Source organism: Aquarana catesbeiana, linkage group LG10 (genome assembly GCF_042186555.1).
Source record: "Aquarana catesbeiana isolate 2022-GZ linkage group LG10, ASM4218655v1, whole genome shotgun sequence".
In the NCBI taxonomy this organism is placed as follows: Eukaryota; Metazoa; Chordata; class Amphibia; order Anura; family Ranidae; genus Aquarana; species Aquarana catesbeiana.
This window is the reverse complement of record NC_133333.1, coordinates 13,273,523-13,345,157: the sequence shown is the minus strand read 5'-3', so window position 1 is coordinate 13,345,157 and position 71,635 is coordinate 13,273,523. Positions and strand designations below refer to the sequence as shown.

At 44.5% G+C, this 71,635-nt stretch overlaps 4 protein-coding genes and 1 long non-coding RNA gene across 6 annotated transcripts; 4 read left to right on the top strand and 1 right to left on the bottom strand.

Moving 5' to 3' along the window:
• Positions 1–303: 303 nt before the first annotated feature.
• LOC141110353 (chymotrypsin inhibitor-like) lies at positions 304–17,242 on the bottom strand. 2 transcript variants are annotated; one of them, XM_073601655.1, is made up of 5 exons: positions 17,199–17,242; positions 7,517–7,569; positions 4,842–4,868; positions 2,678–2,704; positions 304–596 (listed from the first exon to the last, which is right to left on the bottom strand). In XM_073601655.1, the coding sequence occupies exons 2-5, from the start codon at positions 7,551–7,553 to the stop codon at positions 418–420; spliced, it is 270 nt and encodes an 89-aa protein (XP_073457756.1). In that variant the 5' UTR covers positions 7,554–7,569; positions 17,199–17,242; the 3' UTR covers positions 304–417. The 2 variants fall into 2 exon arrangements, with proteins under 2 accessions (XP_073457756.1, XP_073457754.1); XM_073601653.1 differs by lacking the exon at positions 17,199–17,242 and adding an exon at positions 7,658–7,777.
• LOC141111484 (E3 ubiquitin-protein ligase TRIM39-like) lies at positions 14,978–16,399 on the top strand. The gene has a single exon (XM_073603774.1). It carries the CDS (start codon positions 14,978–14,980, stop codon positions 16,397–16,399), a length of 1,422 nt encoding a protein of 473 aa, XP_073459875.1.
• Positions 17,243–33,689: 16,447 nt separating the features above from the next.
• Positions 33,690–43,424, top strand: LOC141110352 (uncharacterized). Its single transcript, XR_012236279.1, has 4 exons — positions 33,690–33,780; positions 35,899–35,959; positions 38,000–38,032; positions 41,567–43,424. It is a non-coding gene; the product is annotated as an uncharacterized lncRNA (long non-coding RNA).
• Positions 39,225–41,551, top strand: LOC141110350 (uncharacterized). Its single transcript, XM_073601651.1, has 2 exons — positions 39,225–41,134; positions 41,171–41,551. Exon 1 carries the CDS (start codon positions 39,239–39,241, stop codon positions 40,562–40,564), a length of 1,326 nt encoding a protein of 441 aa, XP_073457752.1. The 5' UTR covers positions 39,225–39,238; the 3' UTR covers positions 40,565–41,134; positions 41,171–41,551.
• Positions 43,425–47,501: 4,077 nt separating the features above from the next.
• LOC141111483 (serine protease inhibitor swm-1-like) lies at positions 47,502–70,245 on the top strand. Its single transcript, XM_073603773.1, has 5 exons — positions 47,502–47,558; positions 50,568–50,651; positions 64,384–64,444; positions 67,436–67,468; positions 69,382–70,245. The coding sequence occupies exons 1-5, from the start codon at positions 47,502–47,504 to the stop codon at positions 69,756–69,758; spliced, it is 612 nt and encodes a 203-aa protein (XP_073459874.1). The 3' UTR covers positions 69,759–70,245.
• Positions 70,246–71,635: the final 1,390 nt, after the last annotated feature.

Below are 71,635 nucleotides of genomic sequence, written 5' to 3'. Positions count from 1 at the left end.
ACAGGACGCTGCCTGGGACAGCTTAGTAAAAAGAGTGACTATCCTGGCAAATCCGGGACAGTTGTAATGCAAGATTATTATGGCCACCCCTGATAATCAAGATTATCAGGGGTGCCCATGCATTAAGACAGCCTTGCCTGCAAGAAGGTCCCGGACTCCTATGGCCCACCATTTCTTGGAGTAAAGACAAAATTGTTCCCATTACACTTTTTTCCCATTTTTTTTTTTTTTTATATATAATATGTAGCTTTATTCCTGCAGAATTCTGACTTGTTACAATGTAGCCAATAAGGGCAAAGGAAATAATTGCAGAGAAAAATGTTTTATTTGTAACATTGTAATGCAGATCCATTCACACGTATTACTGCTGGGCATAATCTCTCCAACCCAGTCAAGAGGGAATGACATAGAAAAGATTTAGTCGCATTCTTCAGCCAGGACGCAGGTATTGGCGCTGTTACGCATGTATCCTTTCTTGCACATGCAGCCTATTTTGCACATAGCCATACAGGCTTTTGGAGGGTTAGACCGGTTGGCACATGTGACCGGGCATGGGGTGGCACATGTTGCATATTCCTCATTTTCATTACAGGAACCTGGAACACAAAGAGAAGAAGTCACAGACAGAGGGAAAAAAAAAAACCCTAAAGAGAGCCTGTCACCGACTGAAAAGTACAGAAATGTCAATTAATTTAAAGCGGGATTCCGTCCAAAAAAAAAAAATTTTAAAGTCAGCAGCTACTAACACTGTAGCTGCTGACTTTAAATAAGTAATTACCTGTCCTGGGTGCCCGCGATGTCGGCCGCCCAAAGCTGACCCGTCCCTCGGCTCTCGGGTCCCGGCACCGCCATCCTAGGTAAGGGAAACAGGCAGTGGAGCCTTGCGGCTTCACTGACAGTTTCCTACTGCGCACGCGCGAGCGGCGCGGCGCTCCGTTCTGTGGATGGCCCCGTGGTGTTCTGGGAAAACACACAGTTTCCAGAAGACAACGGGGCTGCTCACCGAGGATCAGGACACACCGCGGAATAGGAAGAGGCAGATTAGGAAGACTGCCTAGCAACAGGTAAGTAAGGTAAGTTTAAAAAAAAAAATTTTTTTCAAATGTTTTTTTTTAATTTTTTTTTAGGATTTTTGGTGATTTTTTTTTTTCAAGGTGGCCCTCCATTTTAAAGTCATACTTTCAGTGATTTTCCTTTCCATCATTTTTTTTTTCTCACTTACAATGTGCCCCTTAATGTCCTATCAACTTTGACCACTCCTGGAAGAGTCATTTCTATAGCACATTCCCCTCCCCCTCCTTGCACGTCATAGCTCTCTCCTCTTCTGGGAGTGTCTAATTACTGCCTGTGCTGACCCAGCTCCTTTGACCTTCCCCTTATTCCCCCACCATAACTTTTTATGTAGCTGGCAGGAGAGGAGCAAAGGAGAATACTGTCTGACCGCTCTGAGGCTGCTGACATCACATCCAAGATGGCGGGACCCAGCAGCAGTCTCATGACTTTAGATCTCTACATAGGGGAGGCTTGTACAGGTAAATAACATCCATCAAACATGTCAACCGCACATATCTTATGGGAAGATTTTTGTTGCGTCACAGCTGCTTCCCTTATTTCCAAAATGAATTTACAGAGATTTGTGAATGGAAGATTATGAGTCCGATCTACCATTGTGGCAGGGGGACTCACAGATATCAATGGAGCAGAAATGCGCACCGCACTCGTAGTCCATCGATTACTTCCTCCGGCTCCATAACTGAAGATCTGTACCTCTATATGAATCTGGAGGAATGGTCTGCAGGAACCTTTGTATTGCAACCAAGGCCGCTGATAAGGCAGTACAGCCAGCCCTCCTGTACTGGGCCCGGGACCCATCAGTTCAAAAGGGGGACTGGGCACTCGTCGATCAGAAGGGCCGGCTGTACTGCCTTATTGCCGATAGTTGTGGCTACCCCTGCCACCCTGCCAGCTTCTCCTACTTTTCTCCCTCTGGCTGTGCTGCAGGGGGATCGGTATCTGCATCCCCCCACGATCCTGCTATCTGGACCCTCCTTCCCTGCAGTGCCACTGGATTCCCTCCTATTCTCTCCTGCCGCCTGCTGCTGCGGGCACATGGGGGCGGGGGGGGGGATTGTTTTAGGATGGAGGGTGGGGGGAGGTAAATATACCCTATTTACTGGCCCCTTCCTTTCCTGAATGAGCATAATGAGTGATCAGTACCGATCGCTCCCGTGTCTATTCATCACCAAAGCATAGTAAAATAAAGAACAAGATTCCTCAGGTTTGAGACTTTAAATGGATGCAAGGCAATAATATTATAAAAGTACAAAATTTATTGGACAAACAATAAATAAATCAACAAATGTAATACAATATAAATATGAATGAATGCAGATAACTGATGATTAAAGAAAAATCTATATTAGGGAAGAAGACCAGCTTAAAAAGAAGTGGGAGCTCACAAAGAGATAGGACTATTTCTTTGAATCTTGTTCTTTATAATATGCCGGCATGGGACGCATAGGCAACCTAGTCGGCTAGATGAGGCAAAGCCCTACCATTACTTTGAAGCATAGTAAAATGTGCTTATTATGCTTCAGTTTGTGAATGAGCAGGGAGCCTCTGATTGGTTTGCCCATCTCTACAGCACGGCTCGAAACTCCGTTCTCAGTAATCTTACCGCTTTGTTGATTCGGGAAACTGGATGCTGTAAAACAGAAGGACAAACATCCTATTAACATACGCCATTGGTTAATGCGACCAGCAGTCCATGGTGTGCAAAGTGCAATAGCAATTCACTTGACTTTGAACTTGTAATGAATGAATTTGGATTGGACGGACGGTGTGGAGTTACTGCACAACTTTATTTATGAGCGGCATTTCTCATTGTTTAGTTTATTAATTAGCAATTGTTACAAATCTGTTCTGTGGGTGATTTTGGCGATTTGACCTTCACCTTGCTTGGAAGATGTGTGCAAAAAAAAAAGACGCCATTGTTCACCTGGATCTCTTATTTGCTCTTGTGAACTGGTGATAGGTGTTCTTCCAGCCTTAAAGGGGTTGTAAACCCTTCACCTTAATGTATTCTATGCATTAAGGTGAAAAACCTTTTTGTGCTGCATCACCCCCCCCCCCCCAGCCCTTTTTTCTTACCTGAGCCCGATCGTTCCAGTAACGGGGACGAGCCCAGCAGCTTCTGTCTTGGTTCCTCTCGGCTCCCGCTGCTGTCAATCAAATCCAGTGACACGGGAGCCGGGGGGCGGGGCCGAGTCCTACCGTCTGTGTCAATGGACGCAGCAGCAGGACTCGGGAGCGCACCTGCACAAGTGCCCCCCTATGGAAAGCGGCTCTCGAAAAGGGGAGGAGCCAGAAGCGCCATCGGGAGGGGGGGGGACTTCAGAAAACGAGGATTGGGGCTGCTCTGTGCAAAACCATTACACAGAGCAGGTGAGTGTAACATGTTTGTTATTTTTCGAGGAAAAAAAAAAACACGAGACTTTACAAGCACTTTAAGGGCTGTGCACACGATAAGAAAATCAAAAGTGACATTTTGTACGACAAGCGATCGGCCGATTATCTGATCGTTAGTAGAGTGTTTTTTTGGACAGCCGAAGCCGAATTTTCGGATGACAAAAACTGAAGGTGCAGGCTATAAAAAATTTTAACGTACGCGAACACAACGTCTGATTTTCATTTAACCACTTCCTGCTCAGCCATATGACGTCGGGAAAGTGGTTCTGTTATCCTGACCGGACGTCATATGACATGATCAGGATAACAAGCCGCCACCCAGGGGGGGCGCTGTTGTGGTGTGCAAGCCTGACACACCGCAACACCAATTTCGGTAAAGAGCCTCTGACGGAGACTCTTCTTTACCGCGTGATCAGCCGTGTCCTATCACAGCCGATCACGTGGTAAACAGGAAGAGCCGTGTATCGGCTTTTCCTCACTCGCGTCTGACAGATACGAGTAGAGGAGAGGCGATTGGCTGCTCTCCTAACAGGGCGGGGTCTGTGCTGATTGATTATGAGTGCAGCCCCCCCTGAGGATGCCCACCAGGGATGCCACCAGGGATGGCCACCACTGATGACCTCCAGGTATGCCACCCATGGCCACCAGGGATGCCAATGTGTGCCTACATATGATGCCAATGTGTGCCTACATTTGATGCCAATCAGTGCCCATCAGCAATACCTGCCGGTGCCTCCATAGCAGTGATGCCCATCAGTGCCACCTATCAGTGCCCACCTATCAGTGCCCATCAGTGCCCATCAGTGCCGCCTATTAGTGCCCATCAGTGCCACCCATAAGTACCCATCAATGTAGCCTTTCAGTGCCCATCTGTGCTGCCTATGAGTGCCCATCAGTGCCCATCAGTACACTGGTGGGGGGTGTGTGTTTATGCCACAAGACAATACAGTACATGTTTTGAGCCCTTGTGGCTGCAGGACAAGCAAGACCTCCTTAGCTGGACATGCATATAAAGTTTAATTAGAACAGAAATTGGTTTATATGGACAAAGAATTATAATAATCAGTAATACCTTCCTAAATAAAGGACTGAATACAATACTATGACGTATTTCATAACAAAATATGCGTATCAAAATGTATTATTTGTTTTGTTTTTATTTGATTTGTTAACCCTTGAAAAAAATAATAAAATTCATTTTGAAAAAAAAAAAAAAGAAAGAAAGAGAGAAAGAAAGAAAGAAAGAAAGAAAGAAAGAAAGAAAGAAAGAAAGAAAGAAAGAAAGAAAGAAAGAAAGAAAGAAAGAAAGAAAGAAAGAAAGAAAGAAAGAAAGAAAGAAAGGAAATAAAAAATAAACATTGTTGGAAACATACCTCTTCCAATGAATGATGCACAGACCACTATGGAAATATGTAAGATTAAAAAAAAAAAATTGGATGCAGGAAACCAAAACTACAATATGTAATACAAAATTATAAGAGCTCACATTAATTTGAAACGAAGCATGTACATTAGAAGGAGTTGCATTTTTTTATTAACAGTAAAGCTGGCTGACACTAATCCCCCCCCCCCGACATTTACCTCTTATTATAGACCAGAGAAATTTTTACACAATTTTAATTTTTTCTGATCGAATCGATCGGCAAAAAAAAAAGAGAAAGAAACTATAAGAAACTCACCTCTTCTCTACTTGGCTCAGATAGTAAAACAGAAATTTTGCTACTTTAGATAAATAAATATACATTTTATTCTATAATTTGTTCTATTTAAAGCGTTTGTTAACCGCAGATGTTCAAAAAAAAAACCTGCAGCAGCATAATGAGCTAGGGCTATGTGATTGGCTGGAGCCGTGATGACGTCACTCCCGCGCATGCGCAGCCCTCGGTTTCGGCACAAAGCTATGAAGTTTTGGCAAAGTATGCCGGACCGTCAGAGCGCATGCACCAGTGATGTCATTGGCTACATGCAAGGGGAATATCTCCTAAATGGTGTACGATTAGGAGACATTCACTTTATCTACAGGTAAGCCTTATTATAGTGGTACAAAGCTTGGCAAAAATTTGAATGAAATAAAGGTCTTTAAATTAAACACTAAAAAAAAAGAAAAAAATGGCAAACAAAACAAGTGGAAAAGGATTAAATATCAATGGTGCCAAAAATCCAAATAAACAAAAAATCATCAGAAAAATAATAGTAATAGGAATAAACTAAGGCTTATGAGGGTTCTTATGTTTAAATGTATATATCTTTATTTTTTATTTCTTTGTATTTTATTTATTTGTATTGCATTTATATTTATTTATTTGCATTATTTTATTTTGGTTACACGTGTTATTAGTTCCCTTTTAACCCTTTATTAATTTGCAGATTAAAGGTGGTTAAAGCGGAACTTCAGTAATTTTTTCCACTTTCCATCTATTAAATCTTCTGCCCTTGTTGTTTTAACTTTGGATAGTAAAACATTTTTCCTGACAGACTCCATGGCAGTCTACGTGTGGTTTAACCCCGCCTCCTCTCCAATGCTATAGGACCCCATTCCCATAAATTTGAGCCCCGTCACTTGCGGGGACTACGGGCCCTGCCATTGGAATCAATGGTCATCGTTGCTGAAGCGCCTGCAAAGCGCTTTGGCAGCGGCGCTTTGCGGGAGCTTTTAACCCTTTATTCAGCCGCTAGCAGGAGTCAAAAGTCCCATTAGCGGGTAAAAAGCGCCGCTATTACAGCGGCAAAACGCCACTAAAATAAGTGGCGCTTTACTGCAAATGCCCCTCGTGCCCCAGTGTGAAGGTAGCCTTAGTGAATGTAATGAATACGAATTTATCCGAAGTTACAAATTATCGCACATTGTAAATTCGTAAGTTCAAAAATGTATAATTTCGAATATTCGTGAATTTGAAAATTTGAAAATTCACACATTCATACAAAATTCTAAAGAACGAAAATCCGAAAATTTGAAATAATATTTAACTAATAATAACTATTAAATTATAGGTATTGGAATTTCCTTTCAAATTTGGCTGTTAGTGAACATAACGAATACAAAGTTATCCAAAGTTACAAATTATCCAAAATAACAAATGCCGCATCTAAATGAATGGAACGCAAGGAGTTAATAATAATAAATAACAATAATAATATTAATAATAAAAACCTTTTATTACTGTTATTTATTATTAATTCGCTTAGTTCCATCTTTTTAGATGCGGCATTCGTTATTTCAGATGATTTGTAACTTTGGATAAATCCGTATTCGTTACGTTCACTAACAGCCAAATTTGAAAGGAAATTCCAATACCTATAATTTAATAGTTAGTTATTATTAGTTAGATATTATTTCAAATTTGTGGATTTTCCCTCCTTCGAATTTTCAGATTTTCTATCTTATTTTCGGATTTTCGAATTTATGAATTTTCAAATTTACGAATATACGAAATTATAATTTTTTGAATTTACAAATTGATTGATGTGCGTACATAACGAATGACCCAAAAAGCAAAAAAAACAAAACAAATAAAAAACAAACAAATGAAACAAAAATGTATTATTAATTTGTTCCGTTCCATTTGTTTAGACATGGCATTCATTATTTCGGATGATTTGTAACTGGATAAATGCATATTTGTTACGTTCACTAACAGCCAAATTTGAAAGGAAATTCCAACACTTATAATTTAACAGTTAGTTACTATTAGTTAGATATTATTTCAAATTTTCGGATTTACGTTCTTTAAAATTTTCGGATTTTCTTTCTTATCTTCGGATTTTCAAATTTATGAATTTATGAATTTTCAAATTTACGAATATACGAAATTATAAAATTTTTAATTTACGAATTGACGTTGTGCGATCATAACGAATGACCCGAAAAACTAAAAAAAAACAAAACAAAAAAAACAAACAAATAAATAAAACAAAAACCAACAAATTTTTCGGCAGTGCACATGTGTACTTTAGACACACTTTAATATCAAAGGAAAGAAGTACTTGTTATTTTGTAATAATATTACATGCAATAATAATAATAATAATAATAATAAATAGTACTTACCGAACCCACACACCAGAAGAATTGCTCCGACCTTCATCTTCCTGTCCTCTAACCTTAATAAAAAAAAATTAAAAAATTCTAATCACCTTTCTATAAAAAGAGAATATAAATGAAGATGGGATGCAGAGGAGAGGAGCGTACCTTTCCCACGCTATGCTGTGTTTTGTATGTTTAGTTACACTCCATTCCTTTTATTGGTCTGCTTTATGTACATTGGAAGCTGGTCACTTATTTGTTTAATGTTCTCTGAGCTCAGCTGGATTACCGGAGGGGATAAAAAAAGTATCGAATGTACAATTGTGTGGTATGATTTGAAGAAAGTTTGATGCCAGTTAATTAATCTTATTATTTATTTTAATGCGAATGCGGGTATGTGTCAACATCCAAGACAAACATAACAAATATATTACATTAGAACATCAGATTTCCCATCGCTATCACTTTTAATGGCACCGCTGAGGACGGATTATGACATTTCCTATTCACGAGGGCAACCTTAAAGTGTATGTTGCCCTAAATATTCATTTCCTATATGTGTGTTCACACACATGTATTTTATGAATCATAGTCTGTCATTTTCGTGTACTTCTTTCATCTGATGTACCTGGTTGCTCCTACCAGTCACTTTTCTTTTTTTTTTTTAACCTCTTGCTTACCGGGCACTTAAACCCCCCTCCTGCCCAGACCAATTTTCAGCTTTCAGCACTGTCGCACTTTGAATGACAATCGCGCGGTCATGCTACACTGTACCCAAATGATATTTTTATAATTTTATTCACACAAATAGAGCTTCCTTTTGGTGGTATTTAATCACAGGTGGGTTTTTTTTTTTTTGCTAAGCAAACAAAAAAAGGTGGAAAATTTTGAAAAAAAAATCATGTTTCATAGTTTGTTAAAAAAAATTTTGCAAACAGGTAATTTTTCTCCTTCATTGATATGCGCTGATGAGGTGGCACTGCTGAGTACTGATAGACTGCACTGGTGGGCACTGATAGACTGCACTGGTGGGCACTGATAGACTGCACTGGTGGGCACTGATAGGCTGCACTGGTGGGCACTGATAGGCTGCGGGGGGGGGGGGGGGGGGCACCGATAGGCACAGATAAGGTGGTACTGATGGGGACAGATAAGGCGGTACTGTTGGGCACAGATAAGGTGGCATTGATGGCCACTGATAAGATGGCACTGATGGGCCCTGATGGGTGGCACTGATGGGCACTGAAGGGCACTGATAGGTGTTACTGATAGGTACCACTGATATATGGCACTGATGGGCACTGATAGGTGGCACTGATGGGCACTGGTAGGTGACACTGATGGGCAGCACTGTTGATGAGGCACTGATTGGTGACACTGATAGGTGGCACCAGGGGCGGACTGACCATTGAGCCACTTGGGCACTGCCCGAGGGCCCTGGGCCACTAGGGGGCCCCATCAGGGTTGCCAGTAAAACCAGGGACAGTATGTATAAATCTGTGTTTTTTTTACATCTGTCTGTGTATGCTGTGTGATTGTATACTGTGTGTGTATACTGTGTGGCCCCATAATCTCTGATTGCCTGGGGGCCCCATAATCTCCTATTGCCCGGGGGCCCCATGAGTTCTCAGTCCGCCCCTGGGTGGCACTGTGGGCACTGGTAGGCGGCACTGGCAGATGGCACAGGTGGGCACAGATGAGCTGGCGGCAGCTTTCCTTGATCGGGACCGATGTCTCTCTGAGAGCTGCCAGTGATCTGCCTTTTTTTTTTTCCCTCACGCTATCAGCGCGAGGAGAAAAAATAGCCGATTACCGGCTCTGTTTACATCACATGATCAGCTGTCATTGGCTGACAGCTGATCACGTGGTTAAGGGGTCGGGATCGATACGGCACTGCGTTACTTTAACTGACAATTGAGCGATTGTGCGTCGCTGTACCCAAATAAAATTGATGTCCTTTTTTTCCCCCCCACAAATAAAGTTTCTTTTGTGTATTATGCGTTTTTTATTTTTTGCCCTATAAACAAAAAAAGACTGACAATTTTGAAAAAAAAAATATAAAACAATATTTTTTTACTTTCTGCTGTAAAACATAACCAATCAAAAAATGTAAACAATCCAATTTCTTCATCAGTTTAAGCCAATATGTATTCTGCTACATATTTCTGGTAAAAAAAAAAAAAAAAATCCCAATAAGTGTATATTGATTGGTTTGCGCAAAAGGTAAATTGTCTTTAAACTATGGGATATATTTATGGACCTTTTATTGTTTTTACTAGTAATGGCAGGGATCAGCAATTTGTAGCTGGACTGCGACATTGCGGCGAACAAATCTGACACTAAGTGACACTTTTTTTGGAGCCAGTGACACCAATACAGTGATCAGTGCTAAAAAAATGCACTGTCACTGTATAAATAACACTGGCAGGAAAGGGGTTAACATCAGGGGCGATCAAAGGGTTAAGTGAGTTTCTAGGGAGTGTTTTCTTACTGTTGGGGGGGGGGGATGCTGTGACTGGAGGAAAACAGAGTTCCATGTTTCTTAGCAGAAACACAAGATCTCCATCTTCCTCTCGCACAGAACAGCAGTCTGCCTTGTTTATATAGGAAGATCACCGTTCTGCATCGCCTGTGAATGATCGGCGGCTCCCGGTGGCTGCTGGACCTGCTGATTGGCTCCCGCTGTGTCCAATCACATCGGGAGTGGGGGCCCCGGCGGAGCGCGAACGCTCCCCAGAGCCGGAAGAAAGAAATCACGTACAAGTACGTGATTTTGCGCTTAAGGGCCGTCCTGCTATGGTAGATGTACGTGGGGTGGACACAAAGCATAGTGGCTAGTGGATCTGAAGTCCAGTGAGAGAGACTGGGAGCTTGTTGAGTGAAGGCCCACAGTGAGTGAGTGTGGGGTAAAGAGGACTGTTCGTGTTGCAAATAGCGGAATACCATTACTGTTAGTAACAGCTACAAGATTGTTGCCATAGGAGACAGTGATCCTACCTCTACAGAAGTGGTGTCCAGCTGGAGGCCTTCACCTGTATAGCTGTCTACCTATAGAAGTCTCGGAGTCTGCTAATTATCTTTGCATCTACCCAAGGATGTCCTGGCCCTAACCCTCTCTCCCACAGTTCTGTTTAAGAGACAATAAATCTCTTTGCATTCAAGAAGTGTCTGGCGCCCATCAATCCACCTTGCATTACACCTACCATGCCTTGCAACCCACTATACACAGAAGGATGTCAGCTGTCCCTAACTCTGGAGGTCACCATTAGGCCTAAAGAGGCCCGGGACTTTGCTACACATATGTGGCGATTTCAACAGAACAGTGGATCCAACTCTAGATTCCTCAAACTCTGCCTGTAAACACTCCACTGCTCTCTCCTCCCTACTACACTCCGAAGATTTGTATGACCCTTGGAGGTGTCTCCATTATACAGGAAGGGTTTACACTACACTCTACTTGCACACCCAAAAGTCGTACTCTCAGATAGATCTGTTTTTGACTGACAAGTATCCCCTGCAATCAGTCCAGGAAACCAAAATCGGACTTATCATGTGGTCTGACCACACTCCGATCTCAATGAAATTGTATTCAGCTCCTCACGTTATAAAAGGCATGATCTGGAGATTTAATACCTCCCTTATCTCCTGCCCTCATTATCGGAAACAGATCGTACCCGAAATTGAGCATACGTCTTTCATGTGGACCCCTAACTCTATCCTCTCTTACCTGGGTATTCATCTAGTCTCCTCTCTTGATTAATTTCTCTCCAATCTCATCTCAAAACTCCAAAAGGCAAAACAGGATCTCCAACATATCCAAGCCCCATGGGCAGGTCCGATCGCCTTGTCCAAAATGTATCTACTACTGCACATACTTTATACATTTCGGACTATCCAACTTCCTTTCCTTCATTCATAACTTCATAAACTCCAAACTATCATAACCACATTCATATGGAATGGAAAACACTCTTGGCTTAAACGTAGTACACTATGCACACCTGTTTCCTCTGGGATGGGAGCACCGGACATCCAAGCCTATTATAAAGCTACCATCCTTGACCAAGCTAAAGTCTGGGGGAAACCCACCCAACAAACTACCTGTCTCCAAATTCGAGAAAGTGACCCAAGCAACCTAAGCCGATCCTCAGTGCCTTACTTCCAGAATATCATGGAGTGCCTTCTTACCTTAATACTATCAATGCCACTGTCAAAACATGGAAAGCCTTCCTTCAATGCACCAAAGGTATACTGCATTGTCTGCTTTCCTCTATACCTCTCACTGCATTGCAAGTTATTACTCCTGACATCTCTTTCTGTGAATGGATCACTGCAGGCCTCCCCACTGTTTTGGACTTATATAGAGACTCATTACTGTTCTTGTTTCAGCTTCTGCAGAAAAGCCAAAACATTACCTTCAAAGACTTCTTCAAATATCTTAGACTCCGCTCAGCCCTTTCTTTGGGACGATCTCACACTGTGGTATCTAATCATACTCTACGAAAAGGTCTCACCCCACCGCCGAGGTATCTCTTATATCTAAAAACTTCTCACCGATGCTTCCCACAACTTGAAGACCCCATTGGTGCTACATTTGGAACAACTGCTACAATGCACCTACACTCCCCAACAATGGTATCATTCCCTTCCAATGCCTTTAAAGACCTCCCACTGGATACTACACACTACAAAATATTTCACAATTGGTATCTTACCCCATCTAACTCAATTTCGGTCCTCGATTTTGTCCCACTCTTACTAAGCCTCTCTCTTCTATTTTACCAATCCCTTTTGCCACAGATGGTTCTATTGGGTTTGGATATACAGTAGATACCTGGCCTTGATACTCCCACGGCGTCATCTGTCAAGTATTTATAGCTGTCCCACCTGGCTATTGCCAGAAACTGGAAAGCCCCTCACTCCCCCTCCATTTTGGAAATGATCTTTATCTTGAACAATCATTGTTTGATGGAATATATGTATACCAAAGCACACCTCCAAATCCCAGCATTTCAAAAACAATGGGAACTTTGGCTGAAACACCCTAAGTGCCTCAAGCTTCCATAACTTATTAGCCTTTCTGATGCTTCTATGCTTTATCCACACCCAATCTGATCACCCCCTTGTATATTATCCTTATCGTACACCAGTGCCAACTTGTAAGTATAATCTTAACTCTCTTATACATCTAACATACCGCTAAATTTATTATTATTATTATTATTTATTCATTCAGCAGTGTTCTATCAATTTATGGTTTACCACTCTCAAACACCTTACCTAACAAGCCAACCTTAACTCTGATTTATTGTACTTTCATTACCTATGTATCTCTTGTATTACTCTGTTTTGTTTACGGAATGTATTCATGACAAGTCACTGTACTGCTTTCTATTTTGTAATTTTGAAGATTCGAAATAAATTTAAAAAATATATTAAAATGAAACTAAACCAAAGACTTTATAGTTACCCTTTATGTTCAGTAATCCACAGCGGAATATAGCAAGTGCAACCCCCCCCTTTTTATTTCATGTTGTCAGAAACCATGAAATCAGACCGAGACAGAAGTACAGTTAAATCACACTTGTTTAATAATAAAAGTAAAAAGAACAAACGTCATCAAAACATAGCAAGAGCTCAGTAACCGGAACGGATAGTCAGCCAAGCCAGAAGTCAGGGAGCAAAGTAGTGGAACAGCAAGCGGGATCTGGAGCCAGAAGGGATGTCAGCAAAGCCAGTCTTTAAACAAGAACACAGGAGATGTTTCTTGTGATGTTGACCAAGGCGAAGGCAGAGACCCTCTGGACTGGATGGCTTAAGTAGGCAGGACTGACGAGCCGGATATGAACAACAGCTGAGTAACTTTGGAGAGATATGGGAGCTGGCAATTAGCCAACATTTGAGCGGCCAGCTCAGAGAAGGAAGGGCAGAGCCCAGGCCTGACAGTACCCCCTCATCAATGACCCCTCCCCCTCGGAGGACCACCAGGCTTGAGGGGAAAACATCAATGGAAATCATGGAGGAGGCCAGGGGCATGTATGTCAGAGGATGAGACCCAAGAGCGTTCCTCCGGACCGTACCCCTTCCAATGCACCAGGTACTGTATGCATCCACGGAACCAACGGGAGTCAACATTGGACTGTACTTCATACTCCTTATGGTTCTCAACCTGAACAGGGTGAAGACGAGGCACCAAGGTGGTAAAGTGGTTGCAGACCAAAGGATTTAATAAGAAGACATGAAATACATTCAAAATACGCATATTAGAAGGAAGGTCTAGTGCATAAGCTACTGGGTTAATCCTGCGAAGAATACAGAAAGGCCCAATAAACTGAGGTGCGAACTTCAGTGAGGGAACAGGAAGTCAGAGGTTGTGAGATGACAGCCAGACCCTGTCCCGCACATGGTAGGAAGGCGCAGGCAGGCGTCTGCGGTCAGCACGGAGTCTGTATCTATCATTAGCATGACGCAAAGCCTCCTGGACTTGTGCCCAAGTGGAATGAAGACCAGGGAGATGCTCCTCTAGCACACGAATACTCTGCGGAACAAACGAGTCAGGCAACATGGAAGGTTGGAAACCATAATTCGCCATAAACGGGGACAATCGGGAAGCAGAATTGAAGGCACTGTTGTGAGCAAACTCTGCCCACGGTAATAGGTCTGACCAGTTGTTATGATGGCGCAGAGACTGGCACAGCAGCAGGGTCGGCCTGCAACATAGGTTGTACCAGGGGCGGCCACAGTGGGAGATTACAGGTGAGCCGTGCAACTCAGGAGCGTTTGTAACGCCACTGATCCACACGGTGATCCAGTTCATTCAATCTGGAAAAAATATTACCAACAAGTGGATTGACTGCATCTTCTGAATTCATGGCCTTCGCCTACTGTCAGAAACCATAAAATCAGACCAAGACAGAAGTACAGTTGAATCACACTTGTTTAATAATAAAAGTAAAAAGAACAAACGTAGTCAAATTATAGCCAGAGTTCAGTAACCGGAACGGATAGTCAGCCAAGCCAGGAGTCAGGGATCAAAGTAGTGGAACAGCAAGCAGGATCTGGAGCCAGAAGGGATGTCAGCAAAGCCAGTCTTTAAACAAGAACACAGGAGATGTTTCTTGTGATGTTGACGAAGGTGAAGGCAGAGACCCTCTGGATTGGACGGCTTAAGTAGGCAGGACTGACGAGCAGGATATGAACAATAGCTGAGTAACTGTGGAGAGAGATGGAGACAGATGGGAGCTGGCAATTAGCCGACAGCTGAGTGGCCAGCTCATAGAAGGAAGGGCAGAGCCCAGCCCTGACACATGTGCATTGTTTAATAGTAATAGTTTAACCTGTAGCAATAACCTTTGGTTAGTGAATAACTTAGGCTCCTAAGGTTTTTAATAGTCCTGTACAGCATCCAAAGTCCATTGTCTGACTATGTTGACACACCCTGAGTTATAGATCATATTTGGCTTAACTTCTATTTTATTTCAAATGATGGCAGTCGCAGGAGTGAGAGGTGAGCTGGATTGCACCATTTGCCTATGTATCTACAACAATCCGGTTACCCTATCATGCGGACATACCTTTTGCCACGACTGCATCGACAAGATCTGGCAGGGCAAGCACAATGGAGACTACGAATGTCCAGAGTGTCGAAAGAAATTTGATGCAAGACCTGAATTCAACAAGAACATTGCTCTATCTAACATAGTAGCCAGTATCTGTTCCTCTTCTTGCAACCAAGAAAAGCCTTTGAACTGGAAGTGTACCATTCACAACAAAACTATGAAGTTCTACTGCTTCAATGACTCAACCTGTGTTTGCGTCTCATGCTTTGTCATAGGAGAACACAAGGGTCATCAAGTGGAACCTTTGGCTGAAGCTTCTGAGAAGATGAAAAAGGAAATAAAAGATGTTCTTGAAAAACTAACCTTAAAGGACCAACAGGTTGAGAAAAGAGTTATAAATCTGGAAGCCTACAAGGCAAAAGTGGAGAAAAAGGCCAATAATGTCAATGAACGTATTGACTCCATGTTTCACAAAATCAAGGCACAGCTGGATCATCTACAGAAGCAATTTAAGGATGAGGTGATCCACCAGGAAGGACAACGGACACAGCCAGTGTTGGAACAAATACAAAAGCTGGTAGAATTGAGAGATGACATGTCAAAGAGGATCAAAAGAATTGAAGGGCTTGAAAATGTGACAGAACCCTTGCAGTTCCTCCTGGAATGTTCTACTTGCAAAAGGGACATTTGTGATGTCCAAGATCAAGATCCACCTCTATTGGGTGACCTGGATGAAGTGCAGATAATCATGACGCTACAGAGTAGAATGCCGTTTTTTTTGGCTGCTATAAAAGCCCAGAAATTGTTTTATCTCCAGCCAATCACAGACATATTATTGGATACGAACACATCTGGTACTTATGTCTCCATCTCACCGGACTTGAAGACCGCCACTGCTCTGGGCCACATACGTCAACCGGATTCCCCACACCGCTTTCAGTACAGTCAAGTTTTAAGCACTGCCAAGTTTTGTTCAGGGCGGCATTACTGGGAAGTGGCCACTGGTCTCACTGGAAGGTGGAGAGTTGGCATTGCTTATAACAGCATAGACCGGAGGGGCGATGGCCATTTGCTTGGCAACAACAATAAATCATGGTGCATGGACATGTACGAAAAAGTTCATGTAATGATTCATAACCATCAGGTTACCCATGTTGTACTGTCCACTCCCAACCCAAAATTAGGAATATACTTGGATTACGAGGCCGGGCGGCTGTCCTTCTTTGAACTGAACCAGCAGGCCAAGCATGTCCACACGTTCACCACGAAATTCACTGAACCTGTTTATGCTGCTTTTGGTGTTTATGATCTGCATGCCTCAGTGACTATTTTAAATGCATATAGTTAAATTGGGCTCTCTATTGGTACCTCATCCAAAATTAACATATAGAAGAGAAATCAACCTGTCTACCAAATTGAATGACCTTTATCGGCTAGTTCAAAAATACTGGCTTAAATTTGTCTGTTTTTGAATTTTGTCCTCAGATTGGATTTTTTTTCTGTCTCTGCATGAGTTTACATATCTGTACGAAATGATAAAGTCCATACAAGTCCTTAGCTGTTGGCTATGAATACTACTGATTTAGGCATGGGGGGAAAAACAATTTATTTTCCGGCTTCAGCATATAAAAGACAAGATAATATCTGATTCTAAATCATGAATTCATATATTGGACATTACAGGCTTCCTGTTTTTTTTTTTTTTGAAGATAGTGGTCTTCAAAAAAGACCACTATCTGGTGAATGGAGTTCACGTTCTGAGTGAGTAATTACACTCAGGGTTTTCTGATTTTGAATATGGCTTTTAGCCTTGATGAGACAACCCCCCTAACCTATTATGCTCCTTTATATTAGGTCCTATTGCACCCCGACATATGGTTCCACCAAATCTTTGAGACATACCACAACTATATGATACATGGTACATCATTGGCTCCTGCACACTCTGACTGGTGCATGTAAGTGACCTTTCTTTTTGGAATCTCTTGACACATTAGCAAAGAAACATTTTTTGGAGTATATATGTATGGCCTATATTAATCTCAATGAGCATTCATCTCATGTTTTAATCCGCAATATGCTAAAAAAAAATTAATTCTAATCACCTTTCTATAAAAAGAGAATATAAATGAAGGAGAGGAGCGTACCTTTCCCACGCTATGCTGTGTTTTGTATGTTTCGTTACACTCCATTCCTTTTATTGGTCTGCTTTATGTACATTGGAAGCTGGTCACTTATTTGTTTAATGTTCTCTGAGCTCAGCTGGATTACTGGAAGGGATAAAAAGTATCGAATGTACAATTGTGAAAGTTTGATACCAGTTAATGAATCCTATTATTTACTTTCATGCAAAATGCGGGTATGTGTCAACATCCAAGAGAAAAAAAACAAATATATCACATTAGAACATCAGATTTCCCATCGCTATCCCTTCAGATGGCACCGCCGAGGACGGATCATGAAATTTCCTATTCATAAGGGCAACCTTAACCTCTTGCTTACCGGGCACTTAAACCCCCCTTCCTGCCCAGACCAATTTTCAGCTTTCAGCGCTGTCGCACTTTGAATGACAATTGCGCGTTCATGCTGCACTGTACTCAAATAAAATTTTTATCATTTTTTTCACACAAATGGAGCTTTCTTTTGGTGGTATTTATTCACCACTGGGGTTTTTATTTTTTGCTAAACAAACAAAAAATATAGAAATTTTTGAAAAAAAAACAAAAAAAAAAAACATTTTTCATAGTTTGTTATAAAATTTAACAAATAGGTAATTTTTCTCCTTCATTGATATTCGCTGATGAGACTGCACTAACGGGCACTGATGGGCTGCACTGATGGGCACAGATAAGGCGACACTGATAGGCACAGATAAGGCGACACTGATGGGCCCTGATGGGTGGCACTGGTGGGTAGCACTGATGGGCACTGGTAGGTACCACTGGGCAGTGGTAGGTGGCACTGATGGGCACTGGTAGATGGTATTGATAGGCAGCACTGGTGAAGACGCACTGATTGGTGATTTATAGGTGGCACTGTGGCCACTGATAGGTGACACTGTGGGCACTGATGGGTGGTACTGTGGGCCCTGGTAGGTGGTGCTGGTGGGCACAGAAGCCTCTTTAAGGCAGAGCAAAAAGGGGCAGATGCCCTGGGCCCTGTCATTGTTGTGGGGCCCAAAGCAGCTGCCTCATACTTGCCAACTATCCCAGTTTAAATTCCCTCATACCTTGAAGTTTTACTTCCATTCTGTGTCCCAATATCTCAGTGTGAAGTGCTGCTACTAATGCTGCCCAGCTCTGCCCTATTGTTGTGTACAGATGACCCCTCTGCAGACCCTGTGTTTACATGTAAATAACCGCTATTCATATGTAAATAGTTGCTTCCGGCGGCATAGATATGTGAATAAAGACGGCATTCAAATGTATATCATGCCCCTTGCAGTGAGGAGATGATGTGCTGTAACCTCTAGCAACCAATCAGTGAGCAGTATTACTGTACAGTAAGCTCTAGCAACCAATCAACAAGCAGAAATAATGTGCTGTAACATCTAGTAACTAATCAGTGAGCTGTAATGCATGCTGTAACCTCTAGCAACCAGTCAGTGAGTGGTAATGATACACTGTAACCTCTGGCAACCAATCGCAATCACTGCCTGATCTGATACAGTAAACTGATTTTAAGTCTAGCTGCTATTTATTGTATAACTCAGAGCAGGTGGAGAGAGCAATTGTATGGGGGGGGGGGGGGCAAGAAAATGTTTGCCCAGGGTCCAATCGATAATAAAGATGGCCCTGGATCAGCCGAGTCTCATAGACTCGCTGATCACAGAGCACGCCGCGTGCGCTCTGCAGGGGGCGCGCAGGGCGCTCAAGCGCGGGAGGATGTCCATGGACGCCCTCCTGGCAAATAATATAGCATTTAAACTAGGGTTGTCGCGATACCACTTTTGTAGGACCGAGTACAAGTACCGATACTTTTTTCAAGTATCAAGTATCAAGTTTCGCCGATACTGATTACCAATACTTTTTTTTTAATGTCACGTGACAGTGTTTTTTTTTTTTTTTTTTTTTTAACAATGCTTTCTTTTTTTTCTTTTCTTTTAGGGGAGGGGGTGAACGGTGTCTGTGTGTTTTTTTTATTTAGATTTTTATTATTTTTTACAATAATATTTTTTTTATTATTTATTGCAATATGTGTGTTTTTTTTTTTTTTTTTTTTTTTTTAATCAGCCCTGTTGGGGGGCTTCGGTGAGATATCACAGGTCTTAACAGACCTGTGATATCACCCCCTTGAGACAGAGAAAGAAACCGAGGATAGAGATTCCCCAGTCCCTTTCTCTGCAGCGTCAGCTGCACTGAGAATGAATGGAGAGAAGACAGCGGCTCCTCTCCATTCATAAACTGACACATCGTAATCACAGGAGGTTACAGTGTTTCAGTTATGTGAATGGACAGAGTCAGCTGACTCTGTTCATTCACAAAGGAGGACATGGAGAGAGAGAGACAGCAGAACGGAGGGGGACAGAGGAAGAGAGGGGGACAGAGGAATGGAGGGGGACAGAGGAAGAGAGGGGGACAGAGGAATGGAGGGGGACAGAGGAACGGAGGGGGACAGAGGAAGAGAGGGGGACAGAGGAAGAGAGGGGGACAGAGGAAGAGAGGGGGACAGAGGAATGGAGGGGGACAGAGGAACAGAGGGGGACAGCGGAGGGGGACAGAGGAAGAGAGGGGGACAGAGGAATGGAGGGTGACAGAGGAACGGAGGGGGACAGAGGAAGAGAGGGGGACAGAGGAATGGAGGGGGACAGAGGAATGGAGGGGGACAGAGGAACGGAGGGGGACAGAGGAACGGAGGGGGACAGAGGAAGAGAGGGGGACAGAGGAACGGAGGGTGACAGAGGAAGAGAGGGGGACAGAGGAACGGAGGGGGACAGAGGAAGAGAGGGGGACAGAGGAATGGAGGGGGACAGAGGAATGGAGGGGGACAGAGGAAGAGAGGGGGACAGAGGAAGAGAGGGGGACAGAGGAATGGAGGGGGACAGAGGAACGTAGGGGGACAGAGGAACGGAGGGGGACAGAGGAACAGAGGGGGACAGAGGAATGGAGGGGGACAGAGGAAGAAAGGGGGACAGCGGAACGGAGGGGGACAGAGGAACGGAGGGGGACAGAGGAACGTAGGGGGACAGAGGAATGAAGAGGGACAGAGGAACGGAGGAGGACAGAGGAACGAAGGGGGACAGCGGAGGGGGACAGCAGAGCAGAGGGGGCATAGAGGGGGACTGGAGGATGCGGTGACAGTCAGCGGTGATAGCGTGTGGGGGAGTTACAAGCACCGATAACCGCTGTATGTCACTAAGCAGCTGAAAGCCACGGGGGGGAGAAGCTTGTAACTCCCCCACGCGCCGATCACTGCTGACTATCAAGGTATCGGCGGAAGCATCGGGAGCATTTGCCTGAGTACAAGTACTTGGGCAAATGCTTGGTATCGGTACCGATACCGATACTAGTATCGGTATCGGGACAACCCTAATATAAACTATAGCACGGACGGGAAGTGGTTAAAGTGTATGCTGTCCTAAATATTTATTTGCTATATGTGTGTTCACACACGTGTATTTTATGAATCATAGTCTGTCATTTTCTCCTAATTTTTCCTCCCACAAATAAAGCTTTCTTTTTGTATATTATGCGTTTTTTGTTTTTTTTTGCACTATAAACAAAAAAAAAGACTGACAATTTTGAAAAAAAAAATAAAACAATATTTTTTACTTTCTGCTGTAAAACATATCCAATCAAAAAATGTAAACAATCCAATTTCTTCATCAGTTTAGGCCAATATGTATTCTGCTACATATTTCTGGTTAAAAAAAAAAAATCCCAATAAGCGTATACTGATTGGTTTGCTAAAAAGTTATAGCGTCTTTAAACTATGGGATATATTTATGGACCTTTTATTGTTTTTACTAATAATGGCAGCTATCGGTGATTTTTAGCTGGACTGCGACATTGCAGAGGACAAATCTGACACTGTTGGCTATGAATACTACTGATTCAGGCATGGTGGGGGGGGGGGGACAATTTATTTTCTAGCTTTAGCATATAAAAGACAAGATAATATCTGATTCTAAATCATGATTTCATATACTGGACATTACAGGCTTCCTGTTTTTTTTTTTTTTTTGTGAAGTAAATATTTGAAGATAGTGGTCTATCTGCAATATTTATCTTCCCTCTGGTGAATGGAGTTCACGTTCTGAGTGAGTAATTACACTCAGGGTTATCTGATTTTGAATATGGCTTTTAGCCTTGATCAGACAACTTCCTTAACCCATTATGTTCCTTTATATTAGGCACGGTCCTATTGCACCCCGACATATGGTTCCACTAAATCTTTGAGACACACCACAATTATATGATACATGGTACATCATTGGCTCCTGCACACTCTGATTGGCGCATGTACAGTATCTCACAAAAGTGAGTACACCCCTCACATTATTGTAAATCCTTTCTTCTATCTTTTCATGTGACAACACTGAAGAAATGACACTTTGCTACAATGTAAAGTAGTGAGTGTACAGCTTGTATAACAGTGTAAATTTGCTGTCCCCTCAAAATAACTCAACACACAGCCATTAATGTCTAAACCGCTGGCAACAAAAATGAGTACACCCCTAAGTGAAAATGTCCAAATTGGGCCCAATTAGCCATTTTCCCTCCCCGGTGTGATGTGACTCGGTGTTACAAGGTCTCAAGTGTGAATGGGGAGCAGGTGTGTTAAATTTGGTGTTATCACTCTCACACTCTCATACTGGTCACTGGAAGTTCAACATGGCACCTCGTGGCAAAGAACTCTCTGAGGATCTGAAGAAAAGAATTGTTGCTCTACATAAAGATGGCCTAGGCTATAAGAAGATTGTCAAGACCCTGAAACTGAGCTGCAGCACGGTGGCCAAGACCATACAGCGGTATAACAGGACAGGTTCCACTCAGAACAGGCCTCGCCATGGTCCACCAAAGAAGTTGAAGTCACGTGCTCAGCGTCATATCCAGAGGTTGTCTTTGGGAAATAGACGTATGAGTGCTGCCAGCATTGCTGCAGAGGTTGAAGGGGTGGGGGGTCAGCCTGTCAGTGCTCAGGCCATACACCGCACATCAAATTGGTCTGCATGGCTGTCGTCCCAGAAGGAAGCCTCTTCTGAAGACAATGCACAAGAAAGCCCACAAACAGTTTGCTGAAGACAAGCAGACTAAGGACATGGATTACTGGAACCATGTCCTGTGGTCTGATGAGACCAAGATAAACTTATTTGGTTCAGATGGTGACAAGCGTGTGTGGCGGCAACCAGGTGAGGAGTACAAAGACAAGTGTGTCTTGTCTACAGTCAAGAATGGTGGTGGGAGTGTCATGGTCTGGGGCTGCATGAGTGCTGCCGGCACTGGGGGAGCTACAGTTCATTGAGGGAAACATGAATGCCAACATGTACTGTGACATACTAAAGCAGAGCAAGATCCCCTCCCTTCAGAGACTGGGCCACAGGGCAGTATTCCAACATGATACCGACCCCAAACACACCTCCAAGACAACCCCTGCCTTGATAAAGAAGCTGAGGGTAGGAGGAGAGGGAAGGTGATGTACTGGCCAAGCATGTCTCCAGACCTAAACCCTATTGAGCATCTGTGGGACATCTTCAAATGCAAGGTGGAGGAGCGCAAGGTCTCTAACATCCACCAGCTCCGTGATGTCATCATGGAGGAGTGGAAGAGGACTCCAGTGACAACCTGTGAAGCTCTGGTGAACATGCCCAAGAGGGTTAAGGCAGTGCTGCAAAATAATGGTGGCCACACAAAATATTGACACTTTAGGCCCAATTTGGCCATTTTCACTTAGGGGTGCTTTTGTTGCCAGAGATTTAGACATTAATGGCTGTGTGTTGAGACATTAGCAAAGAAACATTTTTTGAAGTATATATGTATGGCCTATATTATTGTCAATGAGCATTCATCTCATGTTTTAATCAGCAATATGCTAAAATATTTTAATTGTTTAATAAAAAAAACTTTTAAATTAAATGTATGTGGTATAGTCCCTTTTCTGGTACCAGTAAAGTTTGTTTGTTTTTTATTTCTCTTCTATATATTTAAAATGCATATTTATTTAGCAAATAATATTTATTTTTTATTCATTTTAACACTCAGTAAATGTTAAAGAGATACTTTCACTTTGCCCATTTAGACAACACTCTTTCCCTGTCTTCCAGTTATGCTCCTAAATTGTCACCCTCTCACATGCTTTTCTGGTGGAGACTACAAGTGGCCATGGAGACACACATTACACAGGCATGGTCCACCATTTTCACTAACAGGAAGTGGGTCCAGAGCAATGATGTGCCACCTAGCCTCTTTCAGACACCAAAGTTTTGGGGTGGTTATTGAGAAAATACGGCTTACATTTGTGATTAGTAGGAAGAATGTTCCTTACATTGGTGATCAGTGGGAAGAATGTTCCTTACATTTGTGATTAGTAGGAAGAATGTTCCTTACATTGGTGATCAGTGGGAAGAATGTTCCTTACATTGGTGATCAGTGGGAAGAATGTTCCTTACATTGATGATCAGTGAGAAGAATGCTCCTTACATTGGTGATCAGTGAGAAGAATGTGCCTTACATTGGTGATCAGTGGGAAGAATGTTCCTTACATTGGTGATCAGTGAGAAGAATGCTCCTTACATTGGTGATCAGTGGGAAGAATGTTCCTTACATTGGTGATCAGTGAGGAGAATGTTCCTTACATTGGTGATCAGTGAGAAGAATGTCCCTTACATTGGTGATCAGTGAGGAGAATGTTCCTTACATTGGTGATCAGTGGGAAGAATGTTCCTTACATTGGTGATCAGTGAGACGAATGTCCCTTACATTGGTGATCAGTGAGAAGAATGTTCCTTACATTGGTGATCAGTGGGAAGAATGTTCCTTACATTGGTGATCAGTGAGGAGAATGTTCCTTACATTGGTGATCAGTGAGAAGAATGTCCCTTACATTAGTGATCAGTGAGGAGAATGTTCCTTACATTGGTGATCAGTGGGAAGAATGTTCCTTACATTGGTGATCAGTGGGAAGAATGTTCCTTACATTGGTGATCAGTGGGAAGAATGTTCCTTACATTGGTGATCAGTGAGAAGAATGTCCCTTACATTGGTGATCAGTGGGAAGAATGTTCCTTACATTGTTGATCAGTGGGAAGAATGTTCCTTACATTGGTGATCAGTGAGAAGAATGTCCCTTACATTGGTGATCAGTGAGGAGAATGTTCCTTACATTGGTGATCAGTGGGAAGAATGCCCCTTACATTGGTGATCAGTGGGAAGAATGCTCTTTACATTGGAGGTCAGTGGGAAGAATACCCCTTACATTGATGATCAGTGGGAAGAATGCTCCTTACATTGGTGATCAGTGGGAAGAATGCTCCTTATATTGATGATCAGTGAGGAGAATGCTCCTTACATTGGTGATCAGTGAGAAGAATGCTCCTTACATTGGTGATCAATGGGAAGAATGTTCCTTACATTGGTGATCAGTGAGAAGAATGCTCCTTACATTGGTGATCAGTGAGAAGAATGTCCCTTACATTGGTGATTAGTGGGAAGAATGTTCCTTATATTGATGATCAGTGGGAAGAATGCTCCTTACATTGGTGATCAGTGGGAAGAATGCTCCTTACATTGGTGATCAGTGGGAAGAATGTTCCTTACATTGGTGATCAGTGAGAAGAATGATCCTTACATTGGTGATCAGTAGGAAGAATGTTCCTTACATTGGTGATCAGTGGGAAGAATGTTCCTTACATTGGTGATCAGTGGGAAGAATGTTCCTTACATTGGTGATCAGTGAGAAGAATGCTCTTTACATTGGTGATCAGTGGGAAGAATGCTCCTTACATTGGTGACCAGAGGGAAGAATGCCCCTTACATTGGTGATCAGTGAGGAGAATGCTCCTTACATTGGTGATCAGTGAGAAGAATGTTCCTTACATTGGTGATCAGTGAGAAGAATGTCCCTTACATTGGTGATCAGTGGGAAGAATGTTCCTTACATTGGTGATCAGTGGGAAGAATGTCCCTTACATTGGTGATCAGTGGGAAGAATGTCCCTTACATTGGTGATCAGTGGGAAGAATGTTCCTTACATTGGTGATCAGTGAGAAGAATGTCCCTTACATTGGTGATCAGTGGAAAGAATGTCCCTTACATTGGTGATCAGTGAGAAGAATGTCCCTTACGTTGGTGATCAGTGAGAAGAATGTTCCTTACATTGGTGATCAGTGAGGAGAATGCTTCTTACATTGGTGGTCAGTGGGAAGAATGTCCCTTACATTGGTGATCAGTGAGAAGAATGTTCCTTACATTGGTGATCAGTGGGAAGAATTCTCCTTACATTGGTGATCATTGGAAAGAATGCTCCTTACATTGGTGGTGTCAGAAACCATGTATCAGACCGAGACAGAATTACAGTTAAATCCCACTTGTTTAATAATAAAAGTAAATAGAACAAACGTAGTCAAAACATATCCTGAACCAGGAATAGGGAAGCCCACCAATCAGAGCCACGCCATGCCAACCAATGAGGCATCAGCCTGTAATGATATACACAGACTAGATGGGAGGGAAACACACACTCTATGGCAGAGCAGTCACGTGAATGGAACCTCTATGGGAATGGTAAATATGGGAAATCTCCCTTGTACTTGTATCTAAATATGTTGGTCTTATGTATTTTCTGTCCTACTGTTTGTAGATTAATGTTCTAAGGAATATACTCTGTATTCCTTCATGTAATCCATGATTTTTACCCTTTTCCTGTACAATTAGATAGCTTGATGTGTATTAGTCTAGGCCTACTTTACTATATACCAATACATTTTTGTTATTGTGTTAAAGCTTTCACTCATGGTCAAAGAACTCTCATTTAACCCCAAATCATATCTGGAAGAAATTAAATCTCAAATATAATAAACGGGTAACAACCCTGTGGAGTTTGTACGCAGTGGGTAGAAAGTCACCTTCATAATTTGATGTGTAGCTCTTCTTGAAATGTCGGAACTTTATCAACAAAACACGATAATAATAATAATGCAAAGTAATATTCACAGAAATGGAGTGTACAAAGGATCAGAAGTCATTGCTGGGTTATTTAGATCCAAGCAATAAACTGAAAGGAAAAGTTGCAAGACATGAAGTACATTTAAATGCTAATTACAACCTCCGGTGATGAATCAGCTCTTTGGCAAACAAATAATTAATCTTCAAACAGCACAATGCTTTAACTTACAATGGTTATCTCCTTTCATAAACTCATTGGATGGGGTAATAGGTGAAATCAAGGCACAGTGAGCCCAAGGCAATGACAAAATATCTGAACATACCTTTATCTGTACATCAACTATGTGCACCAGTAGTGTTCAGCAAAGGAGTACTTTGCCCTCCAACCATAACCTAAATATTAATGGACCCTAAAATTAGTGGTCAATGCATAAATGCTTCCTTAGATTGGTGATCAGAGGAGAAGGCTCCTTTACATCCATGGCCAGCGGAGAAGGGCCCCTTTAGATTAGTTGTCAGTGAAGAAATGTTCCTTTACATGGGAGAAAAGCCCTTCACATTGGTGATCAGTAGAAGACGAGTTCCCCTGCATTGGTGACCTGTGGGAGAATATGTCCTTACACTGATAATCTGTAGAAGAGGTCCTTGCATTGGTGATCTCTGGAAGAATTTGTGAGAGAAGAAGTCCTCGCGTTGGTGATCTGCGGGATGAGAGGTCCTTACATTCGTGATCTGCGGGAGAAGAGGTCCTTACATTGGGGATCTGTGGGAGAAAAGGTCCTTATATTGGTGATCCATGGGAGATGAGGTCCTTACATGTATGATCTGTGGAAGAAGAGGTCCTTACATTGATGATCTCTGGAAGAAGAGTTCCTTACATTGATGATTTGTGGGAGAAGTCCTTGCGTTGGTGATCTGCAGGAGAAGATGTCCTTACATTTGGGATCTGTGGGAGAAGAGGTCCTTATATTGGTGATCCATGGGAGATGAGGTCCTTACATTGATGATCTGTGGAAGATAGATTTCTTACATTAGTGACCCATGGAATAAAGAGGTCCCCACATTCCAGATCTGTAGGAGAAGAAGATCTTACATTGGTGCTCTAAGGGAAAAGGGTTCTTTACATCCCCAAATCCTGGACTTGAAGCGGTTAAAACTAGCTCATAGCTGCATCTGCTTGGTGTCATTTTTTTCAGCCAGTGATTGGCTGTTTAGTAAAAGTGATCCAGGCAGCTCTACAGCCCCCAATCATTTTTCTGGTAGTGAGAATGAAAGCCAAAATCCTACTGCTGTCACTGCCTGACGCCGCCCATAGCGGTTCTTTTGTTCCTCTGGGGAACCCAGGACCCTGGTAAAGTGGCCAGACAGGGAAGAAGGAGATCAAGAAACATCCATTCCCCAAACTCCACTATGACTAATGGAACCTGAAAGTGACAAGCATTTTGTCACTTACAGTTTCAGAGTTGTAATTTTTTGGTTACTGTGGCCAGGAAAGCAGCTAATCAAGCACAATTTGTGTTTAATTAGTTGCAGTAAAGGACAGGGGAGTTATTGGGGGTCTACTAGACCCCTCTCTCTATAAAGAGTACCTGTCACCTGACAATGCTATCACAAAGGGGCTTATTAGGCCCTTTGTGATAGCAATAAAGCTAAGTGCAAAAAAAAAATTAAACAGTTTTATAAAAATTAAATTGTATCAAAATAAATAAAATAAATGATTGTCTCAAAATAAGTAAAAATAATTAAATAAAATGAAAATTGCATCACAGTGCCCCCTTACATCCTGGATTCCATTAGAGTGCCATTTACATCAGGGTCTCCGTCAGAATGCCCCCTTACATTATGGTCTCCATCAGAGTTCTCTTTTACATCATGGTCTCCATTAGAGTGCCCCTTACATTACGGACTCCATCAGAGTGCCCCCTTACATCATGGTCTCCATTAGAGTGCCCCTTACATTATGGTCTCCATCAGAGTGCCCTCTTACATTATGGTCTTCATCAGAGTGCCCTCTTACATCAGGGTCTCTGTCAGAATGCCCTCTTACATCACAGTTTTCATTAGAGTGCCCCCTTACATTAGGGTCTCCATCAGTGTGCCCCCTTACATCATGGCTTCCATTAGAGTGCCCCCTTACATCATGGTCTCCATTAGAGTGCCCCCTTACATCATGGTCCCCATTAGAGTGCCCCCTTACATTAGGGTCTCCATCAGAGTGCCCCCTTACATCATGGTCTCCATTAGAGTACCCCCTTACATTATGGTCCCCATCAGAGTGCCCCATTATATCATGGTCTCCATTAAAGTGCCCCATTACATCAGGGTCCCCATCAGAATGCCCCCTTACATTAGGGTCCCCATCAGAGTGACCTCTTACATCAGGGTCCCCATCAACGTGCCCCCTTACATCAGATGTCCCCATAAGAGTCCCCTCATACATCAGGTATCCCCATCACAGTGCCCCCTTACATGGATTGTCACAATTAGAGTGCCAGCTTACACCAATTGCTCACATCAAACTGGCTCATGGATCAGTGGATTCACTTTCACAGATCTGGGATGGGGGGGTGGGGGGGGGGGTGGGGGCATACCTGTGCCCTATGCCCCCCCACAAGAATACCCCTAGATTCAGCCATGATGGCTGACCAGGCCTGTTACTGAGGGCTGATTCTTGAGTGCGCCGGGTATAACTCTGGTGCCTATTGGACTGAACATTCCTATTTAGACACTGCTGTACAGGAAATTAGAGATATGGTAGTAATTGTTAGTACAAGGTCCATCTGACATTGTCTTCATATAGTCAAGTTTAACCTCAAGACACAAATAAATACAGGGTAACCTGGTACCACAGCCATTTAAAGTGTTACTAAACCCAGGAACCTGCAGTCACTATATCTGGTCTCCCGCAGTACACAGAACATGAAAATGCAATTCTTTTAGTAAATATAAACTGCTAAATACCTTTTCTCATCAGCAGTATATAGCAGTCTTCTGACTTCTATCAGTGTCAGGTTAAAGCTTGTAGGAGGAGTTTTCATTCTCCTCTGACTATCCTAGGAGGCTGCAGGACCACTGACTCTCTGTCTGGACAGTGCTGATTGGCCCTGTGATGACCACATGCACTCTCCAAGAAAAAGAAAAACTATTTAGCTATACTGAGCATGTGCAGATTGCCCCCAAGGCTCTGTTCTATTAACAGATAGATTGGGGACAGTGGAAGAAGGGAATAATTAGAGAAAACCGGATGAAACAGCTTTTTTACACAATGCAGAGGCTTGACCCCTTAGGTTCCACAGTGAGCATAACAAGCATGCTTTACTGCATATACAGACTGATTATACTGTTGTGGGTTTAGTAACACTTTAACCACTTACCGACCAGACGCCGTCATTATACTGTGGAAGATTGGTACGTTCCCGCGAACCATCGTAGCTGTACGTCAGTCCCTTAAAGTGGGAATAGCAGGTGCACGTCGCCAGAAGGGGTGCCGATGCGCGTGGCCGGCGGTCGCAATGACCGCAGGCCACGCTCGATCGCGGGCACAAGAGCCAGAACAGGGACATGTGTGTGTAAACACACACGTTCCTGTTCTGTGAGGAGAGGAGAGACAGATCGTGTGTTCCTACTAGCTAAGAACAACGATCTGTCATCTCCTCTAGTCAGTCCCATCCCCCCGACAGTTGAAACAAACATGAGGGAACACATTTAACCCCTTGATCGCCCCCTAGTCTTAACTCCTTCCCTGCCAGTGACATTTACACAGTAATCAGTGCCTTTTTATAGCACCGATCACTGTATAATTGTCAATGGTCCCAAAAATATGTAAACCAATCAATATACACTTATTGCAATTTTTATTACCAAAAATATGTAGAAGAATACATATCGGCCTAAACTGAGGAAAAAATTGGCTTTTTTAAAAGAAATTGGGGATATTTATTATAGCAAAAAGTACAAAATAGTGTTTTTTTCAAAATTGTCGCTCTTTTTTTGTTTATAGCGCAAAAAATAAAAACCGCAGAGATGATCAAATACCACTAAAAGGAAGCTCCATTTGTGGGGAAAAAAAAGACGTCAGTTTTGTTTGGGTACAGCGTCGCACGGCCGCGCAATTGTCAGTTAAAGCGACGGAGTGCCGTATCGCAAAAAATGGCCTGGTCATTGAGCAGCCAAATCTTCCGGGGCTGAAGTGGTTAATAAATACAAACAGAACAAAAAAAAATATAGACATGAAAAGGTACCAAAAGAGACCATAGTTTTCAGTTAAAATAAATATTTATTGATTTATGGATCCACCATGGATCTTAAAATACCGCACAATTTTTATTTTTATACAGTACGTGCGTAAGTTCCAGAAAGGAGACAGGTTACGCCTCCGGATTTTCCAGAAGGGCCACAAACCTGAAAGATCACTTTGTTCACTTCACACCTTGCTGTGTCTTTAACGGTTGAGTTGCATTTACTGCACTTTTAAACAATGTCTTCCTACTGGAGAATGGGAAGGAATGACATATAGAAATGTACATAAATATTACAACATCTCTCTGAAACTGAAACAAATAATTGCAAAATCTTTTGCCTAACAGGATTTTTTTGGGGGGCATAGCTTGACGAATGTACAAGAAGTAATCCCGCTCCTATAAGAGGTAAAGCAACAGGTGCACTACAGGGGTCTATGTATAAAAAAACTTTGCTGTATGAATGTGGGAAACATTTGCCATATTTTGTGTAATAAAATTATGTCCTATCACCAGTGGCGTAGCGTGAGTTGTCAGTGCCCGGGGCAAGGGAAGTAATTTGAGCCCCCTAACCTGCAGACTTTTAGCACTCCCCGAGTCCCTTCCACTAATACAATAGTACTGACCAACCTGATTCCTACACTGACCAACCTGATTCCTACACTGACCAACCTGATTCCTACATTGACCAACCTGATTCCTACACTGACCAACCTGATTCCTACACTGACCAACCTGATTCCTACACTGACCAACCTGATTCCTACACTCACCAACCTGACTCCTACACTGACCAACCTGATTCCTATACTGACCACTACACTAACCTACCTGATTCCTACACTGACCACTACACTAACTTAACTGTCCACTACACTGACCAACCTGATTCCTACACTGACCAACCTGATTCCTTCACTGACCAACCTGATTCCTACACTGACCAACCTCATTCCTTCACTGACCAACCTGATTCCTGCACTGACCAACCTGATTCCTGCACTGACCAACCTGATTCCTGCACTGACCAACCTGATTCCTACACTGACCAACCTGATTCCTTCACTGACCAACCTGATTCCTGCACTGACCAACCTGATTCCTGCACTGACCAACCTGATTCCTGCACTGACCAACCTGATTCCTACACTGACCAACCTGATTCCTACACTGACCAACCTGATTACTTCACTGACCAACCTGATTCCTACACTGACCAACCTGATTCCTGCACTGACCAACCTGATTCCTACACTGACCAACCTGATTCCTTCACTGACCAACCTGATTCCTGCACTGACCAACCTGATTCCTGCACTGACCAACCTGATTCCTACACTGACCAACCTGATTCCTGCACTGACCAACCTGATTCCTGCACTGACCAACCTGATTCCTTTACTGACCAACCTGATTCCTACACTGACCAACCTGATTCCTACACTGACCAACCTGATTACTTCACTGACCAACCTGATTCCTACACTGACCAACCTGATTCCTACACTGACCAACCTGATTCTTACACTGACCAACCTGATTCCTTCATTGACCAACCTGATTCCTACACTGACCGCAACACTAACCTAACTGTCCACTACACTGACCAACCTGATTTCTACACTGACCACTACACTAACCTACCTGATTCCTACACTGACCACTACACTAACCTACCTGATTCCTACACTGACCACTACACTAACTTAACTGTCCACTACACTGACCAACCTGATTCCTACACTGACCACTGCACTAACCTACCTGATTCCTACACTGAGCACTACACTAACCTACCTAATTCCTAAACTGACCACCACACTAACCTACCTGATTCCTACACTGTTCACTACACTAACCTACCTGATTCCTACATTAACCTACCCGATTCCTACACTGACCACTACATTAACCTACCTGACCACTACACTAACCTACCTGATTCCTACACTGACCACTTCACTAACCTACCTATTTTTTAATTAGTAATGGGGGGGATCTGTGATTTTTATTGTGACTGCGACATTCGGACACTTTTGACACTATTTTTGGACCATTATCATTTATACAGCGATCAGTGCCATAAAAATGCACTGATTACTGTGTAAATGACACCAGCAGGGAAGGGGTTAAACACTAGGGGGCGATCAAGGGGTTAAGTGTGTCCTAGGGAGTGATTCTAACTGTGAGGGGGATGGGCTTCCACTCACATGACAGCGATCACTGACAGGCAGCAGTGATGTCTGTCATGTCACTACGCAGAACGGGGAAATGCCCTGTTTACAAAGGCATCTCCCTGTTCTGCCGCTCCGTGACACGACCGCCGGCCTCCGGCGGACATCGAGTCTGCGGTACCCGCGGGCACGGTCACGAAGTACGCGTCGCGCGGTCGTGCTCACAATGCCGCAATTTAAAGGGGACGTACCTGTACACCCATTTGCCCAGCTGTGCCATTGTGCCAACGTATATCGTCATGCGCTGGTTGGCATGTGGTTAAATATTAAGAAAAAAAGTAAGAAAAGCCTTTTTCTTATTTTTTTTTTTCTTTTAGGGCTTAGTAGATGCCCCCTACATATCCTTATGTGGTAGTGCAGTGTTAATTGTGACGTTAAATTTCTATTTAGTTTTAGTTGTAGTCTTTTGAGTAAAATGCCATTTTAGTTTTAGTCGTATTTTAGTCATCTCAGTTGTTTTTGTTTTAGTTGTATTTAGTCGATGAAAATATTTTAGTCGATAAAATGAACACTGATGGGAGGTCCACTTTAACTCGGAGTATTAATGTTCCTAAGTGATGATTTCCTATTAATTGCAGAAAAAGCACAAAAAAAAAAAAACCCACTAAAAAACAGTTTTATTTTCCTCTTCTTCAACTTTGATGCTTTTGGTACATATAGAAACTCCATTGACTCTTCCTGAGAACATTTCTACACAGTACAAACACCCCAAAAATGACCCCTTTTCAGAAAGTAAATACTGAAGGTGATTTTTTTTGGCCACAATTTTTTGATTGGTGTTATTGTTAGAACAATGAGGATGTGGAACTCCCTTCCACAGTTGGTGGTGTTAGTGGGGAATGTAGATAAATTAAAGAAAAACTTTTAGATGTGTTTCTTAGGAAAGGCAATGCACAAGGATATGCAAAATAAGAGTCACACACAGACACACGCACACAGGCTCAGGCGGAACTGGATGGACGGCTGTTTTTTCAACCGTAACAACTATGTAGTTGTACAGCAACATTCTATAGCAAACCTTCTTCCCGTCTGTGTACCCCCCCTCCCCCCCCCCGGTCTATATAAAGCAGGCAGTGTGTTTTTCCTGTGCGATCACCAGAAAGGAGATACCCACTGAACAGCGAACCCCCAGACTGATCCGTCCTATCGCTCTCTGTGAGTACTTACTAGAGGCTGCACTTCTGTCACTATTGTGTTGTTTTGTACCATTAAGGGGTGCTGGGACTTATAGTTCTGTGTTGGCTGTGTGCTGCTTTCTGAGAGTGCTGGGATTTGTAGCTCTGTTCAGATTATTGGCTGCTATGTGGACACTGGGACTGGTAGTGCTCTAGATATTGCGAGGGACTTAGAATTATCTACTATGCACAAAGGGGTTTGTTTATTAAAAAAAAAAAAAAAAAAACTAAAAAAACAAAAAAAAAACCCTAGCAGAGCCATTTGGCCATTACATTCATTCTGTACAAATAGATAGAACACTCAGTAGACTATTTTCTATTCTGAGTACAAATGTACTTTTATTATAAGCTGTGATAAAATACCACATTATGGCCACTAGATGGAGCTGAGGAGCACATGTCTTTATAAGAAGAGAAACAATTTAGAATTTAAAGCGGAGTTCCACCCAACAATGGAACTTCCGCTTTTCGGAATCCTCCCCCCTCCGGTTTTACATTTGGCACCTTTCAGGGGGGGAGGGGGGAGCAGATACCTGTCTGATCCAGGTATTTTCTCCCACTTCCGGGCATAAATAGCCACGGATATCTACGCCATGTCCGGCGCCTCCTCCGTCCCCCACCCCCCGCTCTCTTCCGGGAGGCACACAGGTCCCAGAAGACAGCAGGGACCAGTGGGATTGCGCAGCGCGACTTGTGCATGCGCAGTAGGGAACCAGGCTGTGAAGCTGCGAGGCTTCACTTCCTGATTCCCTTACCAAAGATGGCGGTGCCTCCACCCGAGAGCCGAGGGACAGATCAGCTTCGGGTGCCGCCATAACGGGCGCCCTGGACAGGTAAGTGTCCATATTTTAAAGGTCAACAGCTGCAGTATTTGTATGCTGACTTTAAAAAAAAAAAAAAAATTGGGCGGAACTCCGCTTTAATAAGATAAAATAAATAAATAAATAAGCAGAGCCATTTGGCTATTACATCCATTCTGTGCAAATAGAAAGAATGTTCCGTAAACTTTTTTCTCCTTTGAGAGAGTACAAATGTACTTTTATTATGGGCTGTAATAAAATGCCACATTTTGGCCACTAGATGGAGCTGAGGAGCATAACAAATACTTCAGTCTTTATAAGAAGCGATACAATTTAATAAAAAAATAAAAATAAATAAGCAGAGCCATTTGGCTATTACATCCATTCTGTGCAAATAGAAAGAATGTTCAGTAAACTATTTTCTATTCTGACCACAAAGGTACTTTATTATAAGCTGTGATAAAATACCACATTCTGGAGCTGAGGAGCATAGGAAATACATACATCTTTGTAAGAAGAGATACAATGTAACAAAAGAAAAAAATGAAGCAGGTCCCATTTGGTTAGTACATCCATTCTGAGCAAATAGAAAGAATGTTTTGTAAACTATTGTCTCTTCTGGGAGAGTACACATTTACTTTTATTATGGGCTGTAATAAAATACCAAATTATGGCCACTAGAGGGAGCTAAAGAGCATAGCAAATACATCTCTTCTTTGTAAGAATAGATACAATGTAACAAAAAAAAAAAAATAAAAAAAAATAAGCAGAGCCATTTGACCATTACATCCATTCTGTGCAGATAGAAAAAAAGTTTAGTAAGCTAAACAAAAAAAAACAAAAAAATGAGACTTTTCGTACATTATTTCTATCCTTAGTTCCGACTTGCTGTGAAACATCGAGGAAAACCGTCTGAACGTTCGTATAGTGTGTACGGGTCTTAAGAATGTACTTTTTCTGATGAGCTGGGATAAAATACCACATTATGGCCATTAGATGGAGCTGAGGAGCACAGCAAATATACAGTATATGTCTTTGTAAGAAGAGATGCAATGTAACAAATCTAGAGAACGCTAGAGGGATTTCGCGAATAAATGTAACCATGGCTATGCAAATTATTATCCTATAGTGGGCTGATAACCCCTCAATAAACATCCAGCCTATCGGGACCTGTGTGCACAGCCTCCCCGTTCTCTCTCTGCAATCCTAGATTAACACAAGTGTGGTTATTTTAATATAAATGTTTAAATATCTTTGTGTGTCTCATCTGTAGTGCTTGTCCTTTCTCTTTGTTTCAGGAAACTGATAAACTTTTGTTAGTCATGGGGCCATCCTCTGGATTCCTGCTGGTACTAATTGGTGAGTCATAATTTATAATGTCGGGTGTCAGATGGTATAATAAAAAGCTCCCCCCTCCCAGCATTGGAGTCAGTGGGTTTAATTAAAGCCCCACCCCAAGAATTGGTGTTAATGGGAGTAATAAAAGATCACCCTCCACCTTGGGATTATTGGGAATAATAATGACCCCCCCCTTCTCCTGGATTTGGGGTCAATGAGAGTAATAAAAGACCCCCCTCTCCTGACATTAGTGTCGTTGGGGGTAATAAAAGACCCTGCTTTCCTGGCATTGGGGTCAGTGAGACTAATAAAAAACAACATCTCCCGTCTTATAAAAAAAGACCCCACAACATTGGAGTAATTGGAGGTAATCAAGACCACCCCAGCACTGGGGTCATTGGATGTAATTAAGACCCCCCCCCCCAGAATTTGGGTCATTGGATGTAATCAATGACCTCCCAGCATTTGGGTCATTGGATGTAATCAAAGACCCCCCCAGCACTGGGGTCATTGGATGTAATCAAAGACCCCCCCAGCACTGGGGTCATTGGATGTAATCAAAGACCCCCCAGCATTGGGGTCATTGGGGGTAATAAAAGCCCTTCTAGCATTGGGGTCATTGGGTGTAATAAAAGACCCCCTAGCATTGGGGTCATTGGATGAAATCAAAGACCCCCCAGCATTGGGGTCATTGGGTGTAATAAAAGCCCTTCTAGCATTGGGGTCATTGGATGTAATCAAAGACCTCCCAGCATTGGGGTCATTGGATGAAATCAAAGACCCCCCACCACTGGGGTCATTGGATGTAATCAAAGACCCCCCAGCATTGGGGTCATTGGGGGTAATAAAAGCCCTTCCAGCATTGCGGTCATTGGATGTAATAAAAGTCCCCCCAGCATTGTGGTCATTGGATGTAATAAAAGCCCTCCCAGGATTGCGGTCATTGGATGTAATAAACCCCCCTCCCAGAATTGGGGGTCATTGTATTTATTAAACCCACACAGCATTGAGGTTATTGGATGTAATAAAAAGTCCCCCCAGCATTGAGGTCATTGGGTGTAATAAAAGCCCTCCCAGGATTGCGGTCATTGGATGTAATAAACCCCCCTCCCAGAATTGGGGGTCATTGTATTTATTAAACCCACACAGCATTGAGGTTATTGGATGTAATAAAAGCCCTCCCACCATTTGTAACAGCACCCCCTTCCTACAGCATTGTGGTCAATGGAAGTAATGAAATGCTCTTTACCATGGCATTAGTGTCAGTGGGAGTAATAAACGACTGTAAGTTGGTGCTGAGAGGTCACTTACCTCCTTGTAGACTCCATGTTGTGCTCTGCTCCCTGTTGTGACATCACAGCTGGGAATATACCGCCTGTAATAGAGTGCCAGGTGCTGAACACTCTACACATGGGCTCCCTGGCATGGAATAAGAAAGCTCACTTACTTTGGGATTACCTATGCGGTATAGAGACATCACACTCCCCACATGTGTGCTAGAAATAGGAAGCTGCCTCCGCCTCAGCTCCTACTGACGCATTTCACCCCACCCCCAGGCTTACTTATTGCACTATAACTAAGCTCTGGGGGCAGGGCAAAATGCGTCGGCGATGTGGCCTGGGAGGAGCAGAGGCTGAGGTCACTTCCTATTTCTATCACATATCAGGCTGTTGGGAGTGTGGTGTCTCTATACTGCATAGGCAACCACAACTTCTGGATGAGCATTTGAGATGCCGGCACCGGCACCAGCGCTGATCATCGGAGTGATAGAACGGCTCTCAAAGTCATTATTTACTTTGCAGTATTTACTTTGGGGGACACAAACGGCCCCTGGGTTGAAGTCTAGGGACCCCTCCTTTAGACATTCCCGCCATAACTTGTTTTTTCTCTAGCTTTCAACAGAGAAGATTTAATTGAAAAAAGTTTATATTTTAAATATACCTAAAATGTTCGTATTTTTTCTTGTGTTTTATCTTTTTTCTTGTAATATTTTTTAGGTAAAAGAATTAATTAAAATATTGATTTATTTAATTAATTCATAAATTAATTTGTGTTTTCCAGGAGTCTCCTTCATACTCACTCATGCTGGACCAGGTGTGTATAAACATAAGATCTCTCTATAGAAGGGGACTTTGGTGTATTTAGGGGCAGACATACCATGGTGCACACTGTGCAGCTGTACAAGGGCCCTCTGTGACTTTTGGGGGCCCATTTATACTAGACTAGGGTCAGGTGGGTGGGAGCTCACTTCTGTCTAGGTGTCAATAGATACACAGGGAATAAGTGTAAAGAAACAGCAGAGGGCGCCAGCTAAGTGCAGTATATAAGAAAATACTTTATTAAAAACCACAAGTGGCAACTTACAAGATGCATAAATATAAGAGCATGCAATCCACCCAGTGCGATTTGTTGTTGAGCCTCGGTGTGCCTTCAGGAGCCAGGAAGCTGTGTAGGACACCAGAATTCGATTACATGCTCTTATCTGTAGGCATCATGTAAGTTGCCACTTGTGTTTTTTTTTTTAATAAAGGCTTTTCTTATATACTGCACTTAGTTGGCGCCCTCTGCTGTTTCCTTTATATATTGCAGAGATTACGCCAGTCTCATGGAGGAGCTGCCATGGATATCTACATCCCCACAGTACATTCACATGCATGATTTTGTTGTAGTTTACAAAAACATATTTGGGGGGCACACCCTACAATGCGTTTAAATTCAAGATAGTGCTGCTATAAGACCTACAAACAGTACAAAACATATTACAGCACACACTCAAGAATGACATTTCCTGCAAGGCTAGTTAAAAACACCTGAACATATTCAAAAAATATGGGGGTTTGGTCACACTATATGGTCATGTAGTGCTAAGCCCACTTACTGCAACAAGGTCCCCGTTTAGCTGTATCCCTACCTTCCATCATCAGTGGCGAAGACAGACATTCTTTCACCCGGGGCAAAGAATCAGTTCGGCACGCCGCTTGTGCCCCCCATACTCCTCTGTTTTCCTCCCTATTCCTATGGTCCCCCTGTGCTCCTCTGGTCCCCCCGTGCTCCTCTGGTCTCCCCCATGCTCCTCTTGTGCCCCCCATTCTCCTTTGTTTTCCCCCTGTTCCTCTGGTCCCCCTATGCTCCTCTGTCATTCCGTGCTCCTCTGGTTATCCCCTTGCTCCTCTGGTCCCCCCTGTGTCCCTCTGGTCCCCCCTGTGTTCCTCTGGTTCCCCCCAAGATCCTCTGGCCCCCCTGTGCTCTTCTGGTCCCCCCTGTGCTCCTCTGGTCCCCCCTTTGTTCCTCTGGTCCCCCATGCTTCTCTGGTCCCCCCTGTGCTCCTCTAATTCCCCCTGTGCTCCTCTGGTTTCCCCTGTGCTCCTCTGGTTCCCCCCTGTGCTCCTCTGGTTTCCCCTGTGCTCCTCTGGTTCCCCTGTGCTCCTCTGGTCCCCCCTGTGCTCCTCTGGTTTCCCCTGTGCTCCTCTGGTTCCCCCTGTGCTCCTCTGGTCACCGGTGCTCCTCTGGTCCCTCCTGCGCTCCTCTGGTTCCCCCTGTGCTCCTCTGGTTCCCCCAGTGCTCCTCTGGTCCCCCCTGTGCTCCTCTGGTTCCCCCTGTGATCCTCTGGTCCCCGGTGCTCCTCTGGTCCCTCCTGTACTCCTCTGGTTTCCCCTGTGCTCCTCTGGTTCCCCCTGTGCTCCTCTGGTCCCCGGTGCTCCTCTGGTCCCTCTTGTGCTCCTCTGGTTCCCCCTGTGCTCCTCTGGTTTCCCCTGTGCTCCTCTGGTTCCCCCTGTGCTCCTCTGGTTCCCCCAGTGCTCCTCTGGTCCCCCCTGTGCTCCTCTGGTTCCCCCTGTGATCCTCTGGTCCCCGGTGCTCCTCTGGTCCCTCCTGTACTCCTCTGGTTTCCCCTGTGCTCCTCTGGTTCCCCCTGTGCTCCTCTGGTCCCCCCTGTGCTCCTCTGGTCCCCGGTGCTCCTCTGGTCCCTCTTGTGCTCCTCTGGTTCCCCCTGTGCTCCTCTGGTTCCCCTTGTGCTCCTCTGGTTTCCCCTGTGCTCCTCTGGTTCCCCTGTGCTCCTCTGGTCCCCCCTGTGCTCCTCTGGTTTCCCCTGTGCTCCTCTGGTTCCCCCTGTGCTCCTCTGGTCCCCGGTGCTCCTCTGGTCCCTCCTGTGCTCCTCTGGTTCCCCCTGTGCTCCTCTGGTCCCCCCCTGTGCTCCTCTGGTTCCCCCTGTGCTCCTCTGGTCCCCGGTGCTCCTCTGGTCCCTCCTGTACTCCTCTGGTTTCCCCTGTGCTCCTCTGGTTCCCCCTGTGCTCCTCTGGTCCCCGGTGCTCCTCTGATCCCTCTTGTGCTCCTCTGGTTCCCCCTGTGCTCCTCTGGTCCCCTCTGTGCTCCTCTGGTTCCCCCTGTGCTCCTCTGGTTCCCCCGGTGCTCCTCTGGTCCCTGGTGCTCCTCTGGTCCTTCCTGTGCTCCTCTGGTCCCCCCTGTGCTCCTCTCTTTCCCCCGGTGCTCCTCTGGTCCCCGGTGCTCCTCTGGTCCCTCCTGTGCTCCTCTGGTTCCCCCTCATCCTACAATAAGCTACCCCGGCACTCATTTTCCTGGTCTTTCCTTCCCGGCTCTCCACCCTGTCTGCTGCTGCAGAGAATCTAGATGGAGAGCGGGGGAAGGAAAGACCCGGAGAACGAGTGCAGAGGAAGGTTATATTACAACTGTGTGTGGCTGTCTTCTTGATCGCATGATGAGCTTCTCCATGCTTAGGATCATTTCTTTATTCAGCCCGCACTGCACAATCTAGCCAGGGGGAGGAGGGGGTACCAGATGAGGGGGAAGGGAAGTCGTCAGCTGAAGAAGGGGCAGGAACAGGAGTGGCAGCTGGGTCGGCTTTTACAGGTACTGATCCCTGTATTTTCCTCCTGCAGCAGCTGAATGCTAGCGGGGGGTAGAGGAAGAGAAGCGGCCTTTCAGCTGCTGCCGGATGATCAGTACCAGCTGCGGCACCTCCCCTCAATGCCGCGCCCGGGGCAGACTCCCCCTGCCCCCCCCCTAGTTTTGGCCCTGTCCATCATTCTTGATTATCTACAAGGAATAAGAGTTCCTACTTGGCCAATAGTTGAATGGTGACTCAGGTAATTGGTTACGTACAGGGGTCCCCTTGGTGTTAGTGTCTGTACAAGGGCCCTCTGTGACTTTGGGGGCCCATATATACTAGATGTGGTTCAGGTGGGTGGAAGCTCACTTATAGTAGATGTGGTTCAGGTGGGTGGAAGTTCACTTTAGTCTACACATTGTAGATGTCGGTAGATACACAGGGAATGAGTGTTCTTACTTGGCCAGCAGTTGAATGGCGGGGGGCAAGAATTAGTCTTTGTACAGGGGCCCCTCGATGTCTGCTGCTGCCCGTAACGTTAGTGAAATACCCGCTAGGTCTAGAAAAGCTCACACAGCTGGTAAGCCGACCTGTGAATGCCAAGGTAGAGATCCAGCCACCGAAATTCACTGAAATTCACCCAGGACAGGTAGGACAGGTGGGACAGGTAGGACAGGTAGGTTCTCCTCTGGGTAAGTGCAGGTCAAAGTGCAGCTTTATCTTGCTGGTCTAAAAAAAAAAAAATCATTAATAAGACCTTTTATTTTTTGTTTGACCCTTTTCAGTTGCTGACACTGAGTGCCCTCCAAATCAAGAGTACCAACGGTGTGGGACCGCCTGCCCTCCTACATGCAGCAATGTGAACAAACTCCAGATATGCACCCTGCAATGCATTCCTGGCTGTTTCTGTAAGAGCACATATGTACTTCTGGAGGGGGGTAATAATCCCACTTGTGTCCTTCCCCAGGATTGCCCCTCTAGTAAATAAACGTCCAGCTCGGGCCTTACAGGGTAAAGGCTTCCTGTGAAATATTTCCCTCCCTCTCAGAATGCAGAAGATTACAGCAAGCTAAAATAAAGACAGGCTCTGGTACTTATACTAGTTGCATATATATATATATATATATATGTTTTTATATATGTTTTAATGTTGGCCATACCTTTGGTGGTCGTTTCAAAGCGGTATTAAATTCAAAACCAAAAATGGAATATATTGTTAGGTTTATAGAGTAGGAAGAGGGGGGGGGGGTCTCTTTTAATGTAATGTTCTTTCCTATATTAATGTATAAATTAAGAAATATTACAGTATTGAATTCTTAACATATACACGTTTTACCGCTTGCCGACCAGCCGCCGTCATTATATCACGGCAGGTCGGCACGTTCCCGCGAGCCGTCGTAGCTGTACGTCGGCTTCTTTAAGCGGGATAGCAGGCGCACGCACCTCTGCACTGCGGGGGGTGCCGATGCTCGTGGCCGACAGTCGGGATGACCGCCGGCCACGAGCGAGCGCGGGCACGAGAGGCAGAACAGGGCCGTGTGCGTGTGTAAACACACAAATCCCTGTTCTCTTCTCTGAGGAGTGACAGATCGTGAGTTCCTAATAGCTAGGAACCACGATCTGTCATCTCATATAGTCAGTCCCCTCCCCCTACAGTTAGAACACACAGTCAGGGAACACAGTTAACCCCCTGATCGCCCCCCTAGTGTTAACCCCTTCCCTGCCAGTGACATTTATACAGTATTCAGTGCATTTTTATAGCATCGATCGCTGTATAATTGTCAATCGTCCCAAAAATGTGTCTAAAGTGTACGATGTGTCCGCCATAATGTCGCAGTCATGATAAAAAAGCGCAGATCGCCGCCATTACTAGTAAAAAAAAAAATAATAATAATAAAATGAGATAAATCTATCCCCTATTTTGTAGACGCTATAACTTTTGTGCAAACCAATCAATATACGCTTATTGCGATTTATATTAACAAAAACATGTAGAAGAATACATATCGAACTAAACTGAGGAAAACGTTTGCTTTTTTAAAAAAAAAATCGGGGATATTTATTATAGCAAAAAATACAAAATAATGTATTTTTTTTTCCAAAATTGTTGGTCTTTTTTTGTTTATAGCGCAAAAAATAAAAACCATAGAGATGATCAAATACCACCAAAAGAAATTCCGCTGTCTACAATATAATAGATGTTTGCTTTTGGGTTTAATACCGCTTAAAGGTCTTTGTATTGCAAAATTAGTTTACTGTGTTTTAAAGTCAGTCATCACTGAATGAAATGTGATTATGTTTCTTATCATTTTTTATCAAAATAGATTGTGCGCTTTAAAGACAAATGGTTCTGTATTGTACAAAAATTGATCAAGTTCTAGGAAATATAATTATACTGTAAAATATTGCAGTACTGTGGAAAAACAGCAGGGGGCGACATAGCTATGTAAAATCATTGATGTTGTATCACTGTGATTGAACAGCAGGGGGAGACATAGATATTGGACATTTATTAAGTTGTATCAGGTACAGAGTAGCAAATAATCAGATACAAATTGCGCTGTCATTGTTTAGCATATGCAAACATACATCTGGTTGCTACGGGAAGCTGTTTGTCTTGTTAATAAAACCCGATATTCTCAATCACACATCTCTGTGTCACTTTGTTATATACAAGAGATGGTCATAGACTGAAGACACATTATATGAGACTGCTGGAGATCATTGCTATAACAGGGCAATAGGAAAAAACAAATTTTTGTAGGGCTGCACTGAAAGTACCAGGGGGGCTGCATGAGAATTGGGCACACAGTGGGGCACATAGTAGGGAATGGGGCACACAGTAGGACACATCATGGAGCACTCCACAAGGACACACCATAGAGCACATCATGGGGCACACAGTAGGGCATATTAAGGGGCACACACTAGGTCATGGGACACATCATAGGGCACATCATGGGGGCAGACAGCAGGGCATGAGGGCACACATCAGAGCATGGGGCAGACAGCTGGGCATGGGGCAGACAGCAGGCCATGGGGCACAGAGCAGGGTGTGGGGCAGACACCAGGGCATGGGAGCACAGAGCAGGGCATGGGGGCACGGAGCAGGGCATGGGGGCAGACAGCAGGGCATGGGGGCACAGAGCAGGGCATAGGGCAAAGAGCAAGGCATGGGGGCAGACAGCAGGGCATGGGGGCAGACGTCAGGGCATAGGGGCAGACATCAGGGCATGGGGCAGACAGCAGGGCATGGGGGCAGACAGCAGGGCATGGGGGCACAGAGAGGGCATAGGGTAGACAGCAGGGCATGTGGGCACAGAGCAGGGCAATGGGGCACAGAGCATGACATGGGGTAGACATCACAGCATGGGGCAGATGTCAGGGCATGGGGCACAAAGCAGGGCATGGGGGCACACATCAGAGCATGGGGGCAAAGAGCAGGGCATGGGGCAAAGAGCAAGACATGGGGCACAGACCAGGGCATGGGGGCACAGACCAGGGCATAGGAGCATGGAGCAGGGCATAGGGGAACGGAGCAGGGCATGGGGGCAGACAGCAGGGCATGGGGGAACAGAGCAGGGCATGGGGGCAGACATCAGGACATGGGAGCAGACTTCAGGGCATGGGGGCAGACAGCAGGGCATGGGGGCATGGAGCAGGGCATAGGGTGCACAGAGCATGGCATGGGGTAGACATCAGAGCATGGGGCAGACATCAGGGAATGGGGGCACAGAACAGGGCATGGGGCAGACAGCAGGGCATGGGGGCACACATCATAGCATGGGGGCAAAGAGCAGGGCATGGAGCAAAGAGCAAGGCATGGGGGCAGATAGCAGGGCATGGGGCACAGAGCAGGGCATGGGGGCAGACAGCAGGGCATGAGGCAGACATCAGGGCATGGGAGCAGACAGCAGGGCATGGGGGCAGAAAGCAGGGCCTGGGGGCATGGAGCAGGGCGTAGGGTGCACAGAGCATGGCATGGGGTGGACATCAGAGCATGGGGCAGACATCAGGGCATGGGGGCACAGAACAGGGCATGGGGCAGACAGCAGGGCATGGGGGCACACATCAGTGCATGGGGGCAAGGAGCAGGGCATGGGGCAAAGAGCAAGGCATGGGGGCAGACAGCAGGGCATGGGGGCAGACAGCAGGGCATGGGGGCAGACAGCAGGGCATGGAGGCATGGAGCAGGGCATAGGGTATTCAGCAGGGCAAGGGGGAACAGAGCATGGCATGGGGTAGACATCAGAGTATGGGGCAGACGTTAGGGCATGGGGCACAGAGCAGGGCATGGGGGCACACATCAGAGCATGGGGCAAAGAGCAGGGCATGGGGGCAAAAAGCAAGGCATGGGGCACAGAGCAGGGCATGGGGTACACATCAGAGCATGGGGGCACAGAGCAGGGCATGGGGGCAAAGAGGAAGGCATGGGGGCAGACAGCAGGGCATGGACAGACATCAGGGCATGGGGCAGATAGCAGGGTATGGGTAGACTATAGGGCATGGGGCAGCGTTCAGGGCTTTGGGGCACAGAGCAGGATGCTGGGCACATAGAGGGGCACAGAGCAGGATGCTGGGCATATAGAGGGGCACAGAGCAGGATACTGGGAACATAGAGGGGCACAGAGCAGGATACTGGGCACATAGAGGGACACAGAGCAGGATGCTGGGCACATGGAGGGACACAGGACAGCATACAAGCTGCTGTACTTTCCTAAATAGATGCAGAGTAGTGGAGTAGTAGGAAGCGGCTGTAAACATATCTCTCGTGATGCGCTCCTCCCCGCTGGCCCCTCCTCTCTTCTCGTCCGTCCGAGGTGATGACAAATCCAAGCACCTGGGGTGGGAAGGAGGGGAGGAGGGCATCACGAGAGGTCTGTTTACACTGCAGTCTCTTAGCAGGGAGCAGTGATTCGGGACCCGATCTACCCATCAGCTAGCTGTGATTGACGGGTAGATCGAAGTGGAAGCTGTCATGGGGCCCCCTACTGACCACGGGCCCTCGGTCCATGTCCGAAGTGCCTGATGGTCAGTCCGCCCCTGGTGTAACCCCCAGCTCTTTTGATTCCCCACTCAGTAGTAACCCACAGCCCTGCTGATTCCCCACTCAGTAGTAACCCACAGCCCTGCTGATTCCCCACTCAGTAGTAGCCCACAGCGCTGATGATTCCTTACCCACTAGTAGCCCCCAGCTTCACTGATTCCCTGCTAAGTAGCCCAGTAAATCCCCAGCTTATTAGTACCCTTGTTTAGTAGTAACCCCCATCTCTGCTGATTCCCCACTCAATAGTAACCCCCATCTCTGCTGATTCCCCACTCAATAGTAACCCCCAGCTTCGCTGATCCCCCACTCAGTAGTAACCCCCAGCTTCGCTGATTCCCTGCTAAGTAGTAACCCCCAGCTCACCAAAATTAACCGGTTTTTACCAAAATAAAAAAAAAATATATTAGTTTTGTGAAATCTTGGTGTTCTAGGTGGAATAATTTTCATTCATGCAGAACAGAGTGAATCAGGAAGATACTGCATTATGGCCTCTAGATGGAGCTGCCGATCATAGGATATAAATATTTATTCTAGTAGCCATAATGCAGTATTTTCCTGATTCACATGGCTCCATCTAGTGGCCATAGTGCATTTTTTTTCCTGATTCACTCTTTTTTATGAATGGATCATTGCATGCAACCAAGAGAGTGAATATGGAAAAACAGAGGGTGGAGCTGCAACGCAAGCAGAAGAAGCAGAAGTCATTTATTTAAAATAATAATAAAAAAAACTCACATCTAGGTAGGCAGATAGCTGTGGCCTTCTGGCTGACACCGACTCCCTCAGCGGCTTCGGCAATCCATGCATGGCAATCGGTTCTGACAGCCACAGAAGCTTTCTCACCTGACAACCGCCATCTGCTTACCTAGATGTGAGATTTTATTACTGTTTAACCACTTCAGCTCCAGGAGATTTGGATGAAGGCATTCTCAGGGGGAGTACTGTCATCCTTTGGTACATGCAGACATTAGTGGCGACTGGTGCTCAATATATTTGGGGGTTGGGGGAGTGGCAAGCCAGTGCCACCATACGCCCCCCCACACAGGAGACAGATGGGAAGGCGGCGATCCCCCCCCCACACGCGGGAGATGGATGGGAAGGCTGCGATCAGAGGCCCCCTTACTTTAGGAGGCAAATGGTAAGGCTGCTGTTCCTCGCTCCGGGGCTGTTGCTTCTCCGAACAGGAAGTAGGTCCTGAAACTCAGTTAGCCCGTGAGACCTGAGACTCCCTGGCCAATCGGGTCTCAGGATCCGCTTCCTGATTGGCTGGGAGGAGAATCAGGAAGACAATAGTCTATATTAATTCGCTATAGTCCCACAAGTGGGTGGGCTTCACCGCACAATACTCTGCGCCCCGAGCCCACCCTTTTTTGAAGCCAATTAGAGCCTCCAGCTCTAATCACATGCTTCAAAAAAAAACAAAAAAACTCTATTTCAATCCATGCGTCCGGCACCCTGCATGGAGATTAGGGGCCGGGTACATGGATTAGGGAAGCGACGCCCCGTATGTATGGGCCGCCACTGGGAGAAGCCCCATTCAGGCTTCTGAAAACATTTCTACCCATACAAATCTGACTCACAGTATCCAATAGCGATGAACTTTTACACCCTGAATTTCCAAATGTATATGTGCCAATACCATGTGAACATTAAGTGCTACATTATCATATAACATGGGGCGTTCACCCGATTTCTTCACTTTTAAAACACACTATAAACATGTAACAATGGTATTAAGCAATGTGTTGTGACACTAATTTAATGTAAGCATCAGTAAAGTCAGATGACAGTAGGTTGGGTCATATAGGTGACTCTGGAAGGATTACAATGATACCCCGAGTCTATATCCTCCACTCACATAACACTGAGGGGTCTGTGTATAAAACGTTCGTTGAGCGCATGTGACAAGCATTTGCACTATCAGGGAGAATGTTGGCGTACTTCCTGCACTATATCCAATTCCTGTATCATCAGCGTCATCTGGTGGACAGAATACCTTCTTTTCCTGATTAACGTATTTCTGGGAGAATGAAAACAAATGCAGCCACCACATCAGGGACTAACAAGCTTCAATACTTTTTTTGTTTTTGAATTCTGATATCTTTTAATGCTAAACTCCAGCCAGACGGCTTTGACGCAGTTAAAAAAAACAATTAAGAATGTCACGTCCCAGACCCCCCCCCAAACCTTAGATTGGACAATGAGGAAGCAACAGCATTTTTGTAAGTTAGCTACTCTGCCCTTTCCTTCTGTCAGCAAGTCCCCTGTGAGCATTTGTGCATGCAGCTCAGCCTGATTGGCTCCATGTGTTTTCCTTTCCTCTCCTGCTTTGAATGAATGTGGGGCCATTTGGCAGAGTGTTCCTTCTCCAGTTGCAGCTCAGCTCTCCCTGCTTGATGGACAATGCAGGGAGAGAACAGGATTAGGTTTTTCTGGTGCTGCAACCAAGGGACCAGACCTGCCCCTGGCAACAGGGCAAGGGAGACTTTTATTGGTCAGTGGGGCCTGAAACAATTTGATGGGTAATCCCCACCACCCAATCAGCAGAGCGCTGCCAGAAGCCATGCAGGGTGAGGGGTTCCAGTTGGAAAGGGGTAAACTGACTGACCAGGATTGGTAAGTCCTTATATGGGATCTGGAATTCTGAGGATCAGAGAATCTTTGGGTGGGAAAGAGCCTTCAACCCCAGGTACAGGGATACCGAAAAAGTAGACATGTGCCGTTTGAATTTATGGACTGTGTGCATTTACCTTGCTGAAGAAAACTGTTTTTGTTTGCTTGATTCTAAGAGAACAATTAAGAAGACGGCTTACTTTTTGTCAGAAACCATGAAATCAGGCCGAGACAGAAGTACAGTTAAATCACACTTGTTTAATAATAAAAGTAAAAAGAACAAACGTAGTCAAAACATAGCCAAAGTTCAGTAACCGGAACGGATAGTCAGCCAAGCCAGAAGTCAGGGATCAATGCAGTGGAACAGCAAGCAGGATCTGGAGCCAGAAGGGATGTCAGCAAAGCCAGTCTTTAAACAGGAACGCAGGAGATGTTTCTTGTGATGTTGACCAAGGCAAAGGCAGAGCTCCCCTGGACTGGACGGCTTTAGTAGGCAGGACTGATGAGCAGGATATCATTAACAGGTGAGTCACTGTGGAGAGATAGGAGCTGGCAATTAGCTGACAGCTGAGCGGCCAGCTCTGAGAAGGAAGGGCTGAGCCCAGCCCTGTGTCAGGGCTGGGCTCAGCCCTTCCTTCTCTGAGCTGGCCGCTCAGCTGTCGGCTAATTGTCCCCTCCTTTCTCTCCACAGTGACTCAGCTGTTGATGATATCCTGCTCGTCAGTCCTGGCTACTTAAAGCAATTTCAGCTCACTTCATCTCTGCCTTCTCCTTTGGTCACATCTCAGAGACTTTCTCCTGTGTTCCTGTTGAAGACTTGCTCGGCTGACGTCCCTTCTGGCTCCAGATCCTGCTTGCTGTACTACTACATTGATCTCTGGCTGTCTGACATTGGCATTGGCTGACTACCCGATCTGGTTACTGAATTCTAGCTATGTACTGACTACTCTTACTCTGTTGACCTTTTCATTATTATTAAACAAGTGTGATTAACTGTACTTCTGTCTGATTCATGGTTTCTGACACTTTTACAAGCGGCTGACTGGTGATCCTGAGTTCCCCATATTATACTTCCCATTTGTTCTGTTGTTATAGATCTGTTTAACCCACCTTTCCTTTTTATGGATTCAAAGCCTTGTTGTGTTGCCCTCTGAAGAGCAATCTGTTGCAATGCCCTCTTAAAGCGGGATTCCAGCCGTGAAAAAAAAAATGTTAAAAGTCAGCAGCTACAAACACTGTAGCTGCTGACTTTAAATAAGTACTTACCTGTCCTGGGTGCTCGCAATGTCGGCCACCCGAGGCCGATCCATCCCTCTGCTCTCGGGTTCCAACACTGCCATCCTAAGTAAGGGAAACAGGCAGTGGAGCCCTGCGGCTTCACTGCCAGTTTCCTACTGCGCACGCGCGAGCGCTCTGTGAATGGCCCCGTGGTGTTCTGGGAACACACACAGTTCCCAGAAGGCAATGGGGCCGCTCACCGAGGAACAGGACACGCCGCGGAATAGGAAGAGGCAGATTAGGAAGACTGCCTAGCAACAAGGGTTTAGGTAAGTTTAAACATTTTTTTTTTCAAATGTTTTTTTTTTTTATTTTTTTAGGATATTTCATGCAATTTTTTTTTTAGGGTGGCCCTCCACTTTAAAGAGGGCCTTTGACAGGTAGTGAAGAGGCAAAATATTGCATCCTTACCACCAGGGGCATAGATAAGGGGGGGGGGGGGGGTCAGGGGTGTTCAAGCCCCCCCAGGACCAAAATGAAATGCATGGTGTCTCTGCAGCTGCACATGGCACCAGCGACATGCAGCACTGCAGTCAGTGGCACACGGAGTGTAATAGATCATTAGGCATACCCGCACGCATGTTGTGGTACATTGCCAGGCGGGTCTATTGGGCTCAAGCTGAAGGTTGACAGATCTATCACCAGGCAGCACACTGAGCACAGTGGGAGCTGGCGGTAGTCCTGCTCACTGCTCTCTACACCTTGTATTCCCGTTGGCTTGCAGTGCCACTCCCACCTTGCAGAGTGCTTGTAAAGTGCTTGTAAAGTGCTGTGTAGCCGCCAGCTCCCCACATGGGTGAACTGCTGCTGTCCTATCCAGGTATGTCCCTCTTTCTCTTTTGTCCTAGTATCAGAGAGTCTTAGAGAATGTCCTCAGACTGACCACTGCTCAGACTGATGTGCTGCTGCTGGCATTCTGCTGTTCATACCAGGTAATCGTGAATCAGTGAGAGACTGTCTGCAATTCTGCGTGGCAACTGGCAAAGTATGTGATTGAGGCTGGCGTTACTGACAGTTGACTGAGGCTAAGCTGAGTTTTCTATTGCTTGTGTTACTGACAGTCCAGCCTGGCACTGGCAAGCTTGTTGTGGTGCTCACCGGCTTACTGATTCATCAGTTGGCACCACAACATGTCTGCCAATGCCAGGCTGGACTTTTTGCTGCCCTCAGTGGCATTCCTTGGCCCTGATTTACCCCTGGTTCATACATAGGAGGTGCAGGAAATGCTTAGCCCCCTGTGTGTTTCTGCACTGCATTGCAATCAACTGTGTTTTTTATCTGCTGCAGGTGTCAATTCAAAGTTAACAACTCCCCAAAAGAAGGTCGTAAAGGCAGTGTTTGTTTGAACCAGATGGCATGGTTGGTCAAAAAAAAGGTGCCTGCACTTCTTTGGTGCGATTCAGCCCCTTTAAAATGAATGGGCCCAAATCACACCACACAGAATCGCATGTGAATTGCACAGGAATGCTGTGCAGTTCCTGTGCGATTCACATGCAAACTACAGTGTGAAACCAGGCTTGCTGTGTTGATTGCGGTGCAATCAAGGCACGTTCATTTTGAATAGGCTCAAATCGCATCAAAGTCATGCATGCACTGATTTACAAACTGCACTGCAACCGGTTTGCATGGTCGTTTTGTGAATGCGATCCGGGGCAGGCAAACGCACTGTGTTTTGCAGCGTTTTTTTGGGGTGTCTTTAAGATAGCATTGACACCCACTGCAGAATGCAAGGGGGGTGCGATTTGAATGAGGTGCATGAAACGTGCGTGGATTGAGGGTTTCCCGCATTCTAGTGCACCTCCGCTTATCTCCTAAGCAGTAATGTGTTTATCCTCTGCCAGTGCAGGAAAGTTTTTAATTACACATCTTCTCGCACTCGCTCAGATGTGAACCTAGCCTAAAGAAAAGTCTCTATTCAAGGCTGGTCATTTTTCAGTTGATTTGTTTTTTTTTAATTCTGTGATTAATTGAAAATAATGCCGCGTACACACGATCAGACATTCCATGGATTTTTTTCCGAAGAATGTTGGCTTAAACTTGTCCTGCATACACACGGTCACACAAATGTTGTCAGAAATTCCGAATGCCAAGAACATGGTGACGTACAACACGTACGACGAGCCAAGAAAAAGGAAGTTTTAGCTCTAAAAATAGCGCCTGCAAAGCGCCTGCAAAGCGCCTCTCCTGTCACTCCAGTGTGAGAGCCCGAGTGCTTTCACATTGCGCTTGTGGGACGTTAAAAAAAGTCCTGAAAGCCGCATCTTTGGGGTGGTTTAGGAGCACTGTATACACCGCTCCTCTACCGTCACTGCCCATTGGAATGCATGGGCAGCACTGCCGAAGCGCCTGCAAAGTGACTGCAAAGCGCCTTTCCTGTCACTCCAGTGTGAGAGCCCGAGTGCTTTCACATTGCGCTTGTGGGACGTTAAAAAAAAGTCCTGCAAGCCGCATCTTTGGGGCGGTTTAGGAGCACTGTATACACCGCTCCTCTACTGTCACTGCACATTGGAATGCATGGGCAGCGTTGCCGAAGCGCCTGCAAAGCGATTCGGCAGAGGCGCCTTGTGGGCGCTTTTAACCCTTTTTTAACTCCTTTGGGGAGGTTAACAGCACACCACGAGCAGCGGCAAAACGCCGCTTAAACAACGGCTAAAACTAACGGCACTTTACCGCTACCGCCCCACCACCTCATTGTAGAAGGGCCCTATAAGCTACAAAAGTCAGGGAGTGCTCTGTCTGACACAACATGGTGCATTTGCACCATAACAGCCAACCTTACTGAGGAGGTGCAAAGGCCACCATCCCCTTGTAGGTAGGCAGCACACTCACTTTGTACCTATTCAGTTTGGACACTAATACTGGACAATAGCCAACCTTACAGGGCAGCGTTCATAAAAACTGGAAGAAGGAAAAAACTGAAATCAGGTTCAATTTTCTGAAAGAACCTGATAAAATACAATTAGGGATGTGATTGCTTACTAAGGGCAACACATATCGTTTTAACCCTTTTCCAGTCTTTATAATTTTGGCGCAATTTATTTTATTTAAAAAGACTTTTTCTTAGTACCTGCTGCTGAACCCCCCCCCCCCCCGAATCAAAAATTATCTACAACCCTGCTTACATTGAAATCCATGCGTCCGGTGCCCTGCATGTAGATTAGGGGCCGGGTGCATGGATTGGGGGGGCGGTGCTCCATATAGAGTGGCCGTCCTGGTGTAGTATTTGAGTGTACCTTGGGTGCAGGTACACCTATATTAGGACTGCCCATGCCCCCAGCCCCCATCCCAGCCCCCATCCTCACTCACCTGTCCCAAGCCTAGCAAAATATTGCTGACTAGATTACTCTAGTCATACACCCTGCAATTCCAATCATTACTTTAGAATTCTGAGTATGTGTTTTAATGGTTTTGGAGTCCCCAGTCAGGGCCTGATATTCTGGTAACGATGCTTCATCCTGCCTGCAGGAGACCCTTGACATGATCTTAGCTTAGGCCAGTGGTGATCAGCTTCCTTGATATGGGGCACCTTATGTGGCCCCTGACATCACCATAAAGTTAAGGGAATATTCAGTCTCAGATACAGCAGACACATAACAGGATATAGTCACCATGGAGATAATATAAAAGATTGTCAGAGACTATGGACATGATACAAGAGATGGTCAGAGACTTCAGACATGGTAAAGGAGATGGCCAGAGACTGTAGACATGATGCAGGAAATGGTCAGAGACTTCAGACATGATACAAGAGATGGTCAGAGACTGCAGACATGATACAGGAGATGGTCAGAGACTTCAGACATGATACAGGAGATGGTCAGAGATTTCAGACATGATACAGGAGATGGTCAGAGACTTCAGACATGATACATGAGATGGTCAGAGACTATGGACATAATGCATGAGTTGGTCAGAGAGCAAGGACATGATACATGAAATGGTCAGAGACTGAGGACCATGGTGGCTGGTGCTAAAAATTGTGTATATATATAGATATACTGTATATATCTATATATATATATAGATATATATCTATGTATACACACACACACAGCTTTTTTTTCTCAGAGAATAGGTGCAGGAACTCGCCCCTTCAGAGTCACCCCATGTTTCCACCCTCTATCCACCTCCATTGGTTCCAGCCCATCTTCCCCTCCCAGTACCGCTCCTTTAATGCAGCGCACACACGGGCAGACTTTTCGACCTGACTGGTCCGACGGTCTATCCGACGGACTTTCGGTGGACTTCCGACGGACTTTCCCAACGAACGGACTTGCCTACACGCGATCACACCAAAGTCCGACGGATTCGTACGTGATGACATACGACCAGACTAAAATAAGGAAGTTGATAGCCAGTAGCCAATAGCTGCCCTAGCGTCATTTTTGTCCGTCGGACTAACATACAGACGAGCGGACTTTTCGACCGGACTTGAGTCCATCGGAAAGATTTGAAACATGTTCCAAATCTAAAGTCCGTCAGATTTTCGACCGAAAAAGTCTGCTGCAGGTCCGATGAAGCCCACACACGGTCGAATTGTCCGCTAGACTTGGTCCGTCGGACCAGTCCGGTCGAAAAGTCCGCTCGTGTGTACGCGGCATTAGAGAATACAAAACCAAGTATCATTTTGTGGTGGAAGGAAGGGTGTCCATGTAATACGTGACTTGTGAATCCTCAATAAAATTTGATGGTAGTGCAAACAATAAAAGACTGGCTGTAAAGTTGTTGAAACAAGGAAATCTTCTGTCAAAGGAATGTGGCTGGGTACTCTTACCAGATAAAGTGGACCCACTTACCGGCGGTAGTGGGTCAATCAGACTTATAAGGCCAAACGCCTCAGGGTTAAGAGTTGACAGGAAGATGATCACTCCATACGAGGTAGTTTCACTCCTCAGCAGTAGGGACCAAGGCAAAGTTCCAGAGGTTCCGATAGCTCTCCAAAAAAGCATGCAAATTCTACCCAAATGAGGGAGCTGTTTGGAGGCCAATGGTGGATGCAGGATCAATCAAACCAGAATAGGAATAAGAAATAATGGAGAAGCTCCATATGGTGCAGATTAAAAACAGAGAGGTCTATTAAAAAGTACAATACATTGTAGTAGATGAGTACAAAATACTGGTGATCACGAGTTGTAAAAATATAAAAAGCAATGTGGGAAGCAAGCAAAAGATATAGCAGACACGCAACAGGATAGAGTCAAAGAGACCATGGAGATAATGTAAGAGATTGTCAGAGACTATGAACATGATACAAAAGATAGTCAGAGACTGCAGACATACTACATGAGATGGTCAGAGACTGCAGTCATGATACATGAGATGGTCAGAGACTGCAGACATGATACATGAGATGGTCAGAGACTGCAGACATGACACAAGAGATGGTCAGAGACTGCAGACATGATACATGAGATGGTCAGAGACTGCAGACATGATACAGGAGATGGTCAGAGACTTCAGACATAATACATGAGATGGTCAGAGATTGCAGACATAGTACATGAGATTGTCATAGCCTGAGGACCAGTGGCGGCTGGTTCTAAAAATTATATATATATATATATATATATATATATATATATATATATATATATATATAATCTATACACGTATACATACACAGCTATTTTTTCCTCAAAGAATAGGTGCAGGAACTCGCCCCTTCCAAGTCACCCCATGTTTCCGCCCTCTATCACCTCTGAGCACAGTCCCTTGGTTCCAGCCCATCTTCTCCTCCCAGTACTGCCCATTTTAGAGAATACAAAACCAAGTATCATTTTGTGGTGCTAAGTAATTTGTATAAAATGTGTTATTGATAACAAAAAAGGCAAGAAAATAGATTCACTGTAGCCAGCAACAATAGATCCACTACAGCAACAATAGATCCACTGCAGCAACAATAGGCTCCTAACAGCCACCATCAATAGACCCCTCCCTCAACAGTAGATCCCTCTCAGCAACAATTGACCCCCCCAGCAAAATAAGACCCACCTCCAGCAACATTAGACCCCCCGCAAAAATAGATCCCCTCAAACATATGTATATATAAATTATACTGTATATGCATAGTATGTGATTTACTTATAACATATAATAAAAATAGAAAACTATATATAGAAAACACAATAATTGTCTAATAAAAATTATTATAAATAATACAAATTATAATGATAATTAAAATTAATTGAAGAAAAAAACGCACAAATTAAAAAAAATAAAATGATATAAAAATATATATATATGAAAAAAATTGGGGAAATTACTGCGCTAAACCCAAATGTGAAAAAAAAGCTGCTAACACTGAAAAAAACTAAGTCTCAACCAAATGTGAAAAAAACGTGTCGTACTAAATACAACAATATGACAGCAATAAACTGAAACAATGAATATGTGGAAACATATAAACATGTGTTGTAAACATACAAGGTGAAAGTCCAAAGTTGACATCTGTGAACAGGATAAACCAGTGAAATGTGAAAATTCAAATAAACTTGAAAACAAATCCGAAGGAAGGGTGTCCATGTAATACGTGACTTGTGAATCCTCAATAAAATTTGATGGTAGTGCAAACAATAAAAGACTGGCTGTAAAGTTGTTGAAACAAGGAAATCTTCTGTCAAAGAAATGTGGTTGGGTACTCTTACCAGATAAAGTGGACCCACTTACCGGCGGTAGTGGGTCAATCAGGCTTATGAGGCCAAACGCCTCAGGGTTAAGAGCTGACAGGAAGATGATCACTCCATACGAGGTAGTTTCACTCCTCAGCAGTAGGGACCAAGGCAAAGTTCCAGAGGTTCTGATAGCTCTCCAAAAAAGCATGCAAACTCCACCCGAATGGGGGAGCTGTCTGGAGGTCAATGGTGGATGCAGGATAGGCTCAATCAAACCGGAATAGGAATAAGAAAAAATGGAGAAGCTCCATATGGTGCAAGTCAAAAACAGAGAGGTCTATTAAAAAGTACAATACATTGTAGTAGATGAGTACAAAATACTGGTGGTCACGAGTTGTAAAAATATAAAAAGCAATGTGGGAAGCAAGCAAAAGATACAGCAGACACACAACAGGATATAGTCAAAGAGACCATGGAGATAATGTAAGAGATTGTCAGAGACTATGGACATGATACAAGAGATTGTCAGAGACTGCAGACATGATACAGTAGATGATTAGAGACAGTGGACAAGATACAAGAGATGGTCAGAGATTTCAGACATGATACAGGAGATGGTCAGAGATTTCAGACATGATACAGGAGATGGTCAAAGATTTCAGACATGATACAGGAGATGGTCAGAGACTATGGACATGATACAAGAGATGACTGTACAAAAAGTGCCAGAGTGCCACATGAGACCCCTAGGCCGCAGGATGGGCACAATTATTGATTGGAGCCCAGGGCAGCTTTTATTAATAAAAGGTGAATCTTTTTTGAAAAATTATTCTGTTGCAGCTTATTGTTCGATGTCGGGAAATTATTCCTGTAAATTGTAAAGATAGGATAGAATGGGGGGTGACATAGCTGAACTCCAGAGGGCACACTTTGGATTAGTAGAGGGACAAGAAAGATCCCAATTAAATGACACTGCGACACCATAGTGTGCCAACCTACCAATTATAGAGCTGAGTGTTTTTGCAGATTTATTAAAAAAGAAAAAACTGAAATATCACATGGTCCTAAGTATTCAGACCCTTTGCTCAGTATTTAGTAGAAGCCCCCTTTTGATCTAATACAGCCATGAGTCTTTTTGGGAAAGATGCAACAAGTTTTTCACACCTGGATTTGGGGATCCTCTGCCATTCCTCCTTGCAGATCCTCTCCAGTTCTGTCAGGTTGGATGGTAAACGTTGGTGGACGGCCATTTTTAGGTCTCTCCAGAGATGCTCAATTGGGTTTAAGTCAGGGCTCTGGCTGGGCCATTCAAGAACAGTCACGGAGTTGTTGTGAGGCCACTCCTTCATTATTTTAGCTGTGTGCTTAGGGTCCTTGTCTTGTTGGAAGGTAAACCTTTGGCCCAGTCTGAGGTCCTGAGCACTCTGGAGAAGGTTTTCGTCCAGGATATCCCTGTACTTGGCCGCATTCATCTTTCCCTCTATTTCAACCAGTCGTCCTGTCCCTGCAGCTGAAAAACACCTTCACAGCATGATGCTGCCACCACCATGCTTCACTGTTGGGACTGTATTGGACAGGTGATGAGCAGTTCCTGGTTTTCTCCAAACATACCGCTTTGAATTAAGGCCAAAAAGTTCTATTTTGGTCTCATCAGACCGTAGAATCTTATTTCTCATCATCTTGGAGTCCTTCAGGTGTTTTTTAGCAAACTCCATGCGGGCTTTCATGTGTCTTGCACTGAGGAGAGGCTTCCGTCGGGCCACTCTGCCATAAAGCCCCGACTGGTGGAGGGCTGCAGTGATGGTTGACTTTCTACAACTTTCTCCCATCTCCCAACTGCATCTCTGGAGCTCAGCCACAGTGATCTTTGGGTTCTTCTTTACCTCTCTCACCAAGGCTCTTCTCCCCTGATAGCTCAGTTTTGCCGGACTGCCAGCTCTAGGAAGGGTTCTGGTCGTCCCAAACGTCTTCCATTTAAGGATTATGGAGGCCACTCTGCTCTTAGGAACCTTAAGTGCAGCAGAAATTTTTTGTAACCTTGGCCAGATCTGTGCCTTGCCAAAATTCTGTCTCTGAACTCTTCAGGCAGTTCCCTTGACCTCATGATTCTCATTTGCTCTGACATGCACTGTGAGCTGTAAGGTCTTTATATAGACAGGTGTGTGGCTTTCCTAATCAAGTCCAGTCAGTATAATCAAACACAGCTGGACTCAAATGAAGGTGTAGAACCATCTCAAGGATGATCAGAAGAAATGGACAGCACCTGAGTTAAATATATGAGTGTCACAGCAAAGGGTCTGAATACTTAGGACCATGTGATATTTCAGTTTTTCTTTTTTAATAAATCTGCAAAAATGTCAACAATTCTGTGTTTTTCTGTCAATATGGGGTGCTGTGTGTACAATATGGGGTGCTGTGTGTACAATATGGGGTGCTGTGTGTACATTAATGAGGAAAAAAAATGAATTTTCATTATTTTAGCAAATGGCTGCAATATAACAAAGAGTGAAACATTTAAGGGGGTCTGAATACTTTCTGTCCCCACTGTATAATCCCGAATCCGGCCATACCTGATACAGGACCCGCCGATTACTCCACCATACAGGTCAGTGTCACATCCAGATTTTCCGGCATTTTTTGAACTCCTTACCAAACACTTCACTCATCAACTTATTGTTTCTAAAATATATTCATTTAAATGTTATTTTACAGCTTTGTTTGTATCTTAATATAACTTTTTTTTAAGCTTTAACAAGTTCATGCATGTATTTTTTTAGAGGCGGTATGGATAGGAGAGGAGGGTATGATCGGGCAGTATGTACAGGAGATGAGTGTGGAGGGTATGACAGTGGGCGGTATGTAGAGGAGAGGAGTGTGCAGGGTATGACAGCTGGCACTATGTAGAGTAGAGGAGTTTATGAAAGTGGGCAGCATGTACAGGAGAGGAGTGTGGAGGATATTATGGGGCAGTATGTATAGGAGAGGAGTGTGGAAGGTATAATGGGGCGGTATGTACAGGAGAGGAGTGCACAGGGTATGACAGCTGGCACTATGTACAGTAGAGGAGTTTATGAAAGTGGGCAGCATGTACAGGAGAGGAGTGTGGAGGATATTATGGGGCAGTATGTATAGGAGAGGAGTGTGGAGGGTATAATGGGGCAGTATGTACAGGAGAGGAGTGCGCAGGGTATGACAGCTGGCACTATGTACAGTAGAGGAGTTTATGAAAGTGGGCAGTATGTACAGGAGAGGAGTGTGGAGGGTATGATGGGGCAGTATGTACAGGAGAGGAGTGTGGAGGATATGACAGTGGGCGGTATGTACAGGAGAGGAGTGTGGAGGGTATGACAGCTGGCACTATGTACAGTAGAGGAGTTTATGAAAGTGGGCAGTATGTACAGGAGAGGAGTGTGCAGGTTATGACAGTGGGCAGTATGTACAGGAGAGGAGTGTGGATGGTATGATACTGAGCAGTATGTACTGGAGACAAGTGTGGAAGGTAAGACAGTGAGCAGTATGTACAGGAGATGAGTGTGGAGGGTATGACAGTGGGCAGTATGTACAGGAGAGGAGTGTGGAGGGTATGACAGTGGGCAGTATGTACCGGAGAGGAGTGTGAAGGGTATGACAGTGAGCAGTATGTAAAGGAGAGGAGTGTGGAGGGTATGAGCGCTGGCACTATGTACAATAGAGGAGTTTATGATACCGAGCAGCATGTACAGGAGAGGAGTGTGAAGGGTATGACAGTGGGCAGTATGTACAGGAGAGGAGTGTGGGGGGTATGACAGTGGGCATTATGTACAGGAGAGGAGTGTGGGGGGTATGACAGTGGGCAGTATGTACAGGAGAGGAGTGCGCAGGGTATGACAGTAGGCACTATGTACAGGAGAGGAATGTGGAGAGTATGACAGTGAGCAGTATTTACAGGAGAGGAGTGTGGAGGGTATGACAGTGGGCAGTATGTACAGGAGAGGAGTGTGGAGGGTATGACAGTGGGCAGTATGTACAGGAGAGGAGTGTGGAGAGTATGACAGTGAGCAGTATGTACAGGAGAGGAGTGTGGAGGGTATGACAGTGGGCAGTATGTACAGGAGAGGAGTGTGGAGGGTATGACAGTGGGCAGTATGTACAGGCGAGGAGGGTGGAGGATATGACAGTGGGCAGTATGTACAGGAGATGAGTGTGGAGGGTATGACAGTGAGCATTTTTTTTCAGGAGAGGAGTGTGGAGGGTATGACAGTGAGCAGTATGTACAGGACAGGAGTGTGGAGGGTATGACAGTGGGCAGTATGTACAGGAGAGGAGTGTGGAGGGTATGACAGTGAGCAGTATGTACAGGACAGGAGTGTGGAGGGTATGACAGTGGGCAGTATATACAGGAGATGAGTGTGGAGGGTATGACAGTGGGCAGTATGTACAGGTGAGGAGGGTGGAGGGTATGACAGTGAGCAGTATGTACAGGAGATGAGTGTGGAGGGTATGACAGTGAGCATTTTTTTTTAGGAGAGGAGTGTGGAGGGTATGACAGTGAGTAGTATGTAAAGGAGAGGAGTGTCGAGGGTATAATTCCTGGTGATCCTGCCATGAAAGTCCTTGTTTAGGCATTTGTATAGGGTAACAACACTCTGTCCCTGTCTCCCCACTGTGCCCCTGTGTTGTCACCCTATGACGGAGGCGAGCAGTGGACATTTTTATCATACATTGCACAGGCATGGTCCACTGTTGTCACCATCAGGACCCCTCCTAGTCATGTAGCCATCACTGGTGCCCATGTGAGCAGAAAGTGGCTGCAAAGCAGCTGAAGGAGATCAGCAGCACTGAGCTGTAACTAAGGATGGAAAAAAGGCTATGATGGGGCAGTATGTACAGGAGAGGAGTGTGGAGGATATGACAGTGGGCGGTATGTACAGGAGAGGAGTGTGGAGGGTATGACAGCTGGCACTATGTACAGTAGAGGAGTTTATGAAAGTGGGCAGTATGTACAGGAGAGAAGTGTGCAGGTTATGACAGTGGGCAGTATGTACAGGAGAGGAGTGTGGATGGTATGATACTGAGCAGTATGTACTGGAGACAAGTGTGGAAGGTAAGACAGTGAGCAGTATGTACAGGAGATGAGTGTGGAGGGTATGACAGTGGGCAGTATGTACAGGAGAGGAGTGTGGAGGGTATGACAGTGGGCAGTATGTACCGGAGAGGAGTGTGAAGGGTATGACAGTGAGCAGTATGTAAAGGAGAGGAGTGTGGAGGGTATGACAGTGGGCAGTATGTACAGGAGATGAGTGTGGAGGGTGTGGAGGGTATGACAGCTGGCACTATGTACAATAGAGGAGTTTATGATACCGAGCAGCATGTACAGGAGAGGAGTGTGAAGGGTATGACAGTGGGCAGTATGTACAGGAGAGGAGTGTGAAGGGTATGACAGTGGGCAGTATGTACAGGAGAGGAGTGTGGGGGGTATGACAGTGGGCATTATGTACAGGAGAGGAGTGTGGAGGGTATGACAGTGGGCAGTATGTACAGGAGAGGAGTGTGGAGGGTATGACAGTGGGCAGTATGTACAGGAGAGGAGTGTGGAGAGTATGACAGTGAGCAGTATTTACAGGAGAGGAGTGTGGAGGGTATGACAGTGGGCAGTATGTACAGGAGAGGAGTGTGGAGGGTATGACAGTGGGCAGTATGTACAGGAGAGGAGTGTGGAGAGTATGACAGTGAGCAGTATGTACAGGAGAGGAGTGTGGAGGGTATGACAGTGGGCAGTATGTACAGGAGATGAGTGTGGAGGGTATGACAGTGGGCAGTATGTACAGGCGAGGAGGGTGGAGGGTATGACAGTGGGCAGTATGTACAGGAGATGAGTGTGGAGGGTATGACAGTGAGCATTTTTTTTCAGGAGAGGAGTGTGGAGGGTATGACAGTGAGCAGTATGTACAGGACAGGAGTGTGGAGGGTATGACAGTGGGCAGTATGTACAGGAGAGGAGTGTGGAGAGTATGACAGTGAGCAGTATGTACAGGAGAGGAGTGTGGAGGGTATGACAGTGGGCAGTATATACAGGAGATGAGTGTGGAGGGTATGACAGTGGGCAGTATGTACAGGTGAGGAGGGTGGAGGGTATGACAGTGGGCAGTATGTACAGGAGATGAGTGTGGAGGGTATGACAGTGAGCATTTTTTTTTAGGAGAGGAGTGTGGAGGGTATGACAGTGAGTAGTATGTAAAGGAGAGGAGTGTCGAGGGTATAATTCCTGGTGATCCTGCCATGAAAGTCCTTGTTCAGGCATTTGTATAGGGTAACAACACTCTGTCCCTGTCTCCCCACTGTGCCCCTGTATTGTCACCCTATGACGGAGGCGAGAAGTGGACATTTTTATCATACATTGCACAGGCATGGTCCACTGTTGTCACCATCAGGACCCCTCCTAGTCATGTAGCCATCACTGGTGCCCATGTGAGCAGAAAGTGGCTGCAAAGCAGCTGAAGGAGATCAGCAGCACTGAGCTGTAACTAAGGATGGAAAAAAGGCTTTGTTTTAATAAAAACAAAAATTGCAGTTGTTTATGGTGCATAGTGCTTTAGCTAATGTCAGCCACTGATGGGAGCTTTGTCTTCACTTCCTGTCCTGGAAACACAACAGGAAGGAAGATGAAATCTGCTAACAGGTATCCCAGTGACATGTGGAAAATTTGGATTTTATGTCTTGCGGCTTCACTTCCTGGTTCCCTACTGCACATGCGCGACTCGCGCTGCGCGATCCCATTGGTCCCTGCTGAATTTTGCGACCTGTGTGACCTGTGTGATCTGTGTGAAGACAGCGGGGGGGATGGAGAAGGTGCAGGAAGTGGTGTAGATACCCGCGGGTGGCTCGGCTATCTATGCCCAGAAGTGGGAGCAAAATACCTGTATTAGACAGGTATCTGCTCCCCTCTCACCCCTGAAAGGTGCCAAATGTGACACCGGAGGTGGGGAGGATTTCGAAAAGCGGAAGTTCAATTTTTGGGTGGAACTCCGCTTTAACAATGTTTACTTTTTTTTTGCTAATTCCCTCTAGCATTCTCTAGAATTGTTACACTGTATCTCTTGTTACAAAGACCTATGTATTTCTGTTCTGCTCAGCTCCATCTAGTGGCCATCACGTGGTATTTTACTTCTGCTACCGATAAAAGAACAATTGCACAGGACCGATGTACATGCAGATTGGATGGACAAATAGGGAGACTGTATTTTTTTAGAAATTTAAGTTGTTATATTCCACGCTTAGGTATTTTTTAGAAGCAGAACTCAAAAATGTCAATTTGTTTGAAAAATGTAATCATGTTGTATATTGTAATATTGGTGTGTATATATTTGTGTGTCTTTCAAAAACTGATAAAGTCTTGGTAATCACTAGAACAGATTAAATGATGGATCTCCCCTTAGAGGACACAGAGGGATCTATTTATAAATAATTTGCATAGCTATTTGTCCAGTGAATCTGCCTGTACATAGATCTGTGCGAAGTTGGCAAAATCGAACATTATTTAGGCTTCTTTCTCTTCTGTTCTTTTATTATGGGCAGCAGTAAAATACCAGTAGATGGAGCTGTAGATGGCCAGTAGATGGAGCTGAGGAGCATTGTAGCAAGAGATACAATGAAACCATTCTAGAGGATGCTAGAGGGAATTATAAAATAAATGTAACTAATAGTTATAATAGTTACAATGTTTCTTCTAGTGTTCTCCTGGAGTTGTTATATTGTATCTCTTGTTACAAAGACCTATGTATTTCTGTTCTCCTCAGCTCCATCTAGTGGCTATCAGGTGGTATTTTACTACTGCTACTACTAATAATATAATATTTCTGTCTGATCAAGTACACAGAAACAATGTAGATGCAGATTCACTGGGTGAATAGTTAATTTTTGTTTTATAAACTGACCCCAGTGGGTGAGGTTGTATTTTTAAGTAGCAAAGCTCAGTAATGACAGTTTGAAGAGTGTGATCACAATCATGTAATATTAATGTGTATATATCTTTCTGTGTCTCATCTGTAGCGCTCGTCCTTTCTCTTTTTTTCAGGAAACTGATAAAGTCTTGGTAATCATGGGGCCATCCTCTGCATTCCTGCTGGCACTAATTGGTGAGTAAAAAAAAAAAAGTATAACTGTCAGGTATCAGAGGGTATAATAAAAGTCCCCTACCCCAGCATCAGAGTCAGAGGGTGTTATAATAGCCCCCCCCCCCCCCCCGCGAACTGGTGTCAATGGGAGTAATAAAAGACCATCCTCCACCTTGGGGTCATTGGGAATAATTACAGTCCCCCCCTTCCTTATCATTGGTAAGTAGAAATCAGGGATTAGGCTTGGAAATTTCAGTATATCTTCACCCTGAGATTCAAGATGGCGGCAATCATTCATGGTTAAGCATGTAATATGACCCAAGGTTCCTATATGAGTGATCAAGGTTATCCATGATGTTGTAGTCTTTGGACCAGGGGCCCCAAACTTAAACAAAGGGCCACTTCACTGTTTGGGAGCTGGACTGTGGTCAGTTGGACTATAAGGAAAGCAGGAATAAAAATGCAATGTGTCCTTGGTCAGAATAGTGCCCTAGGATTGAGGTAATGGGATGTAATAACCCTGCAGCATTGGGGCCAGTGGGTGTATATACCCCCCTCAACATTGGGGTCAGTGGGTGTAAATACTCTCCCCAACATTGGGGTCAGTGTGTGTAATAACCCCACAGCACTGGGGTTAGTGGGTGTAAATACCCTCCCCAACATTGGGGTCAGTGGGTGTAAATACCCTCCCCAACATTGGAGTCAGTGGGTGTAATAACCATCCCTAACATTGGGGTCAGTGGGTGTAAATACCCTCCCCAACATTGGAGTCAGTGGGTGTAATAACCATCCCTAACATTGGGGTCAGTGTGTGTAAATACCCTCCCTAACATTGGGGTCAGTGGGTGTAAATACCCTCCCCAACATTGGGATCAGTGGGTGTAAATACCCTCCCAAACATTGGGGTCAGTGGGTGTAAATACCCTCCCCAACATTCGGGTCAGTGGGTGTAAATGCCCTCCCCAACATAGAAGTCAGTGGGTGTAATAACCATCCCTAACATTGGGGTCAGTGGGTGTAAATACCCTCCCCAACATTGGAGTCAGTGGGTGTAATAACCATTCATAACATTGGATTCAGTGGGTGTAATAACCATTCCTAACATTGGGGTCAGTGGGTGTAATAACTGCACAGCACTGGAGTCAGTGGATATAATAACTCCCCAGCATTGGGGTCAGTGAAAGTAAAAAAAGGAACCCCCTCCCCCAGGATTGGGACCAATGCATTACTAAAAGACCCCTCCATCTTATTTTGGGTCAGTAAGAGCAATAATAGACCCCCTCCCCTGGCAAAGGGTCAGCAGGACTAATAAAGCCCCCATCCCCTCCCGCAACATTGGAGTCAGTGGGAGCAATAGTAAACTCACTCCCCCGGAATTGGGGGCAGTGAGTGTATTAACCTCCACTCATCTCTTTTGGCATTGGTGTCAGTCGGAGTAAATAAGGACCCCTCCCCCAGCCTTGGCGTTACTAAGAGTAATAAAGGACACCCCTCCCCCCAGTATTGGGACCAATGGAGTAAAAAAAGTCCTTTCCAGCATTTGGGTCAGTGGTAGCAATAACAGACCCCCTCCCCTGGCAATGGGGTCAGTGGGAGTAAAAAGCCCCCACCCCCTACCCCGACATTGGAGTCAATGGGAGTGATAAAAGACACCCTCCTCCTGGATTGTGGTCAGTGGGAGTAATTATATACTCCCTCCTCTGGTATTGGGGTCAGGGGGTGTAATTTAAGGCCCCCCTCCAAATTCATTGGGATCAGCGAGAGCAGAAAATCTCCTCCCTATCCCTTGACATTGGAGTAATAAAAGACCCACTCATGTTGCCCCCTGGGATCTCATTGTAAACATCCATCCTCTCCGTGTTTCAAATCCAAATATTTACAGTTGTCTCCAAAACAGGAATAGAGGGGAGATCTTTCTATGGGGACACCTGTTCTGGGGACAACAACCTTAGTTTGGAAAAAGTTACTCACAATTCCTGTTCTATTTCCTTTATAGGAAGTGAAAGGAAATTTCCCCAATGGAACCAAAATAGAACCTTAAATTATTCTTCTCCTACTCCATATTAGTGGTGGCTGGTGTTTTTTTTTTTTGAGCAGTCGGTTGGGTCACCTGCACACCCCCCCACCCCCACCCGCGGTCAGTTGGTCGGTCGGTCATCCAGCCCTGCACTTACCCCATCTAGGTCATGGACCGGCAGGGCTCCTACAGCTTCCATTGCGTCTCCTCCTCCTCTGCATCACGGCGGCTTCCGCCGTATGTCTCCTCCCTCCTCCTCCTAGGCATCCAATAGGAATGCCTGTCCTTTCAGCCAATCAGGTGATGGGTCTCAGGACCAGCTTCCTGATTGGCCGGGAGGAGAATCCGTGTGACAATAGCGAATATTCATCTGCTATTGTCACACAAGTGGGTGTGCTTGGGGTGCAGTGCCCACCCTTTTTTGAAGCCTCAGGCTCTAATTACTTGCTTAAAAAAATTTAAAAAACCCATTGGAGTCCATGCGTCTGGTGTCCCACATGTAAATTAGGGGGCCGGATGCATGGACAGGGGGGGCAGAGCCCCTGCGCCCCTTATGGATGGGCCGCCACTGCTCCATATGAAATATAACAGCAATTGAACTTTTACTTAAAATGTATTTTAAACTTTTTTTTCTTTTATTATTTTACACTTACAAAAAAGGAATTAAAAAATGAATTTAATTAATGACCCGGACATTTTATAGATAGGCAACTCCTATCCTCATATTAATTAGTGGTTCCAAATTAATAACTACTGCAGTAGGGAACAGACACAAAAGATACGCTCAGCATCTTTCCAAATAACTGTTCTGCTTTATTATGACCAAATTGAAGGTTTTTATGCACATGATTACGTAAGTATCACATTAATATTACAATTATACGTTTATGGTAACAAGGGGCGTAACATAGGCAGGCTAATTCTAATCAGGACTCGAAAGAATGCAAACATGTAATGAAACACTTTACATTTAATAATCACTTTTTGTTTTCCAGGCATCTCCTTCATATTAATATATGCTGGACCAGGTATGTATAAAAATGAAATCTCTCCATAGAAGGGGATAATGGTGTAACCCGGGGGGGGGGGGGGGGGGGGGTTGCACATGCCATGGGACAGAATGGGCAGCTGTACAAGGGCCCTCTATGACTTTGGGGGCCCATTTATACTAGATGTGGGACAGATGGGTGGGAGTTCACGTCTGTCTAGATGTCAATAGATACACAGGGGGATGGGTGTTTTTACTTGGCCAGCAGTTTAATGGGGGGCCCAAAAACTGACCTTGTCAAGGGGCCCCCTTTAAGTCTGCCACTGAGTGTAACATTAATGAAATACCTGCCAGGGCCACAAAACCTCACTCAGCACAAAGGCAGACCTGTGAATGCCGAGGTAGAGATCCAGCCACCAACATTCACCAAAATTCACAGACCTTTACCAAAAATTTAAATATTAGTTTTGTGAAAGCTTGGTGCTCCAGGTCGAATAATAGTCAGGAAAATGACACATTATGGCCACTAGATGGCGCTGCCAATCATAGGAAATAAATATGATCCTATGATCGTCAGCTCTATCTGGTGGCCATAATGCAATATTTTCCTGATGCACTCAGCTCCATCTAATGTCAATAATGCATTTTTTTCCCCTGATTTTACTCAGATCCATCTAGTGGCCATAATGCATTTTTTCCCTGACTTCACTCATCTCCATCTAGTGGCCATAATGTATTTTTTTCCTGATTCATTCAGCTCCAACTAGTGGCCATAATGCATTTTTTTCCTGATTCACTCAGCTCCATCTAGTGGCCATAATGCATTTTTTTCCTGATTCACTCAGTTCCATCAAGTGGCTATAATGCATTTTTTTCCTGATTCACTCAGCTCCATCTATTGGCCATAATGCATTTTTTCCTGATTCACTCAGCTCCATCTAGTGGCCATAATGCATTTTTTCCTGATTCACTCAGCTCCATGAAGTGGCCATAATGCATTTTTTTTCCTGATTCACTCAGCTCCATATAGTGGCCATAATGCATTTTTTTCCTGATTCACTCAGCTCCATCTAGTGGCCATAATGCACTTTTTTCCTGATTCACTCAGCTCCATCTAGTGGCCATAATGCATTTTTTCCTGATTCACTCAGCTCCATCAAGTGGCCATAATGCATTTTTTTCCTGATTCACTCAGCTCCATCTAGTGGCTATAATGCATTTTTTTTCCTGATTAACTCAGCTCCAACTAGTGGCCATAATGCATTTTTTTCCTGATTTACTCAACTCCATCTAGTGGCCATAAGGCAATTTTTTCCTGATTCACTCAGCTCCATCTAGTGGCCATAATGCATTTTTTCCCTGATTCACTCAGCTCCATCAAGTGGCCATAATGCATTTTTTTCCTGATTCACTCAGCTCCATCTAGTGGCCATAATGCATTTTTTTCCTGATTCACTCAGCTCCATCTAGTGGCCATAATGCATTTTTTTCCTTATTTCACTCAGCTCCATCTAGTGGCCATAATTAATTTCTATTTTCCTGATTCACTCATCTTTATGAATGGATAACGCTTGGCCTAGAGCAGTGATGGTGAACCTTGGCACTCCAGATGTTTTGGAACTACATTTCCCATGATGCTCATGTACTCTGCAGTGTAGTTGAGCATCATGGGAAATGTAGTTCCAAAACATCTGGGGTGCCAAGGTTTGCCATCACTGGCCTAGAGAATAAATAGCCTAATAACACTTGATTTTGCCCTAATTCACACAAATGTACATGCAGTTTTGCAGGATTAGTAGCTCTGAGAATTTATTTTTATAAATTAGCGTGAGTTGTTAAAAAATCTCCAGGGACGGGAAAGCTGTCCTATATGGAGGAGTACGTTGTATTTTCAAATGCAGCTTTGTCTTGCAATTATATAATTCATTTTTTTTTTTTGTTCGACATTTTCAGTCGCTTACCCTGAATGCCGAGAAAATCAAGAATATAACTGGTGTGGGTCTGCGTGCCCAGCAAGCTGCAGCCATCCTGACCCCCCTCCATGTATTAAGATATGTAAGGAGGGATGTTTCTGCAAGAAGGGCTACCTGGAGGACGGAATAGGAGGCTGCATCAAAGAAGAGGAATGCAGAGCTTGTACAGGGGACAAAGTGTACAAAGGCTGCGGGAGCGCCTGTCCTAAAACTTGCAGCAACTGGAACGAAACGTTGATCTGCATACTGAAATGCGTCAGTGGCTGTTTCTGTAAACCCGAATTTGTGATGCTGAGTGAGGGTGATGAAACCCGCTGTGTCCTTCCCGAGGATTGCCCCCCTATTAAAAAACAATGAAACTCAAGCCTTATGCAGGATTACAGGATGCTAATATAAAAAAAAGACTCTGGTACTTATATTAGCTGTGTCTATACATAAAATACACACACACGTATATATATATATATATATATATACACACACACACATACAAAGCATACTGTATATAGTATGTTATATAATTATAACATAAAATGATTGAAAAAATTAAATAATTCAAATTCTATAATTAATAATAATTATTATAGTATAATTAAAATCATTATGAAAAAAAGTGAATAAATCAGGATTTTATAAAAAAGTTTATATCTACGTGTGTGTGTGTGCATATATATATATATATATATATATATATATATATATATATATATATATATATATATATATATATTAATGTCATGTTTTATGTTGGTCATACACTCGGTAGTTGTGTTATTGCAAAATAAGTTTACTGTCTGTGTTTTTTAAAGTCAATTATCACCGAATAAAACATGTTTCCTGTCAATCTAGATTGTGATTGTGCTTTATAGGGACTCTTGAGGGATTCCTAGGTGATGGGTCCATTGAGTGTGATTTATATTGTGTGATTTAGGTGCATCATACTATGTAACCCCATGTACTCCTCAGAAGAACATTTCTGCACATACAAATCTGACCCACAATATCCTATACAGTGAGGACCCATACCCCAAAGCACCCTCCTCATGTTGAGGGCATGTGGCCTGGTACGGTTCAGGAGAGGGGGCGCTCTCTCGTCCCCCCCTCTTTTCCTGTGGCCTGCCAGGTTGCATGCTTGGATAAGGGTCTGGTATGGATTTCGGGGGAGACCCCTACGCCATTTTTTAAAATTTGGTGCAGGGTTCCGCTTAATTTCCATACCAGACCTGAAGGGCCTGGTATGGATTTTGGGGGGACCCCCACCCAATTTAAAAAAAAAATGTTGGTTCAGGGCTCCCCCTAATATTCAAATCAAACCCAAAGGGCCTGGTAATGGACTGGGGGGGACCCCATGCCGTTTTTTTCAATGAGTTTTATCTATATTGCCGAGACCCGACAAGCCGCAATCAGTTTTAAATGACTTTTTTCCTTTCGAAATGTCATTTTGCTGTGGTACTGTTCTAAACATGGGAAAACTGCGCCACTTTACAGGCATACTATAGACACCCCCCAGGCACAAAATTTAAAGGAATATTTCTTTTTTTTTGTTTCACTTTAAGCATCATTAAAATCACTGCTCCCAAAAAAACGGCCATTTTAAAAACTTTTTTTTGCATTGATCCATGTCCCCTGGGGCAGGACCCGGGTCCCCAAACACTTTTTATGACAATAACTTGCATATAAGTCTTTAAAATGAGCACTTTTGATTTTTCATGTTCATGTCCCATAGACTTTAACAGTGTTCATGTGTTCTTCCGAATTTTTTGCCTGTTCGGGTGTGAACCGAACCGAACCGGGGGGGGGGGGTGTGTTCGGCTCATCCTTACTTACTATTGTTATTTGCCTTGTTGTGGGCCTGTGGGTTGATGTACGGGGAGGAGAGGTTTGACACAGCTTAAAAGGGTCAGTCCTCTGCCTCTCTACTACCTAATCACATAGGTATCAATAGTGTGAGCTGAGGTTCTGTTGTGTTTCCCTGAATCATTAATAGTAATTTGTCACTTAAACTAAGATTTTCATCTGACGTACATGTTTATGCTATATACTGTATATATATATATATATATATATATATATATATATGTATCTTTGTGTCACTTTTGTCTCAGTAAACATATCTTCTGGTTTACCACAGTTGTGTTTCCTCTCTACTGCTGTGTTTTGCACTGATATTGCCAAGTAGGTGTGCCAGAGGGGTTGGGAGTGTTCTTGGGGTTGAGAGGCAGAGTACAGAACCA

What these genes read in the sequence shown, in the direction of transcription:
- LOC141110353 (XM_073601655.1), bottom strand. Translation starts at nt 7,553, where the DNA reads ATGAAGGTCGGAGCAATTCTTCTGGTGTGTGGGTTCG. An exon ending in TCTTCTGGTGTGTGGGTTCG is followed by an intron (nt 4,869 to 7,516) that starts GTAAGTACTATT and finishes ATATTTCCATAG; the next exon opens with TGGTCTGTGCATCATTCATT. An exon ending in TTTCCCGAATCAACAAAGCG is followed by an intron (nt 597 to 2,677) that starts GTAAGATTACTG and finishes TTTGTGTTCCAG; the next exon opens with GTTCCTGTAATGAAAATGAG.
- LOC141111483 (XM_073603773.1), top strand. Translation starts at nt 47,502, where the DNA reads ATGGGGCGTTCACCCGATTTCTTCACTTTTAAAACACACTATAAACAT. An exon ending in ACTATAAACATGTAACAATG is followed by an intron (nt 47,559 to 50,567) that starts GTATTAAGCAAT and finishes CTTTTGTCCTAG; the next exon opens with TATCAGAGAGTCTTAGAGAA. An exon ending in CATTCTGCTGTTCATACCAG is followed by an intron (nt 50,652 to 64,383) that starts GTAATCGTGAAT and finishes TCTTTTTTTCAG; the next exon opens with GAAACTGATAAAGTCTTGGT.
- LOC141111484 (XM_073603774.1), top strand. Translation starts at nt 14,978, where the DNA reads ATGGCAGTCGCAGGAGTGAGAGGTGAGCTGGATTGCACCATTTGCCTA.
- LOC141110350 (XM_073601651.1), top strand. Translation starts at nt 39,239, where the DNA reads ATGCTTCTCTGGTCCCCCCTGTGCTCCTCTAATTCCCCCTGTGCTCCT.